The following is a 72,089-nucleotide window of genomic DNA, read 5'->3' as shown; positions in this document are numbered from 1 at the left end:
CTCACAGACATGGTTGCCATCAATATGCTTCACGTTGGATCCTTCTCTTGGCGCTGTCAGAAGTTAGCACATCAGGGGAGGTCTGCAGCTATGAGGACCAAGGTCAACACTATACCCCTGGATAGGATGGAGTCACATCCAAACTGGCACCCTCCCCAGTATGCCATTGAGTCAGCCCAGTCCAGTGAATCTCGCCCCAAGGGGGCCACCATTTTTCTCTGTTCCTATATAGAAGTCCAGGGTGTTTTGAAGCCTGCACTAGCTGTGTCTGACTGCAGGGGCAATGACTCCCACACAGGAGTGCTTCAGGTGGCAAGCTTCTGACATGCTTCTCCAGCACGGATGGGAAAACTGCCTGCAATCACCCTGCAGCCGGGAGCACTGAGAGGATTCGCTCTCCTCCATGAGGAGGAGTGAAAGGTTGGCACACGGAGAGATCACAGTGCTTGTAATACACTGAGTTTTATAAGCTGCAGACAAGTGTTTGCAGGAAAGACAGCTGCAGAGATGATAAATACTTGCCCGCTGCTTCTGCTTTACATTATTTTATTAAACTTTTTCCCCTCAAAGTTTCTCCTTTCTGTAGAAAATTGTAACTTTTTGTCAGGAAGCTAAACAACTGAAAACTAAAACATTGCTAGTAAAATGATGCATTTTGTTTGGCTTCCTCTCTTTGAGCTCTTCTCTTGTTTCACACCCATGATTGCAGCCAGGGACTCCCACAGTGCATGTATTGCTTTGGCAAAAAGGGGCAGTTTTTCAGCAGAGTCCAGCTGGAAAGCCTGTCCAGATATAAGAACGGATAAATGTGGTACCCATGCTACAAATTGTGTTAGGCTCAGCATAAGCATTGTGTAGTGAATAACTTTTTATTTGATATGAAAAATATTGGTGATGGTTTTAGTCTTTCACATGAAATTTTCAGCTTTCATACTTTTACTAAAAAAAAAATCATCATGTTATGGGGAAAAAGCAAGCATCATCTGGCCAGTACCAGCACCTGTGGAAGACTGTGAAAACCTTGTGTTGTAATTTTTGTCCTTTGGAACATTTAACATTCATGTTTATGTATGTGGATGTTGATGGTAGAGACTATGAATTGCAAAGGAATTTGTATCTTTTTCTGCAGATGCCACTTTGCTACATGTAAGTGCACTATGTATAACAATTTTGACACATTTAGCACTATGGAATTTCAAATTTAATGTGCAAATTATTTTGTTTTCCTAATGCATGTGATACCAAGACCTGTGGAGTCCTGTTCTTCCTGCAGGTGCTAGCTAATAAGCCTGAGTGGTTTTCTAGTGCCTTGATGGCATTTTCTGTTTCCTAATAACTGGCTGGAATATGATCAGTAAGCAACACCATATGGACAGAGGGGTCACCACTACGAAGAGCAATTCTCCAGCATGGCAAAGCTTATGAAATGCTGCAGGACTCAGGGAACACATCCAAGCATCCAGATATTTACCCAGCTCTTGTAATGGGCTGGAAATCCAGACCTATCTTTGGTCACACCTGAAGCTATTTCATAGAGTCTTTCGAGACATGAAAACACAAAAATAGGGTTCATGACCTGTGGAGGGGCCTGAAGGTAACAAAGAAAAGGCCACTAGTGTCTCTGGTCCTGCTTATGAGCCACAGATTAGATCTCAACATTGCATCCTCATGCTCTCCTGGCAGAGTTCAACGCTCACACCAAACACCTTTTTTTTGGTACAGAGGGTCCTACTGTCTTGAAGATATGCTTTTCCCTCCTTGCTTTCTGGCACACCAAGACATCAGCTGCCAGACCCTGAGCCAAGCACAGAAGTCCTTCAGGTCAGCACAGACAGGTCTTTCTCCTGCATGGCCTCAGGGAGACCTGCCTTGTGTGCTGGGAGCATATGGGACTTGGTGAACTTGCTAGTTTGTTTTCTTATTCAGGAATCATTATCATTTATCGATATGATGCCTTTTGCAAGCCTCAAGGCACTATTGCAGACTTTCAGACTATGCACATATGAATTCACCTCAGCCACCACAGAGAAGCAGTTGCTGCATGCAGAGATGTTACAAAACTGTTTTGGCCAGGAAGCAGAAACAGTTTCTCATCATGTAGTAACTGCAGCAAAATTATTGGCTCGCCGAGTGAAGTATACTGAAACAACACATGCTTCTGGGGCTGGGAGCAGGGCTCCTTGGGAATACACCACAGGCTCCCCACCAGGCACCAGGAGTCGAGACAGTGCACACAGTGCGTACCAGCTGTGCGGGAAGGTGTCTGGGCTGAAACGGGGATGACCTCAGCCAGGGGCAGAGAGTTCCCTGGTATGAGATTTTTGGCAAATGCTGCTTCGGGTATTCCCCTGCATTTCTTGCTTGTGACACAAGGAAATAAAGAAAAGGAAAGTTTGGGTGTTGGTTAGTTTAACATATTTGAATTTCTTCAAAATGCAACATTTTTCTGAGTACCTTGGATCTATAATAATGTTTATTGGACCAGTTTCAGTATCCTGGCAATGTTTTGACCCTGAAGACACTCACCTCTGCTCCAATTTAATTCCAGCATCACATCTCTGTTTTAAGCTTGGGGTAGGCATCACTGGATGGTACTGGCCTTGTTTCCCCTATGTTTGAAAAGAAGGGGCATTTTTTTCCTGTGAAAAGTCTTCGTTGCACTTACTGCTAAGGTGGGAGCTTGCCTGGGAGATGCTAGTCACCACAAAGCTCAAGGGAACTGGATGCCTCCATTAGTCATCTGAGCCTGCATGGAGGACCCAAAGGTAGAGTGGCCAATTCCTGACATCTCTGGCACGTGCCCAGTTGAGACTGAGACAGTTTTGAATTGGTCCCTTAAGAGTCTGCCACAAAAAAATGAAGAAATGCTTTCCCCCTCCCCCCCCTCCCTGCCCCAGTGAGTTTCAGAAGCCACAGAGGACTTGGTGAAAAAATGATAAAAATCAACTTCCAAGCATGGGCCTGACCTCCCATCTGACACAAAGTGGCTTGGGGATGATTGTACGAGCTGTGAGACTTGTGGTTCCCCCCACCCAAGAAGCTCCATCCCAGTATTATTCCAGCCTAATCAATCCCATCCTGAACTCTCAGACACCCCCCCACCCCAGCCCACCAGCACTTATTCTGTCCCATTACCTCCAGGCCAGCCATGCTAGTCTTGTCCCATATACTCCCCACCCAACTCCAAGTGTCCCTAGTGTAACATCTCCACCATTTCTGTCAGTCTTCTACTCTCAAATCTTTGTGAGCTACCATGGACAGAATGAGTGAGAATCATTTTATAATCTGAATTTCTCAGGGCTTTACCTCAAGAAGAGGACTGTGGACTGTAGTGCATTTTGAGCAAGTTTTCTGGGCAGTTTGTGACCTCACTGTTAAGTCAACATGGTCTGGAGCAGAAATGCAACAACCCTCCTTTTCAGCTTGCCTAGAGTCCTCCTATGAAAAGATATTTCAGTAGTCAGTCATCAGAAATGGAGTGGCTCACAGAGATGCAACATTTCCAATAAATGGCCAATGAAACAAGCATGAGGTCAAGGAGAAGCTGCCAGCTCTTGGTAGCGGGTTACTCTGAAGCACAAACTTGTCCAAGGAGTTGAAGTTTTAGGGTCATTTCTGCCTGTTGAAGGCTCCAGGTGGGAGATGCCAAAGCTCACAAAGCTTTTAAGATGTCTGAAGGAGGGATTTGGACAGGCTTCTGGACATCCTGAGAGGCCCAGCTCTGCCACACGGAGCCAACAGCTCTGCAAACCCATGACAGGAGGGAATTTCAGGGTTTCCAAGCAGCCACATAGTGCAAGCCATGTCAAGTGAAATAACTCAAACACTGCAGAACTTACAGGAGAGCAACACGCTCCTCGTACCACTGGGGTGGGCCTAACAGGGATGGAGAAGGCACTCCCAGGCCTCACTGTAGCCACTAAAAAGGCAGCTGAATGTAGGAAAGAGGAGGACATGGATGGGGCCTGGAGGTAAGCCAGTACTAAAGGGTAAGGTCAAATGTTCTCCCAAAGAGTACCAGAAGTTAGGTTCCCATAACTCTGGTTTAGCCAGCACTTTAGGGGGAGTTTCCTTGACAAGACAGGAACAGAAGTGTGCTTATATTTACTGCAACCAAAGTGTACTTCCCCTACCCGTACGAAACGTGTGTGCCTACCCTGTCACCAGCACGTCCTCTCCCAGGGCCCCAGCTCCTGCTTCTGAGTAGCACAGAGACAGTGTCCTCCCTTAACTGGGTTATAGGAGATTGGATTAGCAATTTGTGAGTTAGTAAAAGTCTAAGAATGGAAGATAAAACAAAGTGTGACAGGCTAAGCAGCCCTTGTCACCGGGGATTGATCACAGTGCTAATAGCCAGCGACAGCCACACATTAATAACACAATAACCCAGCTTTGGATATTGGCACTATCACAACCCTTTAACCTGGTAATAACTCATTGGGAAAATGCTAACAGTGTCATAGTCAACATGTCTCTTCTGCTTACATCCCCCCTCTACCTGCCAGCCTGGCACAGGCCAGCTGGAGCAGGACCACCACGGGGCAGTCTGCCTGCCAAGGACGCTTATGTCAGGTCCATGTTCACAGCCGGACGATGCCCCAAACCTGGTCAGGGACATTGCACCAGGGTGCCCTTGGGTCTGTGGGCATGGCTGTCCGGTCAGGGAGAGGGACTTGGGAATGCAGGGACAGGAGATGTGCAGGGACAAACTCTCATAGTGGTGACACACAGCAGGGGATGAGGAAGAGCCAGAGAGCTAGGTAGTGATATGGCACTGGAGGCAGAGGAGGTGGGATTGAGCTCAGGCTCAGAGTGGTCAACAGAGGTATCTGAGAGAATTGGAAACCTATTAATTTTGATAAAATATATGAATTTTTAAAAAATATTCTGGATTTTACTGAAATGAGCCGTCCCCATGCTGCCTAGGAAGTCTTCTGCTGCTAACTCTAGCTGGCTGTGAAGAAAGAAGAGACATTATGGCGGGGGGGGGGGGTTTACAAAAAAAATCAGCATTTTTTTTGAGCATTGGAAAATGAAATTACAAATCTAACATTTTGAAAAATTTAGATCAAAATTTGGGGAAAAAGAAAAGCCTATCTTAAAACAGACAGCACTGTTATGTTTACAAAGGCTTTTATGAGCACTGGCGGCACAGAGCAGAGACGGGGAGGAAAGGTGGAGAAATACCGCTATTTCTTCTCCGCTCCCTAACGTGAACAGCAAGAGGCATTTCCCCTACTTCAGCTGGAGCACAGGCTCTGCGCTGGCACTCACCCAAAAGCTGCATCTCTTGGCTGAGCTGGTTGGCGTAATGCTGAGAGCAACTGCTTTAAGGGATTCAAAGGTCAGCAAATCCTAACTGTCAGCTTCAGAAGCGGAGGTCTGCGGCACCAGTGTGACAGCCGCAGAAGAGCCATTCCTCTTCCAGCAGGGACCAGCCTGAGCCTGTTATCATTAGGTGTGTCTCTAGATCAAAAACTCCCTAGGCCAGGCTGGGGATACACCCAGAGCCAGATCTACCAATGTGTCTGCAGTAGCAAGAGCCTTAACACATGTGGAGCTGGACCTACAAAGTCCTGCTGTTGCCTTAAGTAGGCCAGGCTGGTGATCCAGGATTGCCAATGGCCTGATACACCCACAGTCTGCGTATAGCATCTGCTACACCATCCTCCCCAGCAGACCTGGCCCAGCTGTTCTCATTTTGGCTAAGACAAGGGCATGGCAGCTCCTGCTGGTGCAGTCCAGTTGCAGATGAGGAGATGCTGGTGAAGGAGAGGGGTCCTGAGCTGTAATGCAATGACCTGCATCCATGCTGCTTCCTGGGAGGCTACCTCAGCTCCCTGCAGCCCATCAGTCCCATCAGTTCCAAGACAGATTAACCCATTTGTTCTGTGTCTAGCAGTGCAACTTAAGGGCAAAGAAAACATTAACTATTATAAAATGCACTAGCCCATCAGCACTGCACACTCTGCACTGGCTCCCCATCAACAGCTAAGGTGTCTGCACAGTGCTCTCCTTTGGAGTCACAACCACTTATCACCCAGAGGATGGAGTCATTACCAGCCAGCAAGGTGGCCATGGGAGCGCCTGAGGCAGAACATGATCGGGGGAGTTACCTAACAGATACAGCAGCATGGCTGTGCCTCAGAAGGGCAAACGCCCCTCTTAACCAGGATTTCTTTCAGCAGGCCAAGGGAAGGGTGACTTTCCTTCTTTCTCAGTGGAATCCTTCCCACGTCAATTCCCCTTCCCATCTCTTCGGGACAGAAGACAGACCTAAGAAAAAGTGGAAATAAAATTTAGCTTTGAATCCCCTGACTAGGTAGTTTTGGAGGTCCATCTGGCTGAGATCAGCCAGCCTTGACTGCAATTACTCTGACAAGAAAGGACCTCTCTGAGAGCTGCTGCCAAACAGGGACATTTCCACCCACTGCCCAGCTAAGGGAGTGAGGATCAGAGAAGCAGTGGGGAGAGAAGACAACCTGATGCTCCTGCGCTGCTCAGCAGCTTTTTTCTCCAAAGGTGCCCCCAGTGAGAGACGGTTTGCTGCATTGTAGCTCCAATGCATATGAGGGACATGTATCAACAGTGAAAAAGGGAGGGCTCAGCTTGTTTGGCTTAATTAGAATAATGAAGCTGTGAGCCTAATAGGAGGAGGTTGGGAGTGCTGAGGCTGTAATTGGCAGAGATTGGGAAGCGTGAGGCTGTAGGCTGGCAGCCATATGGAAGCAGCAAAGTGAGGGTAGTGAGTGACAGCCCGAACCTGTGGCGTTCTCATTAATTCCAACAGCAGAGCTGTGATTGATGTGTCAGCTCCCTGCTGCTCTGCGTTTCAGGCGGATGATTCCACCTTACTTCTGTTGCTAATGCTACAAACCAGAGCTGGAGAAAGGAAATGTGGAGAGGGGAAGAGAAGAGGAAAGCACATAAAGGAGAGAGAGAGCAAGAAGAGGAGGAAACAGGAGAAGGATGGGAGTTGGAGATGGACAGATGGATGGGTGGATGGATGTTCTAGCCTAGGAACCAATGTCTGCTGACAGTGGTCAGCCCTAAAGACAGACTTTCAATTCAGATTTTCAAGCCAGGTTCAGGCTTTCAACCCAGGAGTTGCCCTGTGTTGGAGTCAGAAGTGCTTCATAACCCTCAGGGCCCTTGCAGCACTGGTCCTGCCTGTGCTCTTGGAAATTTTGCCAGGCCACAGGCAAACTGGCAAGGCCCCTTTTCTTTCATTTATTATCCTAAAGCCTCTGCCATGATCCTGGCAGAGTTATGGTGCCATCAGCCCTTGGTGCATAACCAGCTAACCAGATTTTGCTGTTTAATCTTTCCGCAAGCTTTCACCTTCCTTTCAGTTCCAATTATATCTGAAAGGGACCAGCCCATGTAAGATGCAAACTGGAGGTTTCACACAGGCAGCCATTTCCTCATGCTGTTAAAACATGGGTGATGGACAGGATCTGTTTGCACATCCCACGTGCCATGGGCTTCTAGAAGGCTCATCCGGGTGAGTGTGCAGTGCTCTTTTCCCTGGGGAATGAGTGGATCTGCTCAGGGAAAGATGTTTGCAGGCTGCAGCCTGTGACAGGACACAGAGAGAGTTGGGAGCACAGTAGGGAGACAGTTGAAAAGAGTTTGGAAGAGACCTGGCATCAGCCTCTGTTGCGAGAGGAAGGCAGACTTCCTGAGCGCTTGAAGGCAACCATGTAGTGTTAACTGAAGCAATTACCCGTCTATGGGTAGGAGGATAATTGTATATAAACCCTATGTAGTTTCTATTCTGTCTGACCCAGTCATTTTGACTCTTTTCCATTGAAAAAGCAAATTATTGTAGTTCTCCAAAAGCCAGATTTAAATGTCCTTGTCTTGTCACTGCATGCAAGCAGTTTTTCTTCATGGAGCATCTCCTAGTTAGGGGAAATAGTGACACAGAAGGCCAGGAGAGCTAGTCTTGGCTGTGACACCACAACCTGATGTTTCCTCCAGGTATGGCCCACCTGTATGAAACAAGACTTCTCATCCCTCCCTCTAAGGAAAGTAGCTATCCATAAAGGGGGTAGGAGCACTGGGGATGGACTGCCAGGATGATAACTCATTTGGGTAGTGGTATCGAGGTTCATTTGCTTTGCCCTGTTGTTCTTGTGAAGGAGCATGCAAAATGAAGTATTAGCCTGTGGAGTTCAAAATGTTTATTTTATCGGCTTCCTATGATCCCCCAGTCCTAGCTGGAAGGAAGGCAAGGTGATTCCTCATTCCACTGCTGGCTCCTATGTGCTGCAAAACTAATGGGGTAACTCCATTGAAAGTACAGTCACTCCACTAATTTGAAGAAGCAAGAAAAGCAATATGGAGCAAGAAATTTGTTTTTGATTGCAGAGCTCCAGTCCTGGAGTTCCTCTAGCAGGAAGAGAAGTAAAAGCCAGGAGTAGCCACAAGCTTTGTACCCAGTACAGTCATCTTTTCAGGTAGCTATTCACTTGTACCATGAAGACCATTAGGTGAAGTGTCTCAGAATAACTCCCATTTGTTGACTCTGTGATGAGGAGGTGGTTTCTGAGCAACTGTTGCCTCCTACACAGTTAATGAAACTGTTCCTGGGAGCAGAAAGAGGATTTTGCTCATGGTGATGCTGAGGTGTGCTTCAAGCAGCTCCACTCCTCTCTGGGTAGCTTGGTTAACACTTCTGCCACTTCTGGACATGTAGAAGTCTGATGTCCAAATAGCAGGGGCCATATCTGAACTGAATAAAAGGTCTTCTACCTGATCCATCTGCACAGAAAATATGCCAGACTGGCCCTTCTTTCCTAATGTGGAGACCCTGGAGGAAGCCACAAACCACTGCTAAGTAGATAGCCTGTCTGTGAGTTTGAGTCAAGCAAGTTGTTCTGCAATCAATGTGTTCTTGAATATGGTGGTTTCCTAACAGCCGGCTATCATACACAGGAATCGCTGGGATTCTCTGGCCGAGTGAAAGGATGGCATGTATCCCAAATCCAAGCAGTTTCAGCATAAAGTAGCACTGATCCTGAGCAAGGGCTTTGCTTTCGTAGATCAGTGAAGAATTTAATTAGAATTATGTGCCAGAAACCAAACACAACAACTTATTTTCCTATGCATTTCCCTTCATACAGGTATTTCCAGGAATAGAAATGCAGAATTAAGCTGGCAGAGAGTCTGTAACATCATTTCCAAGACTGTGTCCCTACAGCTCTGCACAGGGTCAACCTGTCTTCTAGCTACTGTAGCTCGAGTAGATGAGATCACTGCTGATGATTAGCTCTCTGGAGCTTTGCAGGTCCTGTATGGATGGCAGAAAACAGAAGGTGGTATTTGTTGAGTAATCAAGAGAAGAGAAGTAATTATAGGATGTCCCAGATTTGTTCTCTGTGTCTATCTCATAATTTCTAAAGCTCATAGGCTAGCAGTAGACAGATGCGAAGGAGTGGCTCGTCTGTGTTGGCCAAAGCACAGCCGACTATCCAGCAGCTGAAGCCGTTAAATGACTGGGCTACTCTGAGGTCAGAGTTTACTTTAAATGGGACCCAAGGTGATTTGACCTGATTTGCTCGACTTTGCATTAAAGTGCTCCAAATGTGCGTAAGAGTCAGTTGCAGCTGAGAGATGGTTCATGACTGTCTGTCCTGTGTCCCACCCTCTCCTTTGACTGGTAGCAACTGGTCCCCACTGACCCCTGCTGATTGATTAGGCATACGAACGCTGTCTGCTCAGTGCCTGGGGATATGCAGCTGAGAGGCAGCAGGTCCTCAGAAACATTGCTTCAGCTGTTAGCTGCCAGCTTCTAGTTGAGCCCAATATCTGGCTGTGAAAGAGCTCATACTTTACCCTTTTCCTCTGATGCCTTACACAGAAATGGAGCGGAGAAGCAGCACCTGTGCAGCTGCGGCATCTCAGCTGGGAGCTGCGATCAACAGTAAGCAAAATGGAGCAGCTTCCTAAACTGCTCCTCGGTTATAGGAGGCCAGATTAATTCCTTGCTCCAGTCCTTGTGCATCCACGCAGCAGGAACTGTGGCTGAGCACCAGCACGCTTCCCTTGGCAATCTGTCACCTTCACTCCTGCTCCGAAGTATCCTGTGCCAGAACTGCCACTGCGCTGCAAGCGCTGCACAACAGCGGGCGGCACACATGCCCTGCAGACACCCAAGTGCAGGGTATAGCCAGAGAAAACAGCACTTGGGAGAATTCAGAATGCACAGATTTTGGATACAAGACGCTGGAACATATGTTACCATTACTGAAGCAACCAGGGGTCCTATCCTGGCTCTGGCCCATGGTGGGAGTAAGCTACATATTCACAGCAGCTGCCACCTGCCTGTAGCCTGGATCTGTCTGGGGACACAGAGCACACGCTAACCTCACTGACTGGGGATTTTCCATGCGCTTCTGACCACTTTAGCTGATATCAAGGCTCTTCCATGGCTAGTTTCGCCATTAAGTTACAGACACAGAGGTATTGGCCTGAACTCCACACTCGCTGTTTTGCCTGGATTGTTTTCAGCAATATTCATAAGAACCACCATGTTTCCTCTTGGCAGGACTCCTTGAAAAAAACTGCAGAGCAAATCCCTGCGGTGGTGTCATGGCACATTACATGGTTGTGTGCACTATGTGGTGAAGGGTATTGAGCTCCGAGGAATTCCTTCTTCCTCTTGGTTTAAAAGAAACACTGTCCTAATGAGCAAAACCCTTATTCCAAGTATTAAACGGGTGTTGTATTCTTTGCAAGGACAACTTTGCTGAAGCGCCTAGATGCTGCCAGCTGATCAAAGACACTGATAGGTAGTGCAGGAGAGGGAGCACATTTCCGTTTTCTACCTGAGCAGTACTGGGCACTGTGGGGTTGTTTTCCATGCCAGGTCACCTGACACTACCAAACACTGCTTTTCTTTCTCTCCACAAATTATTCACAACACATTGTAGTTTTGCCTGTGCAAAGCTGCTCTGGGGACTTCCATATCCAGATGTTCAGAGGTGAGTGGTACCTTTGTCATAACAAAACCAAGGCACTCCAAGAAAGGGCTGAAGAAAACCAGCCAGGGGTCCGAGGCTGGTCAGGGAGCTTATATTAGAGCTGCCAGGATGGACTATGACAAGAAATCTCTGTCCTACTTTTAAGCTTTTCAACCCAAACGTGTGGTCTGAGCATGATTAGGCCTTTTATGGGTAACTATCACCCACCTCATTGGGCCTTTCCCAGTCTTTCCTCCAGGCACAGCATTCCGTAGTGGTGGGGCTGTTTTTCAGGCAGAGCCTTTAGAAGCCTTCTGCACTCAGGTTTAGTGATTTTCACAATTCAGAATCTGAACTGTTTTGACTGCAAACAAGCCATGTGATGTGGGTCTGTTTCTTAATCACATCAGACTCCTCAGGTTTCCAGTGTGAATACTCATAAGTTCAAAATTCATGTCTGAAACACACGCTGCTGCATCTTTGTGTAGAAAACATTCCTGTTGGCAAGCTCTGCAGGAGTACTTATAAAGAACAAATATCAAAGTGTGACAACCGCAGCTGATTACAAATAGCAGGAACATTTGCAGAACACTGCTCTGCAGAGCTGGCCCTGTGCAAGAGGCTTCTCCGTCTGCTGTCAAAGCAGAGCCCAGGTTCTCCCCAGGGAAGGTCCAACTCACAGCATTGCTGTCCAGGAGATACAGAGCTGCTCTGACTCACCAAAGCCAGGAAAAATAACATAAAAGGTGCAAGCGGGGTGGTATAAACAGACCAGGGAGAAATACAAGCCAGAAAATGAATTCTGAAACCAGAAGTAATATTAGCTAGAAAGCAGAAAGATTCAGTGCTTGCTGCAGCCTGCACAAAGGCAGAATGACAGACGTGCAGAAGTTATTCCTTGTGCTGATTTTTTAAAGCTGAAACAAGGAGTTGGTTAAGAAACCTTTTCATGTCTGTGCTATAGAACACACTATCCCACTCCGGGAGTGCAAATTTCACTTCAAAATACCAGAATATGTTCCCACCACAAAACAAAACACCTTACTGTGATTCTTCTGGAAGCTCGCTTACATGCTAACATATCTTTCCAAGGCATATTGCCTTGGGTATTCTGTTTACATCTATTAAGTATATCAGTAATGAATTTGACCTTTCTTGTGTCAGATTACATGATGATCTGTGTATTTTATAGGAATCATTAAGTGATCCAAAGAATTTCTTCCTGGATGTCAGTGATACAGTTGTGATCCGGTAATAGCACTAGAGCCTGCTAGCAGTTAGTGTTCTCGGATATTAAATAAATGTTCATGGACAATTTTCAGGGTACGCATTGTACCATCTGTCATACCAGCATTTGTAGGTTTTAATTATGGCTTATATTCTGTCTTCAAGCACCTGGATTCATTTTTTCATCCTATTATTCATCATGATCTGCTAAATGGTGCCTTACTCCTGTTTTCTGCAATTCTCGTTAAACTGCTGGGCCAACAGTATAAATAGAAAGGTGCGTAATATGCGAGGACATCTCCTGTTTAGGCACTTCCCTTAAGTGGGGCCAATTCCATGACCATTTCTAGATTTATCTTTGGAATAATTTGCCTGGGGGGCTTACTTGGATAGATGACTTGCAGCGATAAGACAGATCACAGCAGCTTCTAGATGAGGAAGCAGACCTTTATGTACAGGATACTTACCCCAGCTCTGGTAAGCCTGCACACAACTAGGCAGCCCCTGCTAGGAATGGAGCAGTTTGCTTTCTCTCTCTCTGTAATATGGATATTTCAGAACAATTTGCTCTTGTCAGCTCAGCCATGAGACAGCTAGTGGTAGAGGTTTGCAGCTCCGTCATAAAAGGTACTGCCTGTGGGTTGTGAGCATCAAGGGATGGTTCTGAAATAATCGCTAAGTTGCAGTGAATAATGTTTTCAAGCCGCACTAAAGGCATTGAGGCAGTGAAGCTGTACTCGGTGTACTAGCTGTAACACTGCTGTGCAAAGTACGGCAGGGGATATGGCACTGGGTTGGAGAGGATCTGCTGCTTGCATGGTGGGGCCAGGTGGGGCTGTATCACCTTCCAGTCATTTCTCTGGCAACAAAGTGCAGCTCTGACTTTTAGCAGTCCATGCCTATGAGTTTCCGTGGCTCACAGAGCAAAGACACAGTCTCATGATGTCCACAGAAAAATTCAAGCAAGTTTTTTTTAAGTATTTGCAGGATGGGGTAAAAGAGACCATTTGCCTGACGAGTAACAATAAGGGCATGGACCCAAGAAAGGTGGGGAAAACCCTGACTGCCAGAAATACTTGCATCCATGATATGGCAGTCTCAATGAGTAATCACTTGCCAATACATATGGTGTTTTTGTAGATGTGAAATGTCATGGAACATAACGTACTGATATGTTTAAAAATAAATTGCTGGGATAGCTTAAGAAATAAATGACTGGAGTGAGGGGACTTATGGTGTATTCTGCTCTGGATTAATTTTGTCACTTGATTTGGGTAAAGCTTGATTCAGGTGTCAAACTAAGTATAACAAACTGTTTTTTATTGCTCTCTGAGGAATATCGGGGAACGAGGTCAGTCTCTTAATTAATTTATGGAAATTGCTGTTTTCTTCTACTCCATTTAAACTTTAGTGATACTTGTCTTATCTTCTCATAGCTAATTGAACAACAACAAATATGTAATCAAACGCAGAACTTTATTACTCACAAGCATATATGATGAAACTCTTAAGAACAGCACAGAGCTGCAAAATGGTAATAGTAGATGTATAATATACACACACATGCATGCATGCACACACACTTTTTTTTTAAGTGTTGATCAAAGTGCAACCAAACGAAGTCCCAAGTTCGCGTAGAGTATGAACTCATCATCAGGAGGTATTACCTAAGCAGGGGCATTACAAAATTGTCCTCCTCGGTCCTGGGCTCATAAAGGCAAACCTTGTTCCTGCGCGCTGAGCAGAGATGCCCAGAGGCTGTTCATAGAAGCACTGAGTGTCAAGCGTGAGCTTCTGGTTGAATATCATGCTGCCCCCATGCTTGACAAATTCCCACCCCAGCTCCCTTTCCACAGTACACTGTTCACCCAGGTTTATTCCACCCACTCCTCCAACTATTATTTGAGCCTTCTGAATTCAAAGCTTTCCTTTCGAACTACTCCAAGCACATCTTCAATAGTGTGATTTCTCTAGCCATCTCCAACAACAGCTGTGCACTGAATCTACAAGAACTGTGTGCTTTGGAAGGAAAAACAGCAAGTCCACCCACCTTTTGTCTATTTTTTTTTCCAGAAGTACAAGGAAGAAATATTCCTTGAGTTTTACTATTCTAATGAGGTCAAAGTTGGCAGCTTCTACTGTTTTTAATAAACTAGTCTATCTTATGGGCAATCTCAGCTCCAAAGATAGGTGAGAAATTGGCAAGACAATAACTGATCCCGCCACGGTGTGTGCCCTCTCTCAGTATTTTCAGAAAGCAAGGACTTTCAATCAACTATCTGCAGCGTGACTTGATATGCTTTTGACAACATGATCTACATCTCTGAATTTTCACAAAAGGATTTGAAATTGCTTTGGCGGGATGAATATTCCTGATTCTGTAACTGGAATAGTGGATCCTACTGCTTTCCCTCCAGATATTCAGTAAGGTGCAAGCACACTCCCCTATCTGGAGTTACTGAAGGTTGTGCTGTCAAGGTAGAACTAAGAAATTAAACTGAGAGATTAAATACAGAATAAAGAGTTTTTCTAGATTCTATAATGCCCAGCTTCTGGAAACAGTTGTTGAGAACAAGGTGTAGAGAAGGGCAGGAAGCAACAGGGAAGGGCAGGAAGACACTGCTGGGTTTTGAACCTGTATCGTGTAGTGGTGCTGTGGGCACTGAAAAAGTGCAAATAGTGCAAATAGTTCAAACAGTCCTGCTGCATGTGGAAGCCTGGGGAGAACCTGTGGGTTTGGGCTGAGCTCAGGCTAGGGCAAGACTACAGGGGTTTCGGTACAGGGACAGGATGGTGAGAGGTGTGTAAGAGCATGAAGAGGATTTCTTGCTGTGTAGACGCACCCTGAGGGACAGTGCTTTGACTGGGCTTGGTCTCACCAGGCTTCACTTGAAAAACAGATCACTTAGACAGGTGATGCTTTGATTCCAGGTAAGGCGCCCACCAGCTCCAGTTATTGCAATGGGAGCTATGTACCCCAGAGCCCATCTCACCTTCCAGTTATTCCTTTTCCCATGCCCTGCCTACGGATTATTTGTGAAGGAAGGAAGACTCTGCTTTGCGGTACCCAAAAAATCATGCCTGCATTCACTTTTTTATTAAAACACTCCAGGTAGCATTTGGTTTTTGGAAAGTAATTTCACACGCTTTTGACAAAGCCACAAGCAAGAAAACAGAGCTAGTACTTAGGAAAAAAAAAAAAACAGCAAAGTGCTAGGTGTCAATGTTACATTAGTGCAGCTGAGTAGAGCTATTGTCTTGGTCTGAATGCCAGTTTTGGGGACTCCATAATTATTTAACCACCGACAGACAGGAGAGCCTGGATCAGCAGCAAGCTGGATGCTCTAGCAAGGTAAATTTGAAACAGTTATTCAGAGAAGTTTCTTTTGACCTAATTTTGATTTTGCTATCCAAGAGAAAGCAAACTTGCCTCTTTTTGTGCATGACATATTCCAAAGCTGACAGCTTATGCTGTGTTAGCCTGTGCAACACAGTGCTGTGCCATGACCCCTGTAGCTATGCTAAGAGGCAGGTCTTAGCTTAGGCCCAGTTTTAAGTGAATGCAGCCCTTCTGCTTTCAGAGCCTGAGCTCATTTCATATGAAATTTCATATGGAGTCCCTAGCATTATTTGTAAAAGGTCTTCATGTTTTGTTTCTTTTTTTTTTTTCGAGAACTATTCGAAAATTTGGCCAAGGTAAAAAAAAAAATCACAAAAGTTCTGCAGTGTGTGAAAGTTATTTTTACTGGCAAAAATCAAACCCAAATGTGATGATAGAAAAATACCCTTGGCTGTGCAGAAGGGAAGCAGACTCAGCGCAGCAGGTATGCTGAAGGTAGGGACTGGAGGCTGGCCCATTACCACTTCTATGGCACAGCAGGTTTTCTAGATATCTATTGCTTTTGGTCTCGGTGATGAGTGGAGTAAATAACGCAGCCACTTTTCGTTATGAAAATGTTCTGTGTTTTTGCAAGCTGCTTTCCTGTCTCTCCCAGCCTAACCTCCGGGTCTCTTCTCAGATCCATCTAGCCGTTCTGTGCTTCCCCCTGAAGTTTAGCCTGCCAGTATCTCTCTCTCAAATCATCCTGCTCGGGGCCGAGTGCAGAGCAGCAGGTGAGATTGTCTGCCTAGCTGCTTCTACAGCATGCCCACCACACGAGTAAAAGCATGGACTCAGTTACCACTGTTCTGGGCTGCAAAGGGACGTGCACACTTGTGCCATGGATGAGAAGGCATGGACAAGGGACATCTATGGCCCAGAGGCAGCTTAGGAAAGGCATCCTTACCACTTCTCTGTTGGTTGCCAGTTCCCAGGCTGGGATGGGATTCATTTGGCAGGCACCGAAATGTCAGTGACCCCTGCGAGCTGGGGGACTCTGAGTTCTTCTGGTGTCAGCTCTTCTGGTGTCAGCTGTGGTCTGGGACTCCACAAAGTGGCTCACACATGTGGCTCTGGTGCTATCAGACATGCTCTGGGGCACCCACCTCATCTCTAGCTACAGCTTCAGGAGACATGGTCTCTTCTAGGTCTGTCTCCGCACAAACATCACAGGTGCCATGGGCTTTTCTATCAGGCTCTAGACACTTCTGTTTTGGTAGCTCATAGCTGTACAGTCAGTGGAGCCTGGGGACAGCCCATCCGAAACCAGACATAGACTGGCTGGTCTACTGACCCCATCTGCGGTGCCACTGCTGCGCTGACTTGGCAAGGCTTAGCAGCTGGCAGCATGCAGAGATACCTACAGCTGCACCTCTAAATGCTGGTGTCCTAGTCCTGAGCAACACCCCAGCCCCTGTGACTGGCTGTGTGAGCACTCCTCATCTGTTCCAGAGCAAAGTCAAATAGCTTAGTTTAAAATAACTTACAGTGCTGCCTGTGAGTTACCGGCTCCTGCCTCTCCTCTGAGATGTGCGGAGGAGCTAAGCACATAGTGGTACCTCAAGCATGGAGGCAAATTTGGTGCTCTAGCAGAGTGTGAGACTGTGGGAAGTGTGTCTGGGCCCGTTAAGGCTCCACTGCGACTGGCAGTGAATCGTTACATGCTAGCCTGGCAGCCAGCTGCCACAGTCCTTATGGCTCTGCCTACATGCATCCCCTCTGCAATGATTTTTAAATGTGCAATATCAACATTGCAGTAACACAGGATTTTTTTGCATGTAATTATCCTAAGGTTTATTTGAATAAAAAGATGGGGATGGGGGGGAGGAGAGGAAAGGCCCATCTATATCTTGAGGATCTTGCACAGTCTAGCAGCTCTGCTAGAAGAGCTTGGAAATGCCTGTAGACAGTTAGAGCACACAGCCATATCTGTATTTGCTTTGAAGCATGCTGCTAAAACATGTTGCCATTGAGATTCCTAAACCCCACATTTTAAAATATTCATTGCCACAGCCCAGATTCTCTCCTGAGGAGGAGAAATCCAGGCAGAGACTAGAATCTGTCTGGCATCCCCTTGTGGTTTTGCTTCTCCTTATTGCAGTGGGAGAACGAGCCACACAACCAAAGGACACCCCAGATCTTCATGGATCATAGCCAGACCTCATGGCAGAGGAGAGAATATCCTCCAACTAGTTATCTCTTTGAAATCTGTAGTAAGGAGCACTGGGATAAGGAATCCACAATAAGGGGCATAATAAGGATTATCTATACTTCTATTAAGAGCTGTAAGAAGGGATAGTATCCTGGCAGTGTGGGTAGATTCCTTCAGGGAAACTTTCAGAGATACCTAGGCACATTTACAGATGTCTGAGCTAGATCTGAACACACTGTATGTGCACTATGTCCAGGAGTAGGATAGACATACATATATATATCTCTCCAGCACAGATGATTAGACCTGCTTTTATTTATTTGGGTGAATTGCTCTTATAATCCACTTACTCTCCTTCCCTTTCTGGATCTCACTTGCTGGCTCTACTTGCTATTGCTACCGACATAAGTCATGAGTGGCTTTAAGTAAGAAAAATCTTTTCATTCTTTCATGATCTACCAAAATGCTTGTAAAGTTTTATTCCCCTGGAGTTTTCCCTAAGGTCTTGGTCACAAAAGCAACTTTTTGGAAGGACTTGATGCGTAGAGTGTGGCCCTGGAGCAACCACAGCTGCTTCAAAATGATTTCATTTTGGGACAGAGATTCTGTTTCAAGTGGAGTCCAGCCATTTCTGTATATGCACAGGGGTGAATTCGACAACAGCTTCATTAAAAGGCTGAGGTTTGGATTTAGCCCAGGGGTTCAGCCTGAGTCTCCAAAGAGTACAGATGTCCTCCTCACACACATGACAGCAGTCGTTCCAGGAATCTACAAACCAAGCCATAATTTTGTGGGTCAAATTTCATTACGGAAGGCTGGGCACTTTTAATGCATTTAACGTTTGTCTCTGGTTATTGTCCTGATGATTTACATAATGGATTAGTAGAGATTAGCCCAGCATTCAGATAGTCATTGGGTTGCTTTGCATGCACCATAGGCAAAGAATTCAGGCTGTAAATGGGATGATCTAATAACAAGCATAATTGCTGTTTTATAGAGTATAAGCACTGCCATGTCAGTAGCTCATCTAACTCTACAGTGAGGCCATTGTACTAATATAAATCCCCCAGTCACCAAATAGCTCTTTAGAGGCTGTTCCATACAACAGCTATACTGAGTGTCCTTACACTGGCTCAGATGCATAAGGGAAGCTGAACACCTGTATTAGGAGCTGCCAGTTGCTAATTAATGGATCCAGCCCTTTTAAAATGCTATGTTGAGCATCAGAAGATACAAAGCTCTCTTGGTGCAACTGTTCCTGCTTTCGTGAACTTCAAAGCAATGCTATGGGGGAAACTGAGGCAGGAACACAGCAGGACCCTTTGGAAGCAGACCACAGAATATAAGTACAGTTTCCCTTACCAGATCCCATATTTCTATCCAGTTTGCTGGGGATAAATTCAGAGTCCAATAACTAATTTGTTTCACACCACTCTGGAACAAATCAACCTCATAAAGTTAACATTGCAAAGCTTTTTAAAAAAGGCTGACAATTGCTACTCCACATTTGAAGCATCCACAATTTTGCAAAGGGGGCAACTTCTGTAGGCTTCTTGTTTTCTATATGTTTATAATATTTTAAGATGGAAAATAACAATGAAGTGCAGTTCAAAATTTAAGTTAGAAATTATGTTTGCAAAGAAACTTGAGAGTAAAACCTTAATCGGGTACAGCACAGCTTTCCCACAATCACAACTACAAATTCAATTAATTCTGAGTTAAGCAGAACAGAAACATGCAGCTGGAGAAATTTGCAGCTAAAGCTCCAAAATAACTTTAACTTTTTATTAAAGCAACATGAAAATATTGAGGAGCAATTTTTTTGAAAATTAGGTTTAGTTCATTTGTGATCACAGACACTGAGATGCCATAACCCTAGCTACATGGCCACTGTCTGACAGCCCTGCAAGCTGCCTGAGTGATTTGTGGCATATCAGTGGCTCTGCCTATCTGTGTTCCTGGGGACTAAAGTGAGGGGATCAGAGCTGCATTCCTGAGTCTGCCACACACTGCACATATGAGGCTGCCCATGTCGCTTGAGCCGAAATATTGAAATACACACTAGTTTTAAACATCTGTCACTGTACTTGACTTCTCTTCTGCTGGGCTTTATTCTCCCCACCTCCTTCCTGGAGTTTTATGGGCTCATTGAGCTCACCAAGCGGTGAAAGCAGTGGTGCCTCGCAGCTGAGGTTAGGAGATGGGAGGAGAGGACAGGGAGCAGCCCCCAGGGTCAGCAGCAAGACCCCAGCCAGGCTTTGGCTATGTGGGGAGCACATCCCCTGTGCACGCTGAGGCAGGCGGCAGCCTCAGAAAATCATGAATAAAGTAGGATGGACGGCTGGAAATGAAACAGACCTTTGGGGTCTGTGTGGGGAATAGAGCAAGGGAGCTGAGGACCTGCCCTAAGGAAGGGATCCTTTTGAATATATGCCAGATGTTGTCTTTTCAGCCCTCCTGAGCCTTTCAAGGATTCCAAGATTTATTAAAAAGTACTAATGAGGAACAGACAAGGAACACAGCTATGTTATATCCCCCCACCCATAGGCTGCAGCAACCACGCTAGAAAGCAATCTTGAGTTCAAGTCGCATCCTTGCCTAGAGGCACACAAGGCTCCTGGACTGAGCAGGAAGGTGGAGGCAGGAGAGGAGTTTGCCATCTAGTTCAAGGGTTTAAGGCTAAAATGTAGATGGTGGCCAGAACCTGCCTGGGATGCCAAAGGACCGAGGGACACAGCATCTGCAGAAAGGCATTTCCCTATTTTGGGAAACAGAAATAGCCTGGCATATCCCTTAAACAGCTGCTAACCCCAGTTGACTGAGCTCAGTAGATTCAGGCAAAAGCATGGCTCAGCAGATAGCACCCAGGACTAAAGAAAGTGCCAAACAGAGCACAGTAGAAAGAAATTCTTCACCAAATAATCTAGACACTGTGTTTGAAGAGAGAGCAAGTTTGGTCCTGGAAGGGACTTTTTACTACCAGGATGGGCCTCACAAGTCTGAGAGTTCAGTCAGCGCAGACATGGCTGGGGTGACCACGGACCTCCTTGGGGAGGTCTGCTGTGATGCCCAGAGGCTCACCCCACCTCCGTTGCCTGGGCTGACAAAGAATAACATCTCCAACCACATCTGGCTGGACAGTACGCACTCCCCACGGTCTAGTATCACCCAGGCGAACTCCTCCAGCATCAGGCCACCCCGTTTCGTACATCCAGCCTGGTGTCACTTCATCGAGAGTCTGGCTGGTAGGATGGAGGAAAGGTGTCCCGCGTGCAGCCACGGCATGTGGGAAGAGTGCCTTTGGCTCAGCTACATACCATCTTGCTGCCCGTTTGGCTTTCTGCATGCTGTTTACGATATTAACACTTACTGAGTTAGTGCAATGTGTGTTTTACAGAGTCAAAAGTGACTACTGCTTGAGATCTGTTAAAAAGTAATCATGAACAAGGAATCACCCATGGGACAGCAAAGCTGTGCAATTCACTGGTACAAGTACAGCCATGGCCAGTAGCAGCTCTCATCAGCTGAACCCCTGTCCCAAAGCGGGGGCAAACGAGGGCTCCCAGGGTGCGATCCATCAGCCACGTTTGGTGCTGGCTCCTGGGTGGAGTGAATCACCTGGTCTCTCTCCACTGACAGCGGGATCTGCAGCGATTTGCCCCCCTGCAGCTGCCTACGTCCACATTTGGGAGCGAGAGCCCTGCTGGAGTGCAGCTTCTCACTTTGATGGGGGAGCTGAAGGTGCTCCAGCCGTCCAGACCAAAAGCACTAGTTTCAGACCCAAAACAAGTCATATTTTTAGTAGTGAGGAGAACTGACAAGTTATGAAATTCCTGAGGGGAAAAGCCAGGATACCCTGGAGCTGCAGCAAATGTTTCTGCCCAAGAGCTGGGCTGCAGCTCTGCTGCAAACAAGCCCTGTGGCCGGGTAGGGCAGGGCTGGGGGGCAGAGTGGTGGTGCTCTGCCTTGGGGCAGGCCTGTGGGGCAGAGCTGTTGGGCAAGGCAGCGAGGCAGGGCAGTGTGGCAGGCCTGCAGGGGAGAGCGGTGGGCAGGTCCATGGGGCATGGCTGGGCTATGGGCAGTGCTGTGGGGCACAGTGATGGGAGAGTGCTATGGGGCAGAGTGATGGGGCAGTGCCATGGGGCAGGGCTGTAGAGCAGGGCACTGGGGAAGTGCAGGGGGGCAGGACAGCAGGGTATGTCCATGGGGTGCAGAGGACACAGGTAGAGCCACAGCAACTCTTCTCACCTCAACAAGAGGTAGCAGAGAGTAAGGGCTTGCAGTGCAACAGGATTTGGGTCTTTCTCTGCTAAAAGAGAAAAACAACACATTGGTCAGACAAAGTCAGCCTCCACCAGCGTCCTGCCCCATCTGTGCAGAAGCCCATCAGATCTGCGCAGGGAAACACATAACACGCAGGGCAAGCGGCAGCGCTTCCCCCAGCTGCGGGGTTCAACCACCTCTGGGCACCACGTCTGCAGGCAGCAAATGACTTTGCGTTTCTGACTCTACGGCATCCTGTGGCAATGAGTTCCAAGCTTAAATGTGCCTTGTGTGATAAAAGGACCTCCTTCAACTGAAACTTGCTGGCTAATACTTTCCATGCTGAGCCCTCCTCAGAGCCTAGGGGATGAGAAGAATTCTTGTCCTGGAAATTTCAGCATCTTATTTTAGAATTAATTTTGCAAGTTCCTCCTTGGACTGAGCTCTCTGAGGGCTCAGGCATAACAGGGCCAGTGAGAGGGGAAAGTCATGTTGCTGGTTAAATCTCCAAAGCAAAAATAATCCATTTTAATGAAGGTTCACAATCTGCAATGAATGTGAAACAATGTTGTCAGCTAAGCTGTTGCATTATTCACTTTTATTTGTACAAGGTCCTTCCATTAATATTTGACTACAAGAGAATGCAATTAAAAATTTTCTACTTGAATAAACCTCTCACCACTGTGTTAGTTAAAGGATAAAAACCTTTTACACTGCTGTAGAAGAGAATTTAGCACACTAGCTCTTTGCACATGGGTCACACACCAACTTTTTTAGCTCCCCTTACCCCAGATTTTATTCTCTCTTCCCATTTCTTTATGGTTTCTTTTGCTCAGTTCTCACCCCATATCTTCTGCTCTTTGCTTTCCTTCTCCCCAACCCTGTCATTTTGAGTATCCCAAAGTGATCATTTCCTTCTGACCAGAGGCAAAACAAGCAGGTACTTGTGGGTTTTTGTGTTGGCAGGTGAGAAGTACCCACAGCTTCACAGTTCCCTGCAGTTTCACAGAAATAATTGTAAGGAAATCTCAGACTGAGACAGATACCCACCTTGCTGGAAAGAAGTGGGGCTTTGCATTCAAGCGCATGAGTGTTTGCTGGCAGGGAAGAGCTGATTTATTATTTAAATTTTTGCACACATGGATGGGCACTGAATTAGTTGTAACCTCCTAGGGAGGGGAAAAGGAAAACTTCTGGGATTCTGGAAAACAGTTCAGAGAAAACATGAGGTCAATCCACAGACTAGTCACAAAAGGAAAGATGTTAGACCATATTAACAAGGGAAAGAAAGATGATACGCAAAACATTATGGGTTTACATATATAAACATTATGTATTATTTCCCTTTACAGAGACCCATGAACAAAAGGCATTTGATGAAAATAAAGAAACAGAGCTTAGATAGGTACAGAAGTGAATACGGTTATTTTGTGGAGCATGATGTGACAAAGCACTCATGGAAAAATAGCTCTGTGCATATACAGAATGGTTGTAGAAAAGAGGGCAAGCGATTTGTTTCGAGAAGAACTGAAGCAGGAAGAGTGAAAAGACGACTCTTTTGAAAATATTTACCTGCCTCCCAGACTAATTCAGGAAGATGTGATGTACAGTGAGGAGGCCAGCAAGGAGAGATGAGCATTTTATTCTGTTCTGGTTTGTCTCCTAGAGTCTCTGATGCTGTTCGCTTGTGTGTGACTGTAGCTGTGTGGGAAGAGCCAGACCGGTGGGTGTGTATCTGTTGGCAAAAGGAAAGTCCACCTGTGGTTTAGGGGACTGAAAGCCAAAATTAGATGAGATAGAGAGAGAAAGAGAAAATGTGTGCGTATGTAGAAGAGAAGACTCTGTGCCCTTGACTTTTTCTGAAGCGAACTATGGAAAAAGTGTTAGATTGGGCTAACAGAAAACTGAGGCCAGTAGAGTTTTGGAGCCAAGGCTTTTAGAATAGCAAGTCTAGGGGCAAAGAGAGCCTGGATGAGAGAACTGGAGGGAGCTGATGCATTTGGTCAGATGTAAAAGAGGCACTAGGACCGGATGAACAGCAGTACCTCAATAAGTGGCGTGGAGGGGGAAAGACCCCCGCAGGAGAATTTTCACTGCCCCCAGGATCTCCAGGCAAGCAGAGGAGCAAACAGACTTGACTGTGGGAGGTAGGTGCTCTGGTTCAGCAGGTCCCATATGACCATCTATCCTCCCTCCAACATCCTGGACACCACTACTGCTTTCTGGAGGGAGATCCACGTTCATCAGTGGGCACACAGTGGACAGACAGCTGTCCATGGAGGTGGCATATCATATGTCAGGGCTTCACTGGTCCCTGCAAGAAATTCATACATTGGCTGTTGAACGCCATCCAGACACATGGTACCCATTTATTTCAGATCTACATGTGTCTCCTTTCAGGACCAGGCTGGCACTTTACTCCTGTGCAATAAAAAAATCCATACCATGGTGCAAGAAGCCACCAGCACAGTCCCCAGCTTCCTATGATGAACGTTTTCCCATTTCTGCTACGAATGCAGTTCCACAGCAAGATCTCCTTCATTGAACAACTGAGATCCAATGCTAAGGCAGGTACAGTCCCTGTATGGGATCCAGGGGGAAACAACAAATAACCAGTAGAGATTGCAATCTGTAGACAGTATTCTGCTCTTGTATCCTCTCCTGATCTCAAAGAAGGGCTCTTTCCTGGTTGTCGGTTGGGAAGGTGGGATTGATTTCCACAGCTAACGGAGGAACCACTGACACTGTCTGTGGGCTCTACTGAGATGTTCCAGATGTGCACCTGAAGACCTGAACCACAGAAACTCTGATATCCCACAGCTGCTACTGGAAGTGGCAGAATTATCTAATGCTAAGTAATCTGTCCATCGAATGCTAAGCACCACCTGAAGCAGATCCTTAGAGTCTCAAATTGCACACCAAATGTAGAGGAATCTTTGGACCTTAAATGTTCCATGCTTCAACTCTCCACTGATAAAATGGGGATTAAAAAGTACATTCATCTCAGAGAGTGTTGTGAAAAATCAGTCCATTAGTTTGCATCCCATTAATGTTATCTAGGCCAAGGAGACGAATAATTCTGTCTCCAGAAGAAGATTTGTATAGTGAGCAGCATATAAGACAAGGGACCATACTGAACAATAGGGTTAAAGCAAGATGCTGAGGAATGGTTCATTAAGTGTATGCCATTCATCCCAGGCACCAGGTCAGACGATGCCTTACGGAAACAGTATATGCTTGTAAAGGGAGGCTGTGGTGTGGTGCACGTGCACAGGGGCTGAATTAAGGGTTTGCAAAACATTCTGATTGGGATGTGTCCCACCCTTCTAGTGATCGATTTGCAACGTATGTATCAATTTTTTTAAATGGCATTTTTTTCTGTGTAATAACTTCAAGAGCTCTAATTCTTGTGAAGCAACAGCCATTCACAAGGGAGAACAACAACAAGCTTGCAGGGGCTAGTCATCCTTGTCGGAGATCAGCTGTTTCTGGAATAGCCGAGGCAGCGCAGAGCCGTGGTGGGGTCGAGTGCACAGCTGCACAGGAATCCCACCAAAGCAATTTACTTCTAACACTCCGAGATCTCACCATTATCACCCACCTTTGTCCTCTGAAGTGCAGTTAGTGTAACTCTTTCTTACCAAGGCTGCATCCTGAGGCCACTTAAATGTCAGAGCTCATGAAGAATGCATTAGCTTTGCAGCTGCGTTCCTCCACAAACATACAAATCTCTGCTTGAATATCCTTAGATGCTGCCAGCTGACTGCAAGAGGTTTTGCCTTTGACCCCCATGGACCCAAATGATTTGAATACATCCGTCTCAGGAACCCATGCTGCCGATCACAGAGCGGTTCTCCAGCAGTTGCGAGCAGCTGAGCCCAGAGCCCTCTGGTCTTAACAAAGCCTCGAGGTCCTTGAGAGTGGGACCCTTCAAGTGTCCAGGCAGGTGACAGGAGCATCTGCTGCATGTCCAGTGCTTTCCAGTGTAAAGACAGAGCAGGATGGAGGTTTGAAAGAGGAAGAGTTCATCCAGTGAAGGGGACAGGTTTTCTGGTGCTTCTCTTAGCCCCTGAGGGAGCCTTGCTGATTTGCACAGCTCCTTGTACTTTCTATTAGGAAAACCAAACACGAACAAAGTCTGTGGCATTTTGCTTTTAGAGACTAAATGCTTAGATTCCTTTTTCTATGTCCCACATTGCAGTCTGTAGTCTGGAAGGATTTGGGCTAAAATATCCCTTTCTCCCCCCCACCCTCACCCTCAGCTCTGGAAAAGAAAGAAGGAAGGAAATGCATCGTTATTTGCCTGGGGTAAATGTGGGTTTCAACAACTGGGCTTATATACTGAGCCACAGCCAGATTTTAAATCCCCTGCAGAGCTTGTAAACTCTTTGGGCTTCTGGCCCTAGCTACTGGAGCTTTTCTTCAATCAGATGTACTTGTAAAGTAGTTGATGTACAGTCCCTGGGTGCCCAGAACATACAAGGCAGTGTAGGAAGACATCTTCACCCAAGCTGTTGAAGTAAAGTGCCCAAATACGCTCAGAGCCCTGCACATGAGAGACCAATGCACCACCCAAGTGTGCGTCTAGCAGTTTTAAACATGCACCATTTTCAAACTGCTGCACCAACCCACTTTAGCTTGTTGTATAAAATAAATGTAGTCCGAAATGCCTGTTTTCAACAGTTTCCAAGTTATTTATGGACAATATTTCTGATTATATATATATAAAAAAGGTGGGTATCTCAAAACGCCTTCACTAGTTAAAAATTTGCCTTTTAGCAGATGCCAATGTGGAAAAACCTCAGTGTCAGAGAGGCAGCCCGAAAAAATTAAAAAAAAAAAAGGAAAAAACATTGGCTTAACAGGAGCTGGCAACTAATCTTATCTTCAATGAGCCCCTCTTGTTACAAGTACAGAGCTGTCTGAGAGAGACTAAAGGTGTTAAAATATGATGTTTATTGAATGATTAAAGAGCATTGCACTGGATGTTCACAAAGATCTATTCTCCATCTGTGCATGTTTTTATTCTACTGGCATTCCTAATAAATATGAACTCTTCTAAACAAAAACATTTCCGTTTGCAATGTGTTAGCAAACCTTTGGCATTTCCTGACGATTTTGCCTCAAACCGCCCTGCCTGGAGGCCCACGCGTTTATCCCCAGAACTTGCAGTGATTTCTCTGACTGTGGGGGATGTAGATCCCTCAGGTTACACTCCTCTGCTTGTTGCCTGAAAACAGCAAAGCTCCATTTTTTCCAGGAGTGCTCCCCACACACACGCTTCCAGTCCCACGCAGCTGACCACTAATAATCCAGGGAGTTTTAAATAGCAATTACTGCGTGAAAGGCTCAAATTGTACAACCTGAGTCTAGTACACAGCAACCTGGAAACCTTTGCTGTGGAACTACACAGGAAAAAAAGAAAAAAATCCCCAAATCCCAGGGCCCTGTGAGGCAGTAAGTAAAGTTTGGCAACTTCCAAATGCATAACCCGTTGTTACAAGCTGTTCCATGTGGCTCCCCAGAGGGCTGGTCCATAAAGGATAACAACCTTTGCCTGCTGGGAGCTGTTAGCTTAAATGGTAGCGGGCTGCTGCAGCATTTAAGCCTGATTATAATACTGTCATTGGATTTGTATGCACTAGAATCCATACAGATGGATTTCACAAAAATTCTAAGAAATTACAGCCAGAAAAGGGAGTTAAAGGAATATCTCTATGAATGGCAAGTGCTGAATGACTAAAATTGCAAATAGATGTTCACCAGGAGAAAAGAAAACCCTTGGAAAAGAGTACGATAAATGAGATTCAACATTTTGATAGGAAGTTAGGAATAGGAATGATTTCCTGGCTCTGGAATCTGCTGAAATCTACAGGCTAGCTGCCTGCCCGTGTCTGCAAGCACCTACCACCTTTTAAAGGCAGTCTTCAAGACACTTTGTGAAAAGTTACCCTGAGTAATGTTCATTTATGAACACCTCATTTGGGGCGTCATCTCCCCACTCCCTGCCAACACTGGTGACATTAATGATCAAATATTCAGCATCCTTCTTCTTCGTTTTTGCATTAAATTCATACTATTTTATTAAGACGGCCTATGGGTATGTGCACATTCATTAGGTATGCAAACACATTAAATCATTTACTGTGTTACACATGGCGCAGCGTGAAATTTGGCAGGGATCACAACCCTCCATGCAGGTGTTATCTGTAGATTAGCACTTCTTCCTTCCCATCATTTCTGGAGATGCACAGGACAGACTTTAAGCCAGGAAGGTTCATCAGATCAGATAGTTAAACCTGAATTTCCACATCCTGGAACCCATGAACCAAATCCAGTAATTTATACCTGGCTAAAGCGCATCCCCCTGAAAGGCATCGATCTCGTACAATTCATTTGTCTGTCTTTGACTTACAGACATCAGGGCACTTACATGTTGCAATCAACTCACCTCTCAATCTCCCCCTTGAGAATCTAAAAGGCTGAGCTCTTTCAGACTCTTCTGCTCAAGGATTTTTGGGGCATTTTCTCTTTCAGAGTGGGGGGACATGGCCAATGAAGCTGGGCTCCTTCCAGCTGTCCGAGGCTCTTCAGGCGATGCCTGAGACGGCTGCTCAGCAAACCCCAAAGCGTCCAGCACCGTGCAGTCAGGAGGCAGGGAGTGTCCCTGTAGCTTCTTTGTTTAAAGAGCCATTTATAAGCTTCCACTTAATTAAAATAATCACTAATAAGCCTGGCAGTGCTCAGCTTAGCAGAAACAGCCTGTATGCTTCCTGCAGACTCAGAGGACTGCCTGCTCCCTGTTTCTAAAGCCATTACTTTGGCTCCGTTGTTGCGACTTCACCGCTGATGCTGGCGTGAAGGAAAGGATGAGCAAAAGGCACAGATTAAAACTGTCTGATACGAATCTTAAAACCTGATGATAACATTCATTCCCAGAACTAAGGTTCGGCATCACCACCATACGTCTGTGCTTGCAAGAAGCGGGGTGAAGAGGGTAGGAGAGGGCAGAGCAACCACGACCCATGCCCGCACACAAGCAGGCAGCCCTGGGCTTTCACACCCGTTACCAGAGCAGCAATTCTTGGCTTCACAGCCTCAGCCAGGGTCACCTACCCAGCTTCAAAAAGTTTAACCCTTTATTACCATCCCCAACCTCCACTGCTTAGGCCAGATTATGTCTCCTTTCCCATGAATTCTTTTTTAACATTTTGCAAAATCTTTCCCTTCCTCTTAACGCTTAAGGAGAACAAAAATGCACATTCCCTATTTAGAATCATTCTTGTGATGTTCATTGGAACAGGCTGAAAGAGCTGAGTTTTGAAAATTAGTATCTGGCAAGGAAACAGTGTCCTCAGGGGCCAGAGAACAAGCCTCGCTGGGAGTAAAGTGATGGGACCAGCCTTTAAAGGCTGGAAAATTGCAAACCAAGTGTGCTCAGCAGTATTTTCTTTTATGCAGTTCTTTTATTCTTAAGATGAAAATTGCTCAGGACAAAAGCATCAGCCTGATACCTGGGACAGTCTGCTCCTTACTACCTTTTTTCTTGAGAAAATATGTGGTTCTTTGAACAGAAGAAATGTTCAGCAGGAAGCAAATGCCAGTGTGACCACTTTTAATGCAAATTCTCTGAGATCTCTCCCTGACTGTCTAACGCTGCATGGGAAAATCTGTGACAGTGCCTTGGCAGAGCTGTCAGTCTGTGCTGCTCCTGCACTGCCAGGGAAGGAACAGGGGCCTGTGGTGATTTTACACGATGGGAAACTGCCTCGTTCATTTTCCAGCTTCTGATCCCAATGAGAAACGATAGCGAGGACCTCTTCGACCCTTCCCCAGGACTTGCCGCGCCGTTGCTCCCTCGCTGTCTGCGCTGGCGGGAGGCAGGTTCCCGCGGCCAGCAGCGGCCCACGGTCGGGGCATGCCCGCGCACGGGCACAACATCGCCCGCGTTTGCAAGCACAGAGGCACGTCCGACTCCGTGAGTCACAGCCTCAGCCCGCCTCGGCTGGCGGCACGCACGGGGTTAAGCCCAGCGCTCCTATTCCCGGGGGCCTCGCGCTTTGGCAGCGGCTCTGCTCCCCCACTCCCCAGGGACGCGGCCGCTACTTTCCCAGCAGTTATTCCCACACTCGCCCTCCGCGGGGACTCGGCGGAGCCCCGGGCGAAGCTCCGCGGAGCAGTTGCGGCGCCCTGCGACCCTGCACGCAGGCCCCGGGCTGCCGCTTCTCACCGCCCCCACGGCCGGGGGGGCTCGGCGGTTCCCACAGCCGCGGCGGAGGGGGCGGCGCAGCCCACGCGGACGCGGCCCCTCGGAGCCGCAAAGCGCGACAGCCCCCTGCCGCCGCGCTCCGCTGGCTCGGGGCAGCAGCGACGCCGCGCTGACAGCCGTGCCCCCGAGCCGCCCGGGGTCCGGCGGGTGCCCGCGGGCTTGGCGGCCCGCACAGGGCGTGCAGTGCCCAGCACAGGCGTCCGCATCCCTACTCAGCAAACCCTTCAGCACCAATCCTCCCCAAAACAGTCGCGCGTTGCTGCAACTCTGCTCACCCACAGCGGCTTTATTATCATTTTGACGCCAACACATGGGAGCATTCAGCATCCAGAGCATCAGACATAGATGCACACAAATACAGGTGCGCACACCTAGCAAGTTCAGTGCCCTGGCCACTTGCTCCTCTACAAACAAATCACACCGTGATTAACATTCCTCTATCCATAATGCACAACCTCCGTCGCAATCCTGACCGATGCACCATCCGTGCTGGCACACACACTGCGGTGGATTGCAGCACTGGCCCATGCTCACACGCTGATAGTCATCTGCACAGATGTTGGAGCAGCAAGGGAGCTTTGGCATCATCATTTCAGAGACCAGACCGGGTTTCTGCAAGCCCTCTTCCAGACTTGGCCCTTGCACCCCAATGCTGCCTGCAGGTGACTCCTCTGCCCCAGAAATGTCTGTCCCGAGTACAGCTGCAGTGAGAATACTAGGTGTAATGGTTCAGAAAGTGATGATCTGTAGTTTCCAAATGCTTTATTGATAAGAACCAATTCATACTCATTAGTTAGCCCCATCTGGTCAGCATACCCCTGAGTGCTACAGTATGCATGTGGGAAAGGCCATTTGCAGCAAACGCCTGTGCACCTTGTCTTTCCTGTGGAGATAGCAGCCCCGGGGCAGGAAAGTGCTGGGGTAGAAAGAAAAGAGCCTGTGACTAGTCTTCACGGGTCAATCCAGCCATGAGAGAGGTCCTTCCTGCAGGATGCTCTGCCTCCATCGCAGGCCAAGAGCACCCACGCCAATTTTCCCACCTGAGATGTGCAGTGGGGCCAAGAGAAGATGGGAACAGTGCCTCTGCAACTGCTCCGAGTCGCCAGGTTGCCTGAGTCAAAGGAAAGCAAATGGAAAGCCCTTGGAAGAGCACAGCAGGAGCAGAGCTGCCTAGCTGTAATCCAGTGCTCTTTGCTATTTAATGCTGCTTATTGCAGCCTTCAATTCTCACTCTCCCTGCAAGACAAATGTGATCACTGCTCCGTATGCTTCGCTAGCCTTCCTCAGCCACATTCAATTCACTATTGAGTTTTGCTGGGGGGCAGGATAAGATTGCGCAGATATAATAACTCCATTCATCACCATGGAGCAGGGGTGGGAAAACAGCGCTTTGTAAATGACTCAGGAAGTTTGGCAGCTCAGATCCCACCAATCTCCCTGACAGGCAATATCAGTGCACCCTCGAGCCCTGGAGCTGCATGGCCGGAGGAGCCAGACCCAGCGCCACCATGCCAGCACGGACCTCACCACCCCTCAGAGCGCCGGCCTGGGCTCTGCAGCCATCCCAGCTCCGCGTAAAGAGCTGCCGTTTCCCACGGGATTGGGGGGCGAAGGATCTCACTGCCTGGCCTCTCCCAGCAGAAGGCACTCAGAGAGAGCGGCAGGAGCACTAATCCTGGTGGAGATGGTGGTACCCCGGCTGTGAGCCAGCCGCAATGGTCGGAGCCCCGGCTGCCACAGACAGCGTACCCACAGCTCCCGGGAGGACCCACTACTCCTCTGCAGCCTCCCGTAGGCTTCGGGAGCTTTGCACTTGGACTCCACCAGGTGCCTGCATCCAGCTGGGGGTGTGTTACCCCTCGCTAACCTGTCTGCATATCATCAGCTTTTGATGCTTTCCCAGCATGACCATACACACATGCACACACACAGCCTGGAGCTCCCACTAGTCAAAATATAAAAGAAAAACATGGTGATTTTTAAAACACGCAATGCAAGACTTCACACTGCACAGCCATTTCCGCACTCACAGTCATCCCAGATTCTCCACGCACACTGGCTTTACAGCCTCTTAGCTAGACACAAAGCAGACGGAGGGGCCCGCCGGCTCTGGCACAGGACTGTGGGGGTTCGTCCTGCTCTGCGCCGACATCCGAAGGCAACTCCGTGGCGTGAGATGTAACTGTGCCACAGAGACCTTCACAGCAGCCAGATGTGCCTGGAGATGGGCTCAGACAGGGCCCCTCAGGGTTAACCCCTTCTTGAACTCCCCTTCCCCTGCAAACAGGATTTCCAGGGAAGCTGGCTAGAGGGCTGCCGTGGTATTAAGGCAGCGGCGCCGCTGCCATGGTAAAAGGGAGGCCGTACACACGCAGCAGCTCCAGCTGCGTCCCACACCACCGTCCCTCCGCTCTCAGCACCGGGAAGATGCATTCCCGCTCCCGACGCGTGGCTTTGATTCAGAAGCTTTACTAGCCCTCATTCCCTATAAGGATATCCTCTGCTGATCCGGGATTTGTGAACGAGGAAGCCTGAACCAACACCGCTAATTTTCGCAGCCATCCTGCAATCTCTGCTGCACCCCACGCCGGAAATTGCTTTGCGAGCCCCAGCCGTGGGAAGTGGTCCCCGTGCGCCGGGCTCGCGCGGCTCTGCAGAGAAATCCCTGCAGCGCTGGGACACGACGCGGTGTCTCCCTAGGCACGAGCTGACCATCCAAAGGGGAACCTGCAGACCACGGGCTTTTAGCTAGCTATTCAGCACCCGTGGGATAGGGAGATTGTCCATTTTCAGCTAAACTTCTGGCCTACGTCTGTTTTCCTTTTTGTTTGTTTGTTTTTAAATTGGAAATGACCAAACCTGTACAGAAGAGCCATTTGAAAACTACTAATTAAGTATGTGCTTGTCTCTACCTGGGCTTTTTCTTAAAAGGCTAGCATCTGCTAAAGAAAATCTAAGGGGCTGATTTTTTTTCTATCTCAACACAAAACAGCTGTTCCAGAGCTTAATAGAAATTTTAGTAAGGCTCTTGCTGCCAAGGATACAAAAAATGATATAGTGTGTTAAAGTTCATTCATTATTTTTTGCCAAATATTTTTGAGGGTGAAATTTTCTGTATTTATTTTCAGCAGAGTTTGCAGAAATGTGTTAAGATGCCTCTAAGTTTAAGAGTGATTTAAAAAGTTCATTTTCAGGATTAATAAAAGACCAGATTCTTATTACTATTTTCATTTCACAAACTATTAAAAAACAATTGCAGCTTTCCATACAAATACTATATTGTAAGTATCTCTCTACTAAATACATACCACAACTACCTAGTCTTGTTTAAAATAAGAATAAATAAATAAATGAATGACTCTAATAATTAGCAAAATGCCTTTGAGCAGTATATAGTCCGTCAAAGCAGTGAAGTCAGGCATACATTGTACCATGTCAAACCAAGCAACTTTTGAAATATTCCTCTAGCATTTTCTTCCGGGTAAGCACCATATCTACTGTCTCTGCTTGTCGCATTTCAAGGAAATAGAAATATAAGTTCATTACAGCAGGGAATGGAGAAGCGTCATCCAGAACATGCAAGTCAACCCACGATCCAGTCTGCCGTGGGATGCCCATTCCCATCGTCCTGAGGGCACATGGTGAGGCTGTCCTGTCTGAGCACCGTCCTGGGGTCTGAGCAAGTCAGGGGCACAGCCGGATTTAGCCATGCTAGGAACAGCCAAGGTGTTTGGGTCAACTTCCCTCCCTTAAAATATTAGCAGATTCACAAAAGAAGTGAGCAGAGAGGAGAGTTTTTAAGGCATGGGAAAAGTATTTGGCAAGTTCTTCCTACAAACCACTGGAAAGTTATTATTACTGGAAGGGAGGGAATTACTGACAAAGAGACTAGAATAGGATGAGACATGCTGTGGTCGCTCCAAGTGAGGCCTTCGGTGTCCAAAAGCGCTGAAAGTCCTCACTCTCTGCTCGGTAATGGTTTGGGGCTGCAAGTGGCTTGGACAAGGATTCAGGGAAGAGATCTGATGAGCTGGAGCTAGATGGTGATCAGCACAGCAAGGTGTGTGTCGTGGCAGGGAGGCTCCGTGGGGAAGCAGAGCAGCGTGGGGATGCGGCATGCACAGCTGTGACTGGTCAGGACTGGGTGGACTGGGAGGCATAGTTCAAGAGCAGGCAGGGCAGGAGCAGAGCATCTGGGAAACACCCATAGAAAACAGCGGTGGCCACAGGACATGTGCAGACACACCACACAACAGCACGTCCATGAGCAACAAACAGCAGGGAAAGCCGTGTAGAAATCCACATCCTGTGAGCACCTGTGGAAAATAGTAATGCAGAGCAAGATGCAAAGGTGGTTAGATTGAAATTCAAGGGCTTTTTTGTAGGTCAGCTTCAGTTTAAAATAAATATATATATTTTATTACTGTATGGAGTATATTGTGTATGTTTATTGTTCAAAATATATGAGTACTTTCTCATGGCTGTGTTCTCTCCTGAGCTGACTGACATATTTGGAAATGTCATTCTCATTACCGCACCTTTGAGCATTGGACCAGTCTGTGAGTGGGGTCCAGGACCAGTTAAATAGAAGTGAGTTGTGACCAGAATGGAGACTAAAGCAAGGTCCTGGAGGCAACATGTCACCCAGGACCAGTATGGAATTGATTCCACTAAGTCTTTGCAATTATTTTCCTCTCTCTTCTTCCAGATGTGGCTTCACCAGAGACATGGATGGCTCATGGAATATCAAGAAGGAGCAGAGCAAGCCTGGGAAATCTCTGGATATCAAGATTTGGGCCACCAGTGGGATCCTCTGAGCACCAAGGAGCAAGATCAGGCTTCTATAAACAAAACAGAAATGAAAACAGCCATAAACTGGAAAACAGTCTTGTCTCCCTGATGGAAAAGATGCAAATCTCAGAGGCTGCAATGACGTTTTATGCCAATGTCCTAATGAAGCACAAGAAAAGACATATTTTTCTGACTATGGTTGTAAAAGAGACATTTGCATAATGTTTGTCTGCAGATTGGGGTGTTACGCTATGATGGCTTTAGAGAAGGACATTCCGTCCTCTTGAAAGTGTCACTGAAAAATGCCTTTCCTTCAGAGACTAAGGGACAGGATTTGAATTCTTGGTTCAGCTGAAAATAAGCAGCCTCAGAGGCTGCTTGATGAAACATTCAGCAGGTAGTCGTGTGCCTTGGGTCAGCAGAGAGAGTGCAGAAGGTGCTGCCGGCCACTGTCTCAGGCACATCCCAGCCCAGATGAAGCCGAGGCCACTGTGCCAGCTGGTCCCCAGAAGAAGTGAGAGCAGCCAGGGCACAAATGCTATAAGCACAGGTGGAAGCAGGAGCCACTCCTGGGGAAGGTAGCCCTGGGGCAGAAGTAGCCCCAAATCCTTGCATAAGAAGGGCTGTATTTCTGAACGAGCTGGGGCATTGGGAAGGAAGGATGGTCATCAGCTGGGTGACCTATATTGGTAGGCAGCAAGACAGGCATCAGCTGCTAGAAAAGGCTAGATCAGAGTTGAAGTTATACAGGTCACTAAGGTACATGGCCATCCGTATGACGACGATATTGTTTTTGTGGGAAACGATCTTCTGGTAGAATTTTACTTAATAAAACTGGATAGAGACAGCAGACATTTATGTACTAGATTGAGGAGTGAAATAGAAAGAGAGCTAATTAATTATTGCAACCTGAGGCTTACAAAACAGCAAGAATGTATTTGAGAGCTCATACTTACAAAACTTGATCTTCCTCATGGATTCCAGCAATAGAAACATACAATCTGAGAGTGGACACCAAAATGGATTTTTTTAATTTTTAAAGACTTATATACTTGAAAGTCTCCTGTTGGACCTCAAAGTGTACCTATTATTCTCTGCTCTTTAGATGACTTATTAATTACAAGCAGAATTATGGCAGAACTGCAATTCACTCAGTTCTGATGATTCTGGTGAGAATGGAAAGAACTTAGCCCTTTGTAGGAATAAGCCCCGTGAGTATATTGTAGAAAGGGAATATAGTCCTTAGAAGAATACACAGCCAGACTCACACAAACTCATATATATATATAAATACATATATAAAAATACACACACACACACATATATATATATACAGCTTTTGGTGATGTGTCTCACACTTCAGTACTGAATTCATTTTTATGCTTTCTTAAATGACCATGGAAGAATATTTCCATTGAATCCTGAAGAATAACATCCTTGTGTTTGTAGATACAGATACACACAGAATGGACTTGGCTGAAGTATAAAATAAGACTTTGAAAAAAGAAAAAAGAAGAACGCTACCTGAATAACTACAGACTCAGAGCTTCTCATCTTGTTTTTATGGCATGAGATGTTTCTCTAGTTTAGAGAAGGAGCTGTGAAATCCCATCTTAGTAAGGATGGAAAGAACAATAATAAAAAGAGGCATTCAATACTATTTTGGAAGTAGTTAAAAGTTATAAACTTTTATGGAGAAAACAGTTAATCACAGAGTATCTGCTTCTGACCTTATGAAAGCTGGGCTATGGAAGTGCATTATTAGTGCATTCAGGAAGATAGCAAGAACGGACACACCAGAAAGGAAGACTCTTTTGCTCTCTCTTAAACCAAAAGAGAGTTCCAGACTTTAAGAAAAATGCTGATATTCTTTCTTACTGGTCTAGTTAGACAGTAGATCTCAGCTTTATTTCTCTAGAAAAAAAAGTTGGTACACTATGATATGAACATAGTGGCAGCCATTATATTTAGGATAAATATTTAGGATGCTCGTGGAATGACATGAACCTCAAAAAGGATGATGGAAGCAAAATGTTGGGTCAGATTTTTTGGTGGTTCTCGTGAATAACTCTTTACCGGTGGAAGTTGTATCCCACAACATGCTTTGACCACTACATGTTGGGCACAGTCTGGGCTCAGAGCTGCAGCACGCTGATGTGCTGGGGCTAATACAGGCCTTCCCTCAGGGCACCTCTGCAAGTCACCGTGCTCGGTGCCTGGTGCTCTGGTTTCAACTGGGGATATTATTCTGGAAAATGCATCTCTATGTGTTTTGAGGGAATTTGGCTGCCTTCGGGCCAAACCAAAATCCATCGTTTCAAAACTCAGGGATTAGAAACTGCCAGAAAGGTTTTGAGAGACAGATGCCTGAACTACTGCCAGGCCTTGAAATAACTAGGAGATAGACTGACCTGTTGTTCCTAGATATGGATTTAGAAAATATAATTTCTATGCAAGAAAACTTTTGGACCCAGAACATTCATATGTGAGGTTAGGATCTTAAATTCCTGTTTAAGAACATCAGCAGGAAGACCAAATAAGGCATACTGATCTAGCTGCTGCTATTATTTTTCTTGTTGTCACTAGATTAGGACAAGTGAAAGCAAAATGGGCCTTTTTGTATCAGAGGACATGATACAATCTGTAGGTGTTATAAGAAGTACAGAAAGAGGAAAGAATAAGCAGAAGGGAAGGGGAAGACTAGCAGAAAGCTATGTAAAGCTGCAAAATTGAATCCATTTTGTGCAGAAGGGTTATTAGGAAACTGAAGAACCAGTGAAGGCTGGGTTTAAGCTGCTGTATGTGGTGGTGAGCTGTAGGACAGGACTATGGTCCACTTTGCACCACGAAGAGAGCCTGCATGGCAAGGCTGTCTGGGGCAGGTCCTCACAGAGTCCTGCCAGGCACCATGAGGGGGCCAGGACAAACTTATGATTTCCAACACAAGGTGACAGAGAGGAGGGGAGCCCCAGTCAGTACCTTTAGGATGTTCAAGCTCAAGGAGTTTCAGAGCAACTGGACCCAGCATAGCTTTTCCAGTCTAGCAACAAAATGATCACTCAGCCAAGGGGAAAGATGAGGGTTTCCTTCCCTCCAGGGGAAAACTTCTTGAACTCAGAGACGTACTCCCAGAGCTGCTAATGCCATCCATGCTGCCAGTTTGAAGTCACACTATTGGCTGTTGGTGTCTCGGTGCTCCTCCATGGGGATGTCTGCACCAATTTAACATGGGCAAAGCGATGAGGGTCATCAGAGCCCCCACAGCAAACAGCCCATCTATTCATTGGGCAGGACAGGGCCATCACTGTTCACCTACATGTTTGTCATTAGGGCAGCAGCAGAGACAAAAACCAGAGTAAAACTACAAAAGTGCAGAGCGTGGCTGAGCCGCGGGGCAGAAGGGAAAAGCACTGCGCAAGAAATTGATTCCATTAAAAAGTAATCTCAAATTTAATAAAAGTTATGATTTGATTATAGCCATGGAACCTGAGGGCAGGGAAGGGAGCGCAGGGAGGAAGGTGGGGGGAGAGACCGAAGGAGGGGCAGCCGGGGAGGGAAGAGCAGCTCTAGTCTGGCTGAGGCTCCCGCTCGGCTCTTGCAGCCTGCCAGGGAGTGCAGCCTGCCTGGCTTTGGCTGGCCTTTGCTGGTGCGTCTCCACTCCCTGCCTCCATCTCTCTCCGAGCAGCTGCACAGCTCCTCACACTGAGACCGGGCCCGCAGCCTTCAGCTCCTCTCACTCCCACTGCAGGACTCAGGTCCAAGTGAGGCTGGGCTCTTCAGATGCTAAACCACTCAGGAAAGTAATGCAGTTGTGCAGGACTTAGAGCATTGTAGGGCAGTTTGTCCAAACAAATTCAGCATTTATGAAATCAGTACCTCAATGTGCTTAGATTAATGCAGAAAAGCACCCATGCACCCTAACAGACTCACTGGCTTTTCCATAGCCTCCACGCTTCTATCTCTTTCAGCTTCTCCAAGTCTACCTGCCCTGATGTGGCTTCTCCAGCAACAAAGCAGACCTGTTTTTTCTTGCAGATAAGCACTTCCCTCCCCACTGCCCATTCCTGAGCTGGCTGCACAGCTCACAGAGTGCCACAGTTGGAGCACAGGCAGTCAGGCTCAGCAGCCAGGAGCAAGCAGATACCACAAGGATGGCAGCAGAGCAGAGGGCTATAGAGACTCAGGGTCAAGTAGGAGCTGGCAGGGCTGATACCTTGAATACCCTCAGCTGTTACACATCTGCAGCCTTTAAAAGTCATCCTTGCCCCATTAACAGCTTTACCTGGGGGGTTGGGGGCTTCCCTTTCCTCTAGCTCCAGCTGTCAGTGGAAGGACAACCCCAGGTCCTGGTATGTCACCTCCTCATAAATGATGACTTGAAGGCACCCCTGGGGATCATGGCTGGAGAGGGATGTGTCAGGGCACTATCAGTAAAAGGCTGATATGGGACACAACTGGTGCCCTCATCTTTGCTGGGGAAGGGATGGAGACAGCCTGAGGGGAGAGATACTATAGTGCTTTCCCAGGGCAAAGTCATTTATGAGCAACACCGGAGGTGAAGAAAAAGAGAAACGTGCTCATTCCTGAGAGTTGTTCTGGCACGTTTGATTAGATACTAAAGACTCACAATTCTGCTGTGTTAGCAAAGGTCCTTTTGCTGCGGTGGGCCACCAAATCCCCAACCCCTGTCCTGTTCAAAAGAAATAACAAAAATTTGGTCTGTGAGTCAGTGTCTATGCTGAAGCTGATGGCTGCCCCCTCTTCATCCTCTTTATATTGATTAAAACTTTGACAGCTGGGTGGCCGTCAGTGTCTTGACAGTAAATGCATATGAATGATATGTGTAAATATACAATATAGTTACATGTTATAGGTACAGATAGCTAATGTAGGTGACAGACAGTGGCTGTCAGTGCATGCACATGCACAAAGAAAGGAAGTGAGAATAATATAACTTATCAATTCTCTGCATTTTTTACATTCTAAGCTGGGCTATAATATTATTTGAAAGTATATGGCTAGGAAAGTAAGGAACAAAAAACAATTAAATTTAATTAAAAGCGTATCATGACTAAAAGAAATCTGATTTTAGGAATTAAAAGGAATTTAAAGCTGATATAAGGTCATAATCTGGGTAGATATGAAAAAAAATGATGTTACTGATACTGAAAAGTCAAAGATGCTCCAAAAATATCTCTGCTTGGTAATTAAAAATATGCAGGACAACATAGTGCAAGTTTACAGAGATAATGAAAAATTTTTATTCTAAACTGTAACTTTGGTGGTTATTAAATTATATTATTGAGTCAAACATGTTTAAATTTGAGATACTGCACAATGTGCTTCCAAGAGCTTTGAAAGAAATTCCTGGGGAATTCTGTGGCCTGGTAATGTATACTGTAATAACGTGAAATACCGAGAAAGCTTCAGAGGATGGGAGGAAGGGAATGCTGGGTCAAAATTAAGAGCAGAACTGGATTGCTGAAGCTTGTTTTTCTGCACATTGGTCCTGCATAAAATAGCAGAATAGCTGGTAAAGGTACAGCTAATAATTAATTACAAGAAGTAATATAACATATTATAACAGCATATTACAGCCAGTCAGCATGCTTTTCTGAGTGTCCCTGATGAAACCATTACAAATCAGTAAGGATAATTCTACTGGAGTGATATTCTTGGGTACCTCTCACAATCACGTGCAATGTGACATTGCCAGTGAAACAGAAGGAGAGAGGACTGCACAGGACCACACCAGTCACTGTGAGCTCAAGTATCTCTGAAATAGAAATTAAATGCAGGGATTCACAAGAACATCCTGGAGCTTGAAAAGCCACAGATAATCCTCCAACATACTATAATGTACTTAACTCCAAGTGTAAAATACCAAATACTACAAAAAAAGGAACGTGTCAGAGGTACAAAGGAGGAGAGATTGTGAATGTTGTCAGTGTCATGGGCTTCTGCAACACAAGGCTATTTGCTCAGTAAAAATGCCCAGATGGTCTTGGATAGTTTAACTCCATGTTACAGAGGAAAGTGAAAAATGTAAAACATCCCTTGTGATCCTTAACTTACAAATAACCTCCATGATCCCAAATCTGGTGATCAGTTTAATCCTGTGCGTGGGAGTAAGATGCATCTTCCAACCTCAGATCCGCCTTTACCTGTGGCTACTCTGATGCTTCAGAAGAAGGAAAAACAAACCCAGACCAAAACAACAAACCCAGAACCAAGTTATGTATTAAGTGGAAGAAAGAGTAATTATTGCTGGTACCCAGGGGCACAGGATTAAATACAGCCTAAACATGGCATGAAGAATAAATCTTTTTTCATCTCCCATTTAGATATACTAAGAAACTGTATCCCCAGCCCCTCATATCACAAGCAGCAATTTCTACCCTCTCCCATCTATAGAAGGAAGGTTGCCAGGGCATAGTAGAGGAAACAAAGGCTGTAGGATCCTGCAGGGTTATTAGGGAAGGTTTGGGCTGATGTTGCACGGTTTTGGGTGCTATCTGTACTGTTGAAGAGCAGATGTCCCTGGACAGGCAGGAGTGACCACCGGAGGGGAGTGTTGGGAGAGCCCAGGCAGCTCACGCTGGTGGGAGCTGTGCTGACATCCATCACAACCTGCGATCACAGTGTCGTTACAGGGAGACAGAAGGACTCAGCTGGTGTCGCAGTTGTCTTGACCAAGAAAACAGAAGTACGGACTTTAAATGATTATTACTGTGTTTTGAGCAGCTGGTTACTGCATGCTAGCCTGTTTATCATCCTATTTTCTTTTCCTTCTCAGTCCTCAACAAAGTGCTGCTTTGCAAAGCTGTCTGACCATCACTTGAGTGGGGAAAGTAAAGCTCATTGTAAACTCAGTCTAATTTTTAGATTTTTGTCAGGTCTCAGTTGATGAATAAGACTAGAAACTGAAGCAGGCCCATGGGAGCAAACTGGGGTGCGATGAAAGAAGTGCATGTGCCCATCGTCTGTGTTCTCCACGGGCTCAGCCCCCTCTGCTGTGGACTGTGCGAGTCAATCTGGCTTGGTTTTAAAGCAGCACAGCTTATTTTTAAGATGTGGGATTGTTTTTGGCATCATGCCAATTGTTCTCGTGACAGTTCCCAAGTATCTTCTTTTTCTTTGTTTAAATTCCTTTTTTCCTCAGATAGTTGGTGTGCACAAGTGTTTTCAGTTATGTGAAATGATCTCTTTTAAGGCTTTTAAGTAAATACTCCACTGAATTCTTTTTCTGTTTGCAGATGTAGTTGAGACATGGAAACTGTAAACTGCGGTCACCAAAAATATTTGCTTTTGATGATTTCCTTTCCATCTGGGAAGATGACACCAGATCTAGAGTTGGTCATGGCACTCTTTAAATTGAGACAGCCCACTATAACCTTCTGAATTCTGTGGTTATCTGAGCCCTGGCAGCATGAAAGCACTCAGATGAGCAGGACAGCAAGGTCTCAGCTGCATGTCCCATGCAGAAATGTGGCTGATACTGGTCAAGCTGAGGCTTGGTTATTTGTAAGCAAGACCCAAGGCAATCCTCAGAAAAGCAAAAGTCCCTGAGCTTTTTCTAGAGAAAATGGCAGCAGTTCAGTCCCAGCAGTATAACTCTAAATAGCTTTCCAGAGAGGCACAAAGATCTTTGTGGACCTCCTAATAGTTTAAATGCAGGCTATTCAGAGGTGAATGGGAACTTCTCCTCCCAATGCTATAATTTTTTTTTTTTTCATTCAATGTGAGTGTCCCCTTGAAGGTTATTTGGACTGCTATTTCTAATCCCACCTATTCTCCTTGGTTCTCTCCGTTTCAGGGAACAAGTATTATTTGCTGTATCGGGGCCTCTAAAGACTCAGGTAGGAGAGCCAAAGCTCAGTTATGCGTAACAATCATAGGCTGAAAATCCATTTAGCAATTGACAGTTGAATCTTGACATGTCCCCAAAACCCTAACAGTAGAACGCACTGCATGTGAGAAGGTGATGGCTGGGATGCTGAATGACACATGTACCAGGACATCCACTGCTGTTCTGCAGCAGAGATCCCATCACTGGTCTCACCCCCAAATTCTGCAGTTAACGCATCAAAAGTCCCACACTTTGCTGTTATGTGCACAGTCAGCTGAGACTGCTGCCAGACAGGTGGCTGTCATGGACAGAGCTGCACATGATTGTTAGGGAACATATCGACTCACATGAAAATGCATATGATTCTTATCTCGGTAAGCTTCATGGCAAAGATGAAGTTACCTCGACTCTCAGTGCAAGTGTTTTATTTCCCCACATCCCTGTGCCTGTGTACTAATGTAATGTTTTGTCCGTGCAACATAGTAAGTCTGGGCCTCTGAGATAGCTTTACATTCAAAAATTAATTTGTCTTTGGGCAGTGTTACAGTGCCTTTCTTGAGAGTTGGTTTTTTCTTTTTATTTTGCAGCACATTTCAAGTCCTGGAGAAACCTGATGTTTTATCAGGCACTGATTTTGCTGCTGAGGCAAAATCCTTGCTGTCATTCACGCACATGTCATGCTGTCACAACATTTCTTTGGACCTAACTTTTTTAATTCATTATTGATCATGGGAAATTGTTTCTAGAAGTGCGATGTAATTTATTATCAAGTTTTTCCAGCGGAATATGATTTGTGCTGAAGTCCTTCTCACTGAATTGTACTTTAGCAAATATGATAAGACTCTGGAAGTAGGACAGCTTTGATGCTGGAGAGTCACTCTTAACTTCCTAAATACGTTGTTTTTCATGTGTCTGTACAGTCCCTTCAGTTCTTAATTTCTGCTGTTACCAGAGGCCCACTCACATTCTTTTAAAGTCTAAACTGTCTCCCACTGCTGTTGGTGGCAATAGGTAGAATATTAGACTCACTCTTACCATATCACATCATATCAATATTTTGACTCATGATAAACTCACAGAAAGGGTTTTAGGCAGAAGAAATTTTTTATGGAAGGATGTAAGCAAATGCATTTATACGTGCATAGTAAACACCATACTTCTAGCCAATAAATAGGGGTTATTTGCTAAATAGAGAATCTGGTTTGTCATCCTGTTTGTCAGAATTATTCCTGATTTTAGGGTTCAGAATTTCTGTATGTCGTGGTGTTCCCCAGCAAACTGGGGGTTTTCTTTTTTGCAGGGAAAGGGGATTTGGGTACTTGTAGTCAGCTAATATTCACTTACATTCACTACAGTGAGAACATTCACAAAAGCCTGTTCCAGGCTCAGACATATTACTAGCTCCAAAGATAATCTCTCTGTATAGAATTGGGAAAGTTGCTAAAACTGGTGTTATAATCTGTAACACCAGAAGAGCTTTCTTAGCCTAGCCTTGATCATATATTTTTTACGTATGGCAATGTCATCTCTTTCATTTCTTCTGCTCTCCACAGTATATTACGATTTACTTTCTTTACCCATAAAAGTCTGAAATGTCCTCTTGCATTTCTGCTACTATTGTATCTAGGATTTTTAGTGGGAACATCTGAAAAATAAATACTAGCCAAGGAGCACATTCATTTTTATTATAGCTATTCTCCCTGCATATGCAACGGTGAATTAACTCTATTTCTGTAAGTCTCTCTTGATTTTTATGTATCGGTGGAGAGAAGATAAGGCCATAAAGCTTGTTTGGTCCTGTAGACATTTGTGTTCCTAAATATGTAAGATACCCCAGTGGAGCCCATATTGTTTCTTTATTCTTTGTGATTCTATTTTAGTGCATGTATTGTTGGTGATTTCCATTTTGTTTAATTCTCTTTAAAAAGCTAAAATCTCTCCAAATCTGTTTGTCTCTTTTCTTATTTCTGAGACTGCCTGTTATTGTTGCAGAGTTATAGCATGACATTGCCTGAATATAGGCAATTTTCTACTGCAAGCATGTTATCATTATTCCGTCAATACATTTATTGCTTCAGAACCTTTGGGGCAGCAGTTGCTTTGCTCTGGCGAACACCAGAGATAGCAAAAATCTGCCAGTCCTGAACCTTTGAAATAGGTGCCCTGGTCCAGAGTGAAGTTTGTTTGGGGCTTTTGGGAAGAACCTGTATTTATCTAAGAAGTGGAGGTTCCCTTCCTTAGGTTTTTTGACCTGACTCTAATATATCCTGGATTTATAGTGGTGGCATACTTGTGGGTGTGCAGACTTGAGCTTCATGCCTTGTTTGAGTTATTCTTATGGTAGCTCATATTGTTCTGTCTTAATCTCATTTTATGTCTTTTTTTCTCTCTGACTTTTTATAATGGTAGCTCTCTGTGATATTTAAATGCCCACATACATGATCAGTAGATCTGAAGAGTAATGTTTTCTCATCCATTTAGTAAATGCTGGGTATGTCCTGCCTTATTAATGAATCTGGATGGTGTGATGACCACATTGCTTGGTCTTTTCAGTGGTCACAATCATAATAAATAGATTTATTACTATTGTCAAACACATGTTTTAAGGCCTAAATGGCCTTTATGATAGTTCAGTTGGGGATTATGGATTGCTCAGAACACAAAATTTAAAGCACCGAGTCCAACATAATAATGTGGAGGGGAGTATGCCTGAATTGAATACCCCATTCAGGAAGACACAGCCCTTATGTGAGCGTCACTTGAGTATAGTGCAGAAGCATGTACTTAGCTTTAATTTTGTGAGCGGTTCTTTCTCTTCTCAAAGTCCACCCTGATTTTCTGAATCAGAGCTCCCAGACTTTAAGTGGCGAGAATCTTCCACATGCTCTGAGTTGTTCTTTGCACTTTGAAAGAAATTGCACATTATTTACAGTTTGGATTCCTACAGCATCAGCTTCCAGCAACTAGACCTTGGAATGATAGTGGCTGTCAGCATGTTGGCTAAAGTTTCTTAACAAGTATTATATGAATCATTACATCCTTATGGTCCTGGCAACTTTCTGTTTTTCTGAAGGAACTGTTGTTCCTAAAGATGCCATCTCAAAATGACACATCTCCCCCAGAAAAGTGCATTCCTTAAGGGGTCTTTAGAGCCACTTTGCTGCACTTAGGATCTGCCGAGTTGTGTGGCTGTTTATGATACTCTGTGAAGACTTGCTTCATAACTATGATTTTCCAATTACTTAAATCACCTGGAACCAAGAACTAAACCAGGGTTTCCTGTTATTCTCTTTCTACTTGTTTTGAGCGGAGCTTTTGGTCCCATTTTGCTTCCTCCTGAGAACCCTTGTCTAATGTCTAGTCTCACTGTCTGGGGGCAGCCATGCTGTTCCATCCACTCTTCCATTGCAGGTGGGTTTCAATTTAAGTTTAAGATACATTTAGGCAAGCACCTAACTGCAGGTATCTCCATGAGACCTAGGTGTCTAAACTGTTGTTATAATGATAAATTTCAGCACACTATTCAGCTGCACACCCAGCAGGTGTCTGCCCCAGGGAGAGCTGAGTGCTCTTCATTTTCCCATTGATGTACCCAATAGGTCTCCAGTGATCATAGTGGGGATTTACAGAGCACATGTAGGCACACCAGAAAGCTAATTTTTAGCGCCTTAATTTCCAGTTCATATACTGCCACCTTATCCAAGCTATGCGTTTACTGAAGCCATGTGATGAGAGGTGCACTATCCTTGGCATCTGCCAGACCAGCTCCTTTGGGAGTTCACGATCGGAGCCTTAGTGAACTCACCCAATGACACATCTACGCAGCCAACTGCAGCCAACAGGAGCACCTCTGCCCATCCCAGGCTGCCTGGACACAGATGTTACAGACTGCCCAGGGACCCTGAATCACCCAGAGCTTTGAGGTGGATCAGTCCAGGCAGCCACCATATTGATAGTGTCCAAGGACTACCATACTCAAACATTAGACAGAAAATACACTCAAAGTGATTGAAAGTAAGCAGATCAGACAAAATAATATTGAAAAGGTTTACCAACAGCTCTTCACTTGCTTGAGGTGTCCTTGCAAGAATATCCTGTCTTCCAGACTTGGGTTAGGCAACTTCATGACTTCAATGTTGCAGCAAACTCTGCACAGCCCTTTCTTGTCACAGGAAATTTTCCCTTCCTGCTCTCTTAGGTGTGGCTCTCTGAGCCCTGTTCCTCACTGTGAGTTCCCTGGCCGCTTGGGTTGCTCCAGCTCCACAGTGCCATTTCCTTACACAACCCATTCCATTCTCTCTGGCATCCTTGGCCTGGAACAGGCGCAGTAGCGACCTCCCCTCCTTCCAGGGTATCTTGCCTGACCCACTGTTCTTTCAGGAAGGTCAGACATCTGTCAGCACCCTCTGCACCCCTCCAAGCTACTTTGCACATGTCCTTGTGCTAGCCCAGGGCAGACTGGTGTGCAACTGAGTCTAAATTCCTATGAACTTCTATGGCTATAAACTCTCCTTAGCAGAACTGTCCCCCTGATAGGGGATAGAGTCTGGATAAGGGTTTAGGATAAGGCAGTTCAGTTCACTTTGAGAAAAGCTTAATTACCTGAGGAATTTCATAATCACTAGCCCTTTTTTAAGAATAAACTATAAGAGGAAGCCAGAACTTGGAATTACCTATCCAGAGCAGTTCTGGCTTCTGTGAGAACAATACATTATAAACCGCATACCAGTTAAGTTGTTTTAATTAACCAATTATCTATTCAGTTTCTTGTAGTTTTTTATCTCTGTTTCTTAGCTACAGTACAAACTGGGAAATTAGAGCAAATTAAAACACTTCATTAGACAAAACAGAATTAAAGAAAATAAGAAATTAGAGGAAACAAAAGAAAGGCCACTTGATCATGCTTGTAACATGTAAAATGTTAACTTTAATTCTAGATGTTAGAACAGATGAAGCATACTAAATCAGTTAATCCAAGCCATCCTACAGTTGTTACCTGAGTAAGCTGTACCTGCTCACCACCAACCTGGACAGCTGACTTCTGTATGAGTGCAGAGCCATCACCAGCACCGTAAGGGCTTACTGCTGACAAATCTCCACTGCTGTCAGCAGGAGACCGCCTGTGCTTTGTGCCCCATCCCACACTGCAGCTCTCGCAGGAGATGGGACCAGGACCAACAGGACTCTGGACTGTGCAGCAAGCTCGTACCTCAGAGTCCTTAGAGTGGGCATCTCTCCCCTGAGGACCCAATCTGCAAGGCTCTCAAAGCACACTTTGGATAAAACTCCATACAAGGCGCAGCAGCAGCAGCTCTCTCTCAAACCACAGCTGGAAGATCTCCCTCATCTCTTGCCTCCATCCTGCTCCCTACTCCACACGCACTTTCTGAAACAACCCTATGATGGGAGTGCTCATTCAGGGAATAGGAGACTTGTATTCAAATCCAGTCCCTGCCTGAGAGGACAATCTGCCTCCCTGCAATTTTCTGCCTACTGGATGATGAGCTGTTTATTGGCAGGCCTGCGACAGTGCTTAATGAGGCACCTAAAATCAGGGACAGACAGGATGGAAGACGGTGCCCCCTCTGCAGTTCTGACTTTCTGATGAGGGCTCATGGTGGGATTCACCTGGATGGGTGCAGGACTGTGGTCCCCATCAGCCCAGCCTGCCTTCTGGGCCACCCCTGCCTTGCTCAGCTTGTTCGTGCTGCCACAACTGTCGTATAGAGACAGACAGTGGCTTTCTGTGAAAGCATTTTTTTGCTACTGAGAACTACATGTGCACCGAGCAGGCAACAACTGCTGACAAATAAAACTAGGCAAACTGAGGGTATGATTGCTGCCAGGCTTAATGTTCACAGGTGGTTCTTCACATTGGTATTGCTCCTTCACAGCAGCAGTTCCTCTCCTTGTGCATCAAGGAGAGCATTAAAAACTGAAGTTCCTTGCGAGGCTTTAACTAAGGTACATACTTTCAGAGAAGTATTTGGACACCAAGTCTTGTCAGTTAGGTAAACAAGACACAACTATCAGACTCTGTTTGGGGCTTATCAGTTGGAACCAGCATGAAAGTGAGTTCTCCAGCTCAGACTCGCAGTTGCAATGACTGGTTTCTCAAGATAAACTGAGAGTGCATTCAAGTAGTTCTCTCACAAAGTGATATGAAAGTCACATTGTTATTTCTCCACATCTTACAAGCCAGTTCCCTAAATAGGATTTCAGAGAAACAAACTTAATAGGATGCTTGTCTTGGACATGATTTGAGGCATTACCAGATAGACTGATGGTCACTACCCCTCGCTGCTCCCCCTCCCTTTGCTTTCATCAGGGTGCTTTGTACTCCAGGGAGAAAAGTGTTGAACAAAGGATGCGAACTTTATTCAGTGTCTTACGGGCGATGCCTGTTATGTTCCTCTTCTTGGCAAAGCTGGCGTTTGCTAATCAGAAGTGATCAGACTACAGGCAAAAAATAAGAAATGTCCACCTAGAGTGAGTCTTTGCTTCCTTTGCACTTCCCAGGAAGAGAACCAAGTATCTTCTGTATATTAACTGCTCCCTGTTTCTGGGGCTATAAAAGGAGCCTATGTCCTACCAGTTTGGGTAAGACAGCTTCAGCCATCTCTGGCCTCTGCTTAATTCTCCAGGTTCAAGTTATCCTAGACTGTCTGCTAATTGAAGCACTGACCAGTAACGTTTTGTGCAAGGTGCAGACTCAGTGACCTGTCTAACTAGGAGGCCACTCTTAGCAGTTCTCAGAAACACTCTTCTCCGTTAGTATGTTCAGCTGTCAGCACCAGCCAGAGATCTCCACTTCAAAGTCCTAACAAAGTCCCCCGATGATTCTCTTCCTGCTCACAGGGATGTCACTGGTGGCAGGTAGCCAAGAGCCATGGCTGCCCCTTGCCCCTTCGCCTCTCCTCACCCGTTTGTTATACTCAAAATGACATTATGGGCAAAAAGGGAACACCTCTTTTATGTGGAGCTGAGAATTTATTGTTAGTCTAATTAAAGTCTTAACAGTCTAATCAAAATATAACAAACAGTTATTATTCCAGTTACAAAAATACTAACACTCATAGTCCAAATTAATACAGAAAAGCCTCATTAATAATACTGTAATAAAAACTCTACTAGCATCTATTGTCTCAGGTTATGCTCACCCTCCCGCTGTTCCTAAGTCCGTTGGCCCTGGTCTTCCTCAATGAAGATGGGCAGGGGTGTCAAGGTGGGTTGCCAGCATCTCAAGCCCTTCGCCAGGAGGAGTTCAGTGCTGCTGCAAGGATCTCTTCCTCCAGGCTGGGGTGCTTGGTGTCACTTTTACACATCTTCAAGGTGGCCTGCTTCCTTTTCACCAGTTCCCAGCTCAAGTTTGAAAGGTGCACAATAGCCCCGCAGCCTCAATTAACATAAAGGGCTATTGTTTGTCACACAGTCACTGCTGAGGTTCATTAGGCCTTTCCAATATATAGTGTTCACAGAGCGAAGCTAAAACGAGTTAGGCAACAGCCACTTGATCAATTGTGATGGCAGCCAAAACAAGCTAAAATCTACCCATAAGCAAAGACAAGCCCAGCAAGTCCTGAGACCCTGCACCGTCAGGACAATGCAAAGCTCTTCTTGGACTGCATAGTGTAACATGACAATAAATCATGTGACAAAAGACTCTGTGGCTTTTTTGGTCATTTCAGTACCAACAGTATGAGTAATCATTAATGAGGAACTCAATGCAGTAAACAATTCTTTTTACTGTTTCATGAATATCCAGTGCTGGTTTGGATATTATGTTCCTTATATCAATAATATTATTAATTTTAATGCAATTTAACATTTTATTGCTTATATTTAATAGGATATATATATCAGAGGTGTTAACATAAACAAAATACTTTCCTATGCTTTTACAAGTTACTAAATACTAGATCTGGTAGTTTGTAGAAGTTTTTTTTTTTTTTGTCAGAAAATGCTGTTTTGTCAAAAATGAAGCCTCTTTAGACAACTTGAAATGCTAAAAGGGTTTAATCGAGGAATGAAAAATGATGGGTTTTAGTTTCAAAATAACTTTTTTTACAAGAGATTTTTATTCATGGTGAACTGTAACATAAATATTTTTAATACTGAAATTACTTCAGAATGATTTGTTGCTGATGGCTTAATCCAATCCTTGTTCTAGCTTTTAAACAGTATGCTAGGTACCAAGATTTTAAAGGCATAAGGTGTACCATGGGAATTGGTTTTGCCTTAAGTCCTTCTGCCTTTGGGCCTCGAGTTTCAGCATTATTAGATGTTCCTTGGGGGCCAAGATCAACTGAGACAGGTAATTGTAAAATTTAAAAGGGCTCCCTTATGTCTCTAATCCTCCAATCTTGCTTTAAACAGCTGCAAGAGAGTTTAGCTATGGCTATGCACTGCATAGAAATTTTTGACTCCCTGATTTTAATGCCAGAAAGGACCATTAAATTATGTAGTCTGATGTTTCTCAGACTGAGGGTTGCTAGCTGCTTGGGATTACAAAAACTTTCAAAAAGATGTGAAAAGTGTTACAGAAAGCAGTGTTAACAGCAATTTCAGGGCAGAGGGGTGAGACCTTGTTGTAATAATATATTGCAAGTGTTCACACTACCCAGGCATCTGCTAACTGCCCTCAATTTTAGGTTTAAAAAAAAAAAAGTGGACTTCTTTCAGGGAAAAGTGAATGTTTATATCTGTAGGCACTAATTACAGATGCTGATGATTCAAGGAACTGCAAAAGGATAGAAAAAAAAAAACCCCAAACCTTAAAGAGAGCTGAAAACAGTTACTTGACTACTTTTTCTAGAATAAATTGAACCTCCTTGAAAGTTATCCAGGCTGAAATTTTCCCACCTTTAGAGAGATGTCGTAGGTCTGCTTTAAGTCACTAAATGTTCCCCACAACTCCTCGCCTTGACTCCACCACACACTCAGCTCCTGCCTCCAGGAAGCTCCTACACGCAGGTATTAGGGAGCCTGCAGGGACACAACTGTCCTCACAGACACGTGGCTGCCCACCCTCCTGGCCGAGTTAGCTGCCCTGGCCTCCTTGGCAGCCAAAAGGGCTGGGTAGGTGTAGGGATCTTCATGCAACCCATTTCTGGTGTCTGCTCTGGAAGATGCTGGGTCCCGTCCCTGGCTCCTTTGGCTAGCTCCAGGGGGCTGGCTCAGATGGGGACCCCGGCGCCTAGTTAGAAGGGTCCCTATCCGTAGGTTTTTCTCATGTGCAGCACTCATCCCCCCAGATATAACGTTCATGTAGACTACTCGGGCTGTAAGGACACTGTTCCTGCACCCCAGACATTTTAATGCTTCCCTTGCTTGCTACAAGAATGCATACAGAAGTTCTGTACAAACTTTCAATCACTGGTCCAAACAGACTGGAAGCAAGGTTTCTGAACAAGCAGCAAGGCTTGACCAGTGCTATTAAACAGTGATTTTATCCGTGTTCACACAGGTCTTGGATGAGGGAATGGAGAGTACATAGCATAAAACAGATTTCCCTCCCCTGCCTCTCCCAGAGCTCTACATTAAATAAATTTGTGGTAGCTAGTGAGAAATTAGATAGGAACTGTTGAGAGATAGTAACAAGGATTAGTGAGCACTTTTAGGAATAAGGTAGGAAAAGGCTGAAAAGACAGTGGTGGTTAGGAAATTAGTGGGAACCCATGCTCAGTGGAAGCAGTGTTGAGGTTAGGGATGGGGCAGGGCTAGTCTAAAGATCTCCTTTTCTACATGACCAGCAGTCTCCCTATCCATCCATTTTGCATATCACACTTACTGTGATAATGAAGTCCATGACTCCACTCTGTAACTGGAAATTCACCTTTTCTTTACTTTTTTCCAGGGATGTGGAACAATCTGCCAAAACCCTTCTTCATAAATTTATGAAGAAATCCATGGAAGAACATTAACTCTGTATTTTCTCATCTTCATCAGATCACTGCCCTTTAAGTGTGCTCATAAACTCAGTTTGCTTTTGCATTTGTTTGCAATATCTACTCAGAGATATACTTATGCAAAGTTATTTCTTTTTCCTGTGCACTTCTGCAGTGCACTTTTATCCTTTGCACATTAAAAAAAAAAAAGTGTCTCTGTCCCCTTTATCTCTTTGTATTTCACCTTCACATTTTGAAGGAATTTCTTCAGTCCTCCCATTGCTCAAAATATTCTTATATGGGGAGCAGTTTTCACTAATCCTGTGAATATGCACACTCTTTGTATAATCTATTACTTTTCTTTTCGTAACCCACCTTGACCTGGCTAGTTAGACCACAGATAAGTCACTCTAATTAGGTTCTCTATTAACTACTCAGCTAAACCCATTTTGGACTGAATAAATGCATCCATAAACAGTGTTAAGCTGTCTTCCTTCTGCAAAATTTCTCTCAAGGCAAACATGCCTTTCCAAAATAGTATTTTTACTTTGATCATGGAAAATGACTGTATGTTATCACAGATGCTAAGGAACAATGAGACATGCTATAGACCCCTGATGCCTCTGGACTTGTTCCTAGTCTTGTGCAGAGGATCCTACTTACCTAGTCCTGTAGGTTTTGGGGTTTTTTTTAAAGCACTCATAAATGCCAGAGGAAGTCCAGAAAGCACTTGTATGGCAACTAATTTGAGATTTTCAGTGCTTAGTAGTTGTTTTCTGGTTGGCAGCAGGGTGAATCAGTGGGCTGAAGATGGGTGTGCATGATGAGCAACCCAAAAAGCTGCCATGTCTACCACAGGTCTGACCATGATCACCATTTTGGTAAGAACTGATGCACATAAAAGTTAGTCTGTACCTCAGGCTGATCAGCTCCTGACTTTAATAGTCATGCCAAGAAGCCATTCACTTTTTTGGCAGATCAATTTCTTGCAGATTTAGTATATCCAAAGAGCTCAGCACGGGCTTAGACAAATGCTGGAGCCACAGAGAAGAGGGAGCCAGATCGTGCTGGGAGTTGGGGTGAGTGTGACAATGAACAGTGTCTCATCTATTTAAAACACAGCTGAAGAGAAGGTCATAGTAGCATCACTTCTTTTTCATGTAACATCCTTCACATAAGGCGTTCTTCCAATGTCAAACTGGTTCAGCTGCCTCATGATCCTGAGATATCTCCAGTCCATAATTCCCGTTTCTTTGGAGTGCAAACTAATTGCTTGACTTCAGACTCGGACTGGACCACCTTCCTGTGGATACCTGCAGAAGACCTTGGTTAGGAGGAGATGAAGAAGATGAAGAATGACTGTAGCTTAATGAGTAAAGCAGTCCCTTAGGAAGGCAGAACCCTGAGTGTATGTCTATGTTACTATACTTAAATGTCTGCTGGATAAAAAACAGGGACAACATCTCAGATCTCCTCACTGCCTTTGCTAAGGGTGTGGGGACAGGCAGACATCCACTTGCTTGCAGTTTGCCTGCTCTCAGAGTCCTAATATTACATTAGCCTTTTATCCTAAAGGTTTTTTGACAATGTGCTTTGAGCATTCCTGAGCACCAAACCTGAGTGTCTGCAACATGCATGTCTCCATCCGAGCTCCCTTCACTGTCGACACAGAGAACCAGGCACATCTAGACATAGTGACCTCTTTCAGAAAAAGACTAAAAGAGGTGCACTGAGCTGTGCATTGCTGTTTGAGTATAAAAGGAATCAAGGCAACCAGATCTGGAGAAACAGCTGCAATGTAGACACCTATGTATTCAGTGAGGACAGTCTGTCCCCATGCTTTTGGTTTGGTGTTTGAGTCCCCTGAACAACACAGAAGGAACAGCCTAAGAGGAAAAGTAGCACTGTGGTTTTACTTGTGCGTGTGACTGATGCGTTTGCACCAACAGACCCTTTAACCTCCTTTTGGTCTCTGCCTGGGGCATGGTCACAGCAGTAATGGGACAACAGCGTCCACTCGACAGAGTCTGAACACAGACACTTCTATCTGGGCCAATTTTCAGTGCAGCAGTTTTGCAATTAACAACTAGGAAAATCCCCGGACAATAATTTAACTAGGGTGTTGGGAAGGTCATTTGGACATCTGAGAGAAATGACCAAGAACTGATTCCCCTTTGCCTTCTTCAGAGACCTGGCCCTTTCTGGAAGAGGGACAAAAAGACCAGGTAATTCCAGAGGGTGATAAATTGACAGCAATGAGGTTTATAGGTGGCATCACAGCTCCGAGCCAAGTCTTGATTTCAGACCATTAGTTTCCACCTCTCTCTTAGGGTGTTACTTCAGCTCGGGCTGCAGGAGGCACCTCAAAGCTTTTTGCACAGGATATTAATGTGGGACTCCCAAAGCTCAAGAGAGAGTGTCTTCTGGGCGTGATGAGAATGACATCAGCCTCTTTCTTTTCGTGGCATTTATCTCTGCAGGCTGCCCTGATGAGCTAGAGGACAGAAGCTATTTTTGGGTGGTGAATGTCTGGTTTGACACATTCCTGAAGAGAGCCTCCCCCAGTGCCCGTTGAACTCTAGCAAGCTGTCGGAGAGAAGCCCACTAATTAGCAAGGATCCTCTTGTTGAATCCAGGAGCAGAAAGGGTGTCTCTGTGCAGTTCTGTACACAGGCGTGCAGCAATGACAGCTTCAGCTTTGCTGTTGTGTCCTGGCTTGTTTTTATTGAAACTTTGCGTAGATGTGGAAAATGCACAATTAGAGGCTGTTATGTGATTGATTTCTGGGCGCAGAGGCCTTTCCTCCTTGCCTGGAAGGTCTGGCAGGTATTATTTAAAGAGCTAATGAATGTTAATGGGCACATTATTTGCAAATCTTGAAGTGGAATATTAGATCAGGGCTCCTGTGTGTCATGGTAATCAGCTTTCCCTCGCTCACTCTGGCTCGGGGGGGAAACACCCTGCAGTCGCTTTGTTGTACGCTTTTCAGATTAATATCCTTTTTCCAATCCAGCAGCTTTTCTCTGGGTGTTTTAGTCAAAGAAGCAGATGGCTCACATGCTGGTATTTGATGCCTGACCAAAGGGATTGTCCTGCTCAAAACCAACCTGCTGGGAGCGCAAAGTAAGTTTCCCGATTTGTCTTCTCCTGGGCAAAAAAAGTGCTTGGAAGAGGGAAGGATAGGGCTTGCTCATCCACCGCACAGCAGTATGCTTATGGACACCCAGGACAGGGACGGGCAGCCGGCATCTCTTCTGCTCTGCGCTTGGCACAGCCTGCAGTAACCCTCCTCTGGACAGGGACTGCAGCTGGCTGCAGAAACCCCGAGGTCCGGCTGCAAGAGTAGCGAGTCGCTCATGTGGCAAGGCCTCGTCAGAGCATCTCGCAGCACTCTCAGCTGCTGCTCCCAGCTTTCTCTCCAAACTGCCCCCTTCCCCTGCCCCCGGACACTGATCTTGCTCCCACGCTTCCCAAGTTTATCTCATGTCTCTCAGGTGACAATACTACCTACCCGCCACGCTTCCCACACATCTCTCCACCCCTTGTCCCCAGTGCCCCCAGTACGCCCGTATCCACCCGTAGTCGTCTACTTGCTTTTTCTGGTCTTCCAGCCAGTGCAGGGGCGAGTCCAGACCCCCACGCAGGCTGGAGACCCACCAGCCTACGTCTGCTGATAGAGCAGCTGGGGACATGTGCCTACTGGGTAGCGAGCTGCTGCTGAATGCGACAAATGTGGGTTGGGCTTTCCCCACTGTGCTCTCATTAAGAACACGAATAAAGGTTCATCTTTTCTACCATCTTCTGAATTTCACAGAACTTCCAGAAATGTATTAATCTGGAGACCTCCACCCCTCTCAAATTGTGGTTTTACCTGCCCAATGTGTTCAAAATGACTGACACACCATTGAATTGCACAGCTTTTGTTTCCTGAGGAAGCCAAACTAAGAGAAATAAATAAATTGTGGATGACTTTCCAAATGCCTTTGCTGGACTCTTTCCCAAGTGTCTGACAAAGAAACAAAGCAGCTTTATAGTGAAAAGTACAATTCTGCCACACGTCAGATCGTGTCCAGCGGAGGGTGTTGTTCAGTATATTCCAAAGTGAGCTGCAAAAAAAGGTGAGTTGTGAGGCTGCACAATTTCTAGGTGACACAAAATTATTATGTTGCTGTCGTACTTTATAAGTGTTGCTGCACACGCAGGGAACCCAAATGAGATGAGCACCACCGGGGAGCTACGCAGTGAGAGACTGTCACTGCCCCACGTGTTTGCAAGCAAGATACAAGTGGATGATGTGGGTAGGCAGTAAGTATGTTGCCACAGAAAATCAGCAGATTAATGATGAAACAAGATACGTAACCCTAGCTATGTATTTCCAGTATCCTCACTGATGAATCAAGAGGATTTTTATCTAGCCTAAGAATGGGAAGAGTTCTCTATCCTGTAGTATATTGTAGTATATGTATATGTATATGTAGTATATCCTGTAGTATATCTGCTCTATTGCCTCCAGATTTCTTAGCAACTACCCACCCTTTCTCCTTAGCTTATTGGTGCCAACCTACTTTGTACTAACAGCAATTCAATGCTAACAGCTGCTGTCCATGTTAATCAAAAAGAAGCTTAATACAAATATATGATTGTTATATGAGTATTGTATAAATGATATTCAGTTATGTCTTAAGCTAAAATAACAATATACACTTTTATCCAATCCTGATACATTTATAAATATATTTAAGTAGACATAAATATTTATAAATAGTCTCTGTAATCTTCTGTAATTAGGCTTTAAGCTCTGTGACAGACAGCATCTGTTTGATCTGCATGCGCTCTCGGCGTGTGTGTGTCAGGTTTCTCTAATAAAAGTGACGGAGTCAGGCAGATGCCTCTGAAGGGAGTGAGTATAGCTTGCTCCTTCCCTTGGGAGATGGCAGCCTGCTCCCAGACAGGGACCCAGCCTCCAGGGTGCAGCAGGAAGAGGCAAGGAAAGGAGCCAGGAGTCTGCATCCAAGCTGCAAGGCTGTGGAGGGGAGCAGGGGTGTCAGACCTGGGGGGGATGGAAGGACAAACCTCCTGGAGTGGCTAGCACCACGTCTGCTGCAGTTCTGCAGGTTATTGTGTTAGCTGGAACCAGGGCTGGAAGGAAGGACCAGCCCGCAATGACACAGTGGGTGGGGAAATCTGTTCATAAACCCTTTTTATTTCTACTCGTAAACTCTTTATTTCTAGTCTGACTCAGTTGCTTTGAGCTATCTCCACTTAAAAAAAAAAAGTATCCTAGTATATAGTCAAACAAAACCGGCCCTTTTTACTCTAAAAGCCATTTTGGGATGCTTCTCCTCTACACAGAGGAGATCTGGGTAGATTTCCCTAGGGGTGGGGCTGACCTGGGGTACAGGCACCCACTCTCTCCTCAGGACTGAGTTGATGGGCATGGTGGCAGCACAGTCTGTGGCCAGGCATGCAGCCGGGAACTCCCAGAGGCACTGTCCATGCTCTTGGGGACTCAAAGGATCTGCTGGGACAGAGCTGGATGTCCATCTGCACTGCTCCATGTTCATCTCTCTCCCTCTCCCACACCAGGATCGCATAGGGGCTCCAAAAAATCGGGGAACACCCGTTGCTGGGTGCCAGGGCGGCTTGAGGAGCACATTCTGCAAAAGGTGAGGGAAACAGAAATAGGCACTGCTGAAGGTTTTCCTGAACACGTGCTTTTTTGCTAGGGAACCTACAACACCTCTTCTGGGGACTATGACTTTCCTCCCCAGAGGATCCCTTCCAGCTGTAGCCTTGTGCTGGGGGGCAGAGCTGGAAAGGGAAGTCCCCAGCTCGCAGAGGTGCAGCTCTGCAGTGCCCACATGTGCAGCAGCTCGCTGGTCCCCACCTACATGCCCTGAGACTTCACGCTGGTGTTTTCATCGCTTTGGAGACAGTGGATTTTCCCTGTGCACTTGGCCTGCTTGTCCAGCCAGCCCGGCCACATAAGTACATCTTGAGCCCAAGAAGACCATGTTTTGCCCATGACCGTGGGGGAAAATCATTTTTTGAGGAGGTGGTGGGGCCCTTTGCTATGGCCCAGGGTCAAAAAGAGGAACAGAGGAGGATGGGGGAGAGTTGTACTTGTGGGATGGAGATATGTACTGGGAATTGGGGTAGGAGAGAAAGTGGGGACAGAATGGAGTAAAATCACACTGAATCAAGAGTCAGGGGCTAGGAGCTGTGCGAGAATGTGGGAATGGGAAACTCCATCCAGCAGGCTTGGAGCGATTGTGCCAAAGGACTGGGACAGGGAGGAAAAGCCTTAGGAATAAATACTGACCTGACTGTGAACTTAAATTTTCAGCCCTGCTCTTAAGCTGTGGCAGGGGCAGTATTATGCTTTCTGATAGATTATTGTCTTTTCCAGTTTGCATGTTTAAAAATGCAGGAGACCTGACCAAAAAATCAAATTGCAAACTGAAAAGTTGTAGAATGATCTTTGCTTTGCAGCAGTGACTTGTGCCCTGGCTGTGTGTCTTTCATCTTTAAGAAGTCTTTAATCAGAAGAAAATCTGGTTTATCCCTAAAGCCCAGGGACTGAGCCTGTGCAGTACAAACAATCTTCTGAAGCCTCCGAGAGGAGATTGCACAGAGACAAGCAAACACAGCCGCACGGCTGTAGCCATACAGAGAGGCAAGTGTGTCACTATGCAGCAACAACCAGGCACACTGTCCAACAGCAACAGTGTTCAGCAACACTTAAGGCTCTGGCTGCAGAGAAAGGGAAGTGATGCTCAAGACATCAGTGGGGAAGAAATCAAATGGTGAGAGCTGCGTAGAAATAAGCAGGCCGCACATTTTAAAAGGGAAAATTGGAAAGCCCAGGAAAAGTAAGTCCCCATTAAACCAGGAGGAACTTTGCCAGTTCATGTGAGCCTGGATGTCTTCAGGATTGTGTTGAGCATTTGCAATCTTTTTTAGAAATGGGGCAGCATGACCTGCTACTGGTTTACTCTTTCATGTGTCCACAGGCTAAGAAATCATACAAAATGAATAGGGAAAAAAAAATCAGAGTAGCCTGTGCATTCGTTCTGCATCATGTGCCAGCTTCACTTCTCCTGCGATATAAGCAAGGTCAATGCTGCCAGCACTGCTTTTGAGTTTAAAGTTAAGTGTGCCTACTTCAGACCTTGCCAGGGCAACTTGTTGCATGAACAAAGCTTTCCCCACTGCCTTAACTGAAAGGAGACTTGCTTTACAAATGTCTTCAGGCAGACCTAGTCAGCCCATGCGGATAGACGGGTGCTTCTGCCGACGGTCTTCAGAGAAACACCTGCCACCAAGCTGCTGGTTTTCTGCTACTGCGTTTCACTTTCCTCCTTTCCTATATTGTCAAATGTTCTTGACAGTTTTTAGCTGTGATAAAAGGCTCAGAGGAAACGTTAAGGCCTGGAAACAATCCCAGTTTCAGCCTAAAACATTGCAGAGGGAAAGGCACTTGAAGGATCCCTGTAACACCCCTTCCTGTCATCGTGTGCTCCTGGTTCCTCTGTGTCACGTGGGATGAGGGAACCATGTTGGCCTTTTCAGACACCATTTCTTGTGGTAGAGCGTGATGACAAGATACAGTCCAAAAAACTGAAAGATATGGGGGTTTTAATCATTAAAAAGTTGCTTTTTGGTTATTTAAAAATATTTCCTTAAAATGTCTGCCCCTATTATTAAATTTTATGAACTGGAAAATATGAGTTCTTCTGTATTTCCATTTAGAAAATGTCAACAAGTTTTGACAATTTTAAACTGCATTTTCTTTTACGCACAACCTCAGGGGTTTAATTACTTTTTAGTATTATCTTATCTTCAATAATGCATATTTCAACAAAAAGTGCAAAGTCAGCCTGGTGGGAGGGGCTAGTCTAGGAACAGCTCGAGCTCGTGACGTTTTCTGTGCTGCAACAGGATGAGTCTGTGGAAGCAACACTTCCCAGGTGGCAACTGGCTGTGTGTTGGGGAAGGCTGTGGGTGGAGGATGACCCCATAGCCAGCAGCCGGAGCTAAAGGAGCGCTCAGAGCCATTGTTTAGACGGGGAAGAAAGGAGAGCCCAGGTAATTGCCTGGGAAGCCTAGAAATGATGGTGAGATGGAGCTGCTGCTGTCATTTTGGGAAAGCAGAGGATGAAGGAGGGCTGAAGAGAAAGGGCAGAGGGGACAGATAACAGACATGGGTAAAGTGAGCATGTCTTTGTCCCGCTGCACATAGATTAGACAAATTGTGCTCGCCGAGCAGCCCCATCCGCCCCAAGAAGATGTTGAGCGGGTTGGACCAAGGGGATGGTCTCGCTGGACGTTCAGCTAAGGGGCACAGGGTGTTTTCTGCAGTACCGGCTCCAGCAGGGGTCCCCACATGCTGACCCCGGTAAAGGCCATGGGTGCAGGCGTGAAGCTCCTCTGGGGTGCTCAGCAGTGGCCTCAGCTCGCAGACGTGATGTGGGAGAACAGCAGAGCAAACCAGTGGTGCCGCAGCACAGCTTGGGCTCCTAACGGTGCCCAGAGGCTGCAGGAGCTGGGCAGCATGCAGGCATCAGCACCGTGTTGGTAGCTACAAAAAAGGACCCAGCCTAGGACCCAGCTGAGGAGGTGGCTGCCCAGGGGAGGAGAGACCTGAGCCGTCATCTGGACAGTTTCCATGGACATCCCATGGAGAAGTGAGACCCTGTGCCTGCTCTGAGCATTTAGCAATGGCCCACAATTGCTGTTTCGGGAGAGACTGTGGTAGCGTCTGGTCCTTTCAAACTCCATTTGTTCCCTACTCCTGCCCTCCGGGAAGCAGGTATAACAATATCCAGATGTTCCTTCCCTCTGTAGGATGGGCCTTTGTGAACAGAAGCTACAGCGTAGCATCTGCATGGATTCACCCATGGAAATTACTATCTGGCAAGCAGTGGGTCTGTATTTGTGCGCCTGGGCTCATTATGTAAAGCTCATCTCATCAGCGTTTAGCTGACTACCAAGGACCAGCGGGAGCTGGCACCAGGCTCGCAGCAGGAACCGCAGCTGGCCCCGACACCAGCGTTTCTGCACCCCCCATGTCGCCTCGCCTCGGTCCCACACTCAAGAGGAATGAGAAACTGTTGGTTTTTTTCTCTCTCTCCTTCCACTGGTGTTTTATGCGCTTTAAGAAAACACAGCCTGAAGGCAAAGGTACGCAGGGATTCATCGATTTCCATGTTGCCCTTTGCAGAGCTGCCGTTTGGAAAGCTGGTGTGTAATTGAACAAGGGACTGGCACTCATACTGATGGGAAGTTTCATTGCACCATTAATATCAGCGGGGGGTTTGGTACCAGCCGGAAATCAAGTGAAAGCACCAGATGGCTTAACTAGCTCCCTGCCATCTCCTCTCAACTCTCATCCCACTGTAAATGAGGAGAGGGAGAAATTCCTCTTGGAAATGCAGGAAGATTCAGGAAAACAGACGGGTCTGAATGCATTTTTATATTTTGCAGGCTGCATGTTCTGGGAGCACACGGATTAATGCGTATCTATCTGCCCCGAAGGGCTCACAGGCTACGTAGGAGCTTGTGGGAGGGAAAAATCAGCAAGAAGGGACAGAGGTGGTGGCGGTCTGTAGTCAGCAGGACCGTCATGCATGGGTGACCAGCATGGAAACTGCGTGCGGCAGCAGCACACCGCCCCAGTGGGGCAGAAGGGAGGATGGTGGGACAGGACCGGGGGCAGCTGAGTACTCAGGGGAGTTGTGGCCCTCATCTCCTCTGATACACGGGAAGCAGAGGCAGGACAGCTTGGAAAGAAAGTGATGGGATCAGCTTAGCGAGCCAGGGAGATTACCTGACTGGCTGCATTTTGCCCAGGTGTATGCCTTGAGGAGCTGGGGAGGAGTGGACTTGAGTGGAGAAAGCTGCCCCATGTACAACCAATATACATGTCCTACCACTTGGGATCAAACAGTGGTCCAGGACACACCACACATTTCTGTGTCTCCATCTTCCCTTCCCAGAAATAGCTTCTGGTCAGGAATACTTGGGGCAGAGGTCTTTAACATGCACTGATCCCTGAGGGAAGATGTGAAATGGGAACCCAGGTGACCCATAGGTGCTAAATCTGTTTTTCTCTGTCTCCTGCAGGCGGGGTGGGAGGCGCACATGCCTTGATGTGGGGATGTAAAGTGAGGGTTGTAATTGCTCTTAATCTCTGTGGGAGAGAAGTTCCTGCAGGTCCCACTTCATGCTGAAGTGGCTTCCCTTCTTGCGGAAAGACAGAGGGACGGGCGACTGCTGGGCTCCTCCTGGCCTTAGTGCAGCTGAATCATGTCAGGCCACAGCTCCATCGTCTCCAGCAGCAAGAGTGTCCGTACCCTAGGGCCTGGAGCAGGGCGGCAGAGCAACCAGCAGTGCCCACAGGGTGGGCAGCAGCTTCTGGGCTCGGCTTCCAGGTCATCTGGGATCTCTGGAGGATGCCAGGGTGCCCACTGCCCCTGGGAATGGGTTGCTTTGAGTGGGTTTTGCCTGAATCAGTGTCAGCAGGTCTGAGGACCGAATCACCAGCACCTCCTGTGAGACTCTGGGAAAGAAGTGTTTGAGCTATAAAGCCACACTATGAGGAAGAGGGGTTTTTTATTTTTTTTGGTAACCTTGTTTGATAAACTTTGCGATCCGCGTTTGCTCTATGCTGTGTGAGGATACAGTAAGTTTGTCCAGAATGAGCATAATTTCCGGGTGAAGCTGATTCACGGTTTGTATCATCTGGGAGCGGCAAAGCCCTGTTTTGGCCAGACCAACTGACTTTCCAAGTGTTGCAGAGCTGGTGGGGCCCTCTAGAGTTCACAGAGAGCCAGCCAGGCTCTGGCGAGCAGCGCCGGGAAAGCAGAGCAGTTTGTAACTTCCCAAAGCACCTACATCTTGTTGGAGCAATATTCCCTAAAAACGGGGAAAAAACTTTGTAGTCAGTAATATAACCTTTCTGTCGCTGGAGTGAAACTTCTATTATTCTGTATTGTTTTCTCATACCAATTTATTTGGCATCACATACGAACCCAGGCAAGGTTGGAGGATCTGGGACATGCCTGTCTTCAGGAGCTACGGTTCAAACTAAAATGGGCAACTCTCCCATGCCTCTCAGGACCCTTATCTGGAGGAAAGTGGGATCCTGGAAGTCCTCTTTGTCCAGCTAAAAGGTTGGAGCGGGAGGTTACTGAGGTTTTACCCCAACCCACAGGTTTTCTATACAAAGCAGAGGGACAGGGTGATCCCTCACAGCTCTCACAGACCCCGAACTATGAGGCCATCGGCATAACCGGCACGTCGGGAGCACGATGGAGAAAGGTGATCACTGGGACACTGGACCCAGGAAGAAAGTAAATGCATCAGTGGGGCTGAATATTATTGAAACTTTAGTGCAGAATAAGATAATGAACAGCAAATATAAGAAGATAACAGATTCCCTATGGAGTTAAATTCAGTATCTAAATAAAAGACTGTATCATCAGCCATCCGACCAGATGACTCTTAACAGTGGCTGCCATCAGAAAGATTGTGGGCCAAGAGGGCAGAAACCAGCACAATACCGGGGGGCTTCAAATACTCCCAGACAACACTGGGTAAATGTCCAGAGACAACACAGAAAACTATTCCTTGTCAGGATAGTTATTCAGACAGCCCAAAAGGAGAAGCAGTGCTAGATTTAGTCCTGAGCAGGCCACAGGGCTAATTTAAAATGTTATTATTGAAGAGTCATTCTGTAAAAGTATCCACAACGTACTTTTAAATTCAGTACCATTGTAGGAGGAAAAAAAAAACCCAAAATTCATTGCGACTTCATTTCAAAAAGGCTATCCACATAAAAGTGAAGAAGCTTGTTAAAAAGAAATTAAAAGCAGCTGCGAAAAGGGTAAAAATCTTTCAGGGGACATAGACATTGTTTAAAGATCTTATATTAGATGATGAGAGCAAATCTATACAATTATCAAAAGAGACTTTGAAAGGGCAAAAAATTAGCTGTTCTCATTAAAGAACAGACTAAAGGAGTCTATCAGAGGTAAGAAAGTATCCTTCAAAAAGTGGAAGTCATGTCCAAATGAGGAAAATAAAAAAGAGCGTAAGATGACAAATTAAATGTAAAACTACGATAAAGGAGACCACTTTCTTTTGATGAGCAACTTCCTAAGGTACAAAATCTAATAATAAACCCTTTTTTTCAAAGGCCTCAGCAGCAGGAAGTCTGCTTGAGAGCCGGTGGGGCCGCGGGATGATCAAGGTGCAGGAGCAGAACTGAAAGACGGCGCCGCTGCGGTGGAAACGCAGCGTTTGTGTGCGGAGGAGCTCACGGCCGTTCCCACGCTGGAGGGGGCCAGGCGGGAGGATCCATCTCCAAGTGAGGCACTGTTAGGAGAGGCTGGTGAACAAATTGGGGAAATGAGCGGTAACAAATTTCCAGGAGCAGATGGTATTCACCCTGGAGTCGGAAGGAATTCTAATATGAAACAGCCATTTAACTGTGGCGTGTAAGGTATTGTTTAAAATAACCGTGGCACCCGAGGAACTGAAGGTGGTAAATGTGATTACAGATTTTAAAAGGGGCCCAGCAGACTTCCACACTGGGCAAAGAGTCAGAAAATATAATGAAGAAGACTATCAGTAGACACAAGAATAAATATGAAATAATCGAGAAGAGTTGGTACGGTGGTTGCAGAAGGAAATCCTGAACCACAAAACTTTGAAGAGTCATTGAGCATGCAGAGCAGGATGATCCATTTGACAGCACATGTTTGGTTTTCAAAAAGCTTTGAAAAATTATCTTCATCAGAGGCTCTTAAAGAAACTAAAGCATCGTAGTGCAAAATGGAAAGTCCTCCCATGTCTAATAACTGCATAAGAATATGAAATAAAGGTTAGGAATAAATTAGTACATTTTGCAATGGAAGAAAATTGCCAAGAGAGGCACCTCAGGATCTGCAGTAGAACATGCACTGCTCACCAGATCAGTAAATGACCTGGGAAAGAAGAGGAACAATTACATGATCAAGTTTGCTGACAGTACTTCAATATTCAGAGCTGATTGTATAAAGTTACAGAAGGAGTCCATTTGTACTGAACAAATGGACAGTAAAATGACAGTGAAATTCAGTAGCAAAACATGCAAAATAATGTGCACGGTTGAAACAGCCCATTTATACTTCAACCAGTCATGCTGTTTCCTGAGCTGTTATTACTCAGGAAAGAGAACTTAGACCTTTACATATCCATATTGCAGGTACTGTCACGAAAACATCATCTCAGTGACCTGGGATGACCTATAACATAAACTGAGTGCGGAAATTTTTAGGAAAAAAGTGTTAACCAAAATAGAAGAGATCAGTTTGTCATTGCACAGATCAATAATTCACCTGTGTCTTAAATACTGTCTGCAAATCTGTTCCCTCCATTGCAAAAAAAAAAAAAAAAAGATACAGAGAAAGGTGACAAAGATAAGGGTTATGGAACGACTCTGCATGAGGAGAGATTACACAGACTGAGACTGGAAGAGATGTGAGTGATGGGTTGTGTGATGAGAAAGGGGACTGGAGAGATTATTCACTGTTTCTCACAGTACAAAAACTATCAAATTACTGATCAGTAGATCTAAAACAGGAAAGAGAAAATGCTTTTTCATATTTTGTGTAATTAAACTTCTGCCACAGGGTGTTGTTCTAAAGTTTGGCTGGGCTGCAGTCTTAGTGAATGATTGATTTAAAGGGAGATGTTCCTGCAAAGAGCATCTGTTGGGAGATATAGTGAGATGGGTTGGGCCCCATTGGCCAAAAGAGATTGTTTGCTTTTTTAAATTTTATTTCTGTTTTTAAGCTTCATGCAGGAATCTATAAGGAAACTACTGAAATGGGCAACCCGGGGTATGGCCATGCAAGAGATGAGCTCTGATCTGTGGGACCTTGTCTGAGGTAAGTCATAGGTGCGCAAAGGTGGAAGGGGCCAGTCACCATCACGCACGTTTCCAGGAGAAGGCTATGGAGGTAGCACTGGAAGACAGAAGCTCAGAGGTGCATGAAGTGATATAAGGGGTGCACATGCACATGTTTCTGCATATCTCTAGTCCAGACTGGATACAGATAGTCTGCCTTTAATACCAGACAAGTGATTTGAGGTTGAAAGAGAGGCTATCCTGTATTTTAGAGGACATCCAGCCCCTTCTGTAAGGGGATTCCCATTGTACCTCCTGCTCATCTTCAATAATTATTAAGAAAGAATCAGGATGATGGTTTAGTTTCTTGAAGATCCTCTGACGAAGATAGTTTTTAAAATTCATCTCATGCTGCTCCACTTGCCCAGGACAGCTCTGGTCCTAGGAGCAGGCTAGCATCTAGGTAACCTTGGGCCTGCAGAGGAAGGCCGGCGTTTCTGGGATGCGGGCCACGCTACGGCTTTCCAGCTGATCTTTTATGAAGTTGTGCACAACAACAGTCGAGGGCTGGCAGGTCATCAGATACACTCAGTAAAAAGAAAACAACAACAAGGCTCAGATTCAAAGCACGTTGCTAAAAAGCAGCACAAGTCAAAGCAGATTTTCACTGGAACATGTAAAAAGCAAATATTCTTTGCTTACAGACCACAGCTCTGCCAAGTTCGGGTTTAAACCATCAGCCACAGAGCCTTAAACCATCAGCAGCATTGGTCTTAGAGTGTATAATGGAAAAGCTATCTTTTTTTCACTCTACCAACCTGAAAATGGTTAAACTGTCTTTTGCTCAAACTTAAACAAACTAACAAAAGTTATTCTTGTGCTGAGTAGAAATAGGCAGATTTTCTGCATGAAAAGTAAAATATACAAAGTTCTGAATAAGTCCCATTTGAATGGAAATTCTTGTGCAGCCTGAACCCTGCTTATGATATGCTTATAACGGGGAATCAAAGCAGACAGGCCTGTGGAGGGTACACGCACCACACTTGCTGCCTGCCACCAAAATGAGAAAATAATTTATTTTCTCAATAGAAATTTATTTCATGAGAAGTCATTATTTTAAAATCAATGTGCACAAATCAAATCCCTGATAAGAGTGGTCGGGAGTGCTTTCTCCTGCCCTTTTCGCCTGTGGCCTCGGTGGGGTGAGCCCGTGCCCAGGCGCAAGGCTGACGAGCAGCGTCCGTCCGCGGTGACAGCAGCCAGCCCAGCCCTCCGCACGGCCCCGCCGCAGCCAGACCAGCCCTGGCTCTGGTTTTCCCTCCTCCCCGCTTGCCCGGCAGCAGCCCCCGAGCAGGGGAGCGGAGCCGGTGCCCGCTGCTGGCCGGGGATGTGGCGGAGCGTGGGCTGCTGCCCGGCGGTGCAGGTGGGGACCGGGGCAGCTGGGCTCCCGCGTGTCCTGCTGGTGCCCGGGACACTAGGAAACGCGCCCTGTAAAAAGAGCCCACCAGCGCTCACACGCGGTTTGCAGCTGGCTGCAGCAATTTAGGACGATGCTGCGTTTCCGCTACAATTTGCTGTGGCTGTTCCTCCTCCGCTCCGAGGTAGCCGTCCTCACTTACGATGCAGAAGATAAAATAACACCAATAATCAGCACTCATTGCATAAGAGCTTTAATCCCCCCCTTCTCTGCCCACGCAGGGGCATTTCGGCAGTGCTGGACAGGACTCGGGGCAGGGAGGCACGCGGCCCGGTTGTTCTGCGTCCCGCTGCCCGCTCCCCGGACGGGACAACATATATTCATAGCACAGAAGCCCTTAGCAAAGTCTGCTGGTCAGTTATCACATACGCAGCACATTTTTGCAGGGGTCTCAGCTGATTTATTGAAACAGAATTTTCCAGAATTCACAGGGATATAAATGCCTTTTGTTTCGGTCCCTTCTTGATAGGCATGTTTATGATGATCACAAAGAAAAGATCACAACAAATCCTGGCCAAAAAAAGGAAGTAAGAACAGACAGCCAAGCTACAGATAATAAGTAACAAATCAGAAAAAGGAGAACTATAATGATTGTGATTAAAAATCAAATGCTATGAAATAAAGAACAATTGATATGAGAAGTAAAAGTATCCATGAAAAAAATCTATATTCAAATGTGTTATGGACAACAAGAAAGCATTTTAAATTATCTGGAACAAAAGAAATTCTAGCAAAATTACCATGTTATAGATCCATTTTTGATAGCTGCAGTAATGTTGTCAATAATAACGCAGATGATGCAGAAGGGCTCAAAACCTTCTGTTCTGTATCTGAAGCAATGAAGACAACATATTTCCAGCTTAGTTACCATCATTCTCTATTCCAATGGCAACTAAGCAGCAGTTACCAGGCAGTTAACAGTTTAAAAGATGTTAAACTGTAACTTTAATTAATTGAACTAGTGCATTATTAATTTTTAAAAGCCTTCAATTAATTTTTAAACTATCTTTTATCTGCAAGATCAGCCAACTTGTTTCTAAATATGTTAAGAAAATCACTGAATATTTTAAAAGAGTGACAGAATAAAGCCAGTGTTGGGATGATATTGAAAAGAAAGTAAAGAATGGGGTCATGACGCATTAGAAATGCACCTCTTAGATGCTACGGAGACAAACGCGAGCCCGGGTTGCTGTTGTCCTGCCCTGGGATGCAGCAGGGACAGACCATGGCAGGGTTCAGTGTTTGGCTTTGCTCTCCGTTGCCCGCCGGAGCCCCGTTGGCTCCTCCATCCATAAACCCCTACTCCTCGTCCTGTGCTTGGGCCAGGTCTATACTGGAAACTACCTTTTATTTTTGTCAGCATCGAATATACAGTATTTTTGCCAACTGTAGTTGTGTAGCTAGGAAAGAGCTGTGCTTCGAAAAGCCGCGCTGCTCAGGCAATCTGTAAGCCTGGCACAATGAGAAGTATGGGTGATTCACCTTTGACACAGAAGAAGTTATTCTTCCTTGTTATTTTGGAAAGAGGTAGCAAAGTTTTGGGATGTTTGAATTTGTTGGGTCACAGTGGGCAGAAGGTGGCAAGGATATTTTGGAAAGTGATTTGTGAGATTAAGGGCTATTTTGGATATTAAGGATTTAGTAAAATCACTAAATTCAAACAGAATATCAGCAAAATAGTTGTAGGATCACTGTAACCCTAACCATATTACAGATGTAGAAGCAATATAAGTGAATTGTTGTTTGACCAGGGAAATAATTCATTCCATCTATATTATGAAATGTATGTAAATGAACATACAAACTAGATTATTTGGGTTCTAAAAGGGCAGCTTTAAGAAATAATTCCTTTAAGCCTTCCTCAAGCTTGTCCTTTTAAAGCATCACTTATCTTGTTTGGCCAGGTTGGGGAGCCTTTAGTATGAAAGGGATAATAAATTGCTGGCAAGACTTTGCTTTGTAAGAACTTTGATTTTAGTGGGAACAAATGCTAATGCTGCTGCTTGGTTTCCGCCTGAGCAAGCCTGAGCCTGCCTGTGACAATTTTTAACACAACTAGTTGGAGTCAAACTACCAAAAGTAACAATGTGTTATTTAGGCTTTGCCTAATCTCAACCTAATTGGGCAGTTTACCCTGGGATGAACTGGCTGGGAAGGGACAGCCAGGAATTAACGTTCATTTGGGGTAAGCTAGCATAAGTACCTTGAAACGGTTGTCTTTTGGCATTACCGGCTGCCTTTCATTTCAGTGTTTGTGCAGTGCCTTGCACAGTGGTGTCCTGGCTCGCCACACTGAGCAACGATGGGAACAACGGGACTGTGCTCAAACATCCCCCAAGGGTGAAACCCACCGCTGCGCCAGGGCACTGCGCACAGGTTCAAGCCAGGAGCACGGTATGTTCCTTCCCCTCCCTGTCCCCAGGCAGCCCCAGACCACCAGGAGGCCCTGGCCCTGCTTGCGAGCAGAACTGACAGTAATTAATCAGTAATTAGGTGCATGCAGCTGGCAGACTTGGGCTGCATCTGCACTGAGTTTGTAGATGGGCCTGAGCCCATCCCAGGCTGCAGGTTCACCCTGCGTGAGCACTGCAGAGATTGGAGTGGGGATGCAGGAGCCAAAGGTAAAACTTAAGCACACATGATGAGCCAGGAGAAGACCTTCCTGAGGTGCGAACTGGCTGTTAATGTGCACACATCAGTCTCAAGTGGCTGCTGGTACCCTGTTATCCAGACCCGAGTTGCCTGTTGGAAGGCGGTGGCTTTGCCAGGGGATGAGGTTCTGGCAACCAGCACAAGCTGGGGCTGAGCAGCACCTGATCACAAGCCACCTGCAAGCACGCACGAGTCTCGAGTCTGCCCTGGCCAGGCATCCCCGATGCCCTTCTCGCCAGGTGCAGCCTCCTAAGGGGAGGGTCTCATGTGAGGGCCATGGGAGTGTGAAACAAAGCGGAAGCAGCTACTTGAAAAGCAAGATGCATTTACAGAAGCAACATTTGGAAAGTTTCACTAGGTTTTAGCATCTTCCTTCTGGTCCCTCTCACTTACTATTGATCACATTCACCATCTTTGGGCAATTCAGTGCTTCCCAAGGCAGTCTGAACACATGACATCATTCATTTTGATGCAGTACAAACATTAGAGGGTGGTTTTTTTTTTTTTTTGCTGTAATGGATTTCATTTTGAATAGAGTTTGCTGACTTAAAATATCTTTCCTAGCACTGCTGCAAACCGAGAATGCATTTTACTGCACTGAAGCCAACAGAGGGCATATTTTATGCCCTACATCCTGGGTCCTGTGCTAGAGTCCTGAACTCAAGCCACAACCACCTTTTTTGCTTACCCCCTCCGTGTATGCGGAGTTGTCAGGTCCGCGATATACAGAGAAGGAATGGATTAGTGGCAAGAGACTGGTGCTCTTTAAGCAAGTCTGGCTGGGGAGTCGTTGAGACTGTACCAGCTTGGTATTTGATAAGAAATTGCACATTGCTGTGTGCTCTTCATCTATTCCCGAAAGAATGTACTGGCTGGGACAGATGCTGATTAAACTGATCTCCAAGGATAATCTCTGGAGTCTATATGAACTGGCGCTGTTCATGTTTGCAGCTTTTTCTAGTGACCTGTGGAGCACGTGAAGCTCTGTAGGCAGAGCAGGACATACTTGGTTGTGCAAATGGGGTTCATGGACCTTTGTGCAAGGTCCCATTCCTCAGACACTTGAAGCACAGGGGGAATATTGCGTCCCAAAGCTCTCCTACCAGGCACAGACAAGGCTGTATCCAGTGTCCCTGCAGGTATTGAGTATGCCACTTCCCTGCCCCAGTCACTCTATGGAGAGAGAAATGCATGAAATCATTCTGTATTTTCAAATCCTATTTCCACTGATGTTTGAAAATGGGTGTCCTGCTATGGGTGGCCTGGAGGCCTCCGGCTGAGC

This window comes from Apteryx mantelli, chromosome 14, assembly GCF_036417845.1.
Source record: "Apteryx mantelli isolate bAptMan1 chromosome 14, bAptMan1.hap1, whole genome shotgun sequence".
Classification (NCBI taxonomy): Eukaryota; Metazoa; Chordata; class Aves; order Apterygiformes; family Apterygidae; genus Apteryx; species Apteryx mantelli.
The sequence above is the reverse complement of the archived record's forward strand: the minus strand, read 5'-3'. Positions refer to the sequence as shown.